Below are 72089 nucleotides of genomic sequence, written 5' to 3' on the forward strand. Positions count from 1 at the left end.
GTAGACTTATTGCATTTCCTTAGTATTTGGCAATGAATCAGTGCCTATTAACTGCTTTACCCAGAGCTGAGCTTATGTGATCATTCTATCTCGTGCCCCAGAATGTGTTACAGTCAGGTATTTGTATAAGTTTACTGGATCCAATTGTGACTCATTGATATTATAGTCATATAATGCTACATTTTTTTCCATTTTGTGAAGTGCATAGTTTTACATTTCTGAACATTTAAAGCAAGTTGCCAATCTTTCAGCCACTTGGAAATCTTATTAGGCTCTGACTGAATTTTTGTGCAGTTTCTTTCTGACTGTACATCATCATAGATAACAACATCATCTGTGAAAAGTCTGTGGTTAGTATTAATATTGTCTGCAAGGTCATTAACATATGACATGAATAGCAAAGGACTCAACACACTTCCCTGGTTTACACCAAAAGTTACCCCTGTAGCTATTTTGACGGTTCTCCATCCAAGGTAACTTTTTGCACCCTACCTACAAATAAATCCTGGATCAAGACACAAATTTTGCTTGATGACCCATATGATCATACTTTTGATAATAAGCTACATGTGGTACTGAGTCAAATGCTTTTTGAAAATACTGAACTTATCTGACTACCCTGAGCATGGCTTTCAGTATGTTATGTCAGAAGAGTGCAAGTTGGACTTCACATGATTGATCTTTTCCAAATCCATGCTGGTTGGCAGGAAGGAGGTCATTCTGTTTGAGATAGCTCATTATGTTTGAGCTTGGACTATGTTCTAACATTCTACAACAAACTGGTGTCAAGGATATTGGACTGTAGGTCAATGGATCACTTCTGCTATCCTTCTTGTATATGGATGTGACCTGTTTATCTTTCTAGCTTCTCAGCATGGCTTTTGTCCGAGGGAGCTACTATAGATTCCAGTTTACAGAGGGGCCAACTCAGGTGCAGAATGGGTATAAAATCTGATAGGGATTTGTTCAGTTTTATCTGTTTCGGTTGTTTCTAAATGTCACTGACGCTAACAGGTATTTCACTCACCTTTTTAGTGTTACGAGAATTAAACTGGGACAATACTAGTCATGTTTTCCTTGTAAAGGGACATTTGAAAATACAGTTAAACATTTCTGCTTTTGTTTTGACCAGAATTTCATTGGCTCCTGTGAAAGACCATTCAACAGATTTCTGCTACAGTAGTCACTGAAGGCTTCACACATTGCTCTCTTGACAGCTAAATGTGTTTTATTCAGTCTCTTTGTCTCTTTCTCTCTCTCTCTCTCTCTCTCTCTCTCTCTCTCTCTCTCTCTTGTGTCACATGCTTTGTTTCTTGAGAAGTTTCTTTATAGTGACTGTATGTATTGGAGGGTCCCTCCCATAATGAACTATTCTACTAGGCACATATCTGCCCACTACTTCATCAACTATTCTTTTATACTTCAATCAGTTTCCTCTATATGCCACATGTCCTGTGCTAAAAGTTTCTCTGTTTCCTCATTGCGATATGACACTATGACACTATTGCTTTCTTATCTAGATTACTGAACATACACATCTTTCTTCTTGTTTTAGCTACCCTATGCACTTTACTATTCATTTTTGCTATTAATGCCTCATGTAGGCCAGCTCCAGGTGTTTTATCAACTCATGTGAAAATTTGAAATGCCGCTGTCCCCTCGCCCATTTCCCTGCATTTTCAACCATATTCAACCTTTTTCACAATGTAATTCATCCACGAATCTGTATTTTCACATATCACAATTACTCAAATGTCATTTTGACATGGATGCATCTTTAGGACCAGAGCAAGGAATGGGGAACCAGTCAGTGAAATAAAAGGGAAATGTTTACAGTGTAACACATTCTGAGTTATAAAACCAAAACTAATTATGTCAACCAGAGTTAAGTTATGTTACACACAGAGTACATAACTAAAATCTGTTAACTTTTTCTCATTGCTTGAGCAGAGGGGAGCATGGGGTGTGATACCTGTAGCAACCAGTCTAGCTGAGTGCTAGTACTGCATTGTCAGGAGTATCATTGGAGCTTCTGTTGTATGAAGTGGAAGTCCATAGGACAGAGAGTGACTTGCATATAAAAGAAAAAAAAGCAAGTGTATAAAAAGCCAATGCCTATTTAGAGCCTATGTAGTACTTAAAGGAAAAATGACTGTGGTCAGATATCAAGAAGGCGTGCTTTCCAACATACCACAACCATGACACAACTTTCATTTGTTCAGATAGAGTATTAGTAATGTCCTGCTTGACACAGTCAAGTCATCTAAATATCTAGTTGTAATGTTGCAAAGCAATATGAAATGGAATGAGCACATGAGAACTATGGCAGAGAAGGCTCACCCGGTTAGCCGTGTGCCCTAACGCACTGCTTTCCGGGTGGGAGGGCATGCCGGTCTTGGGCATGAGTCTGCCTGGCAGATTAGTGTCGAGGTCTGGTGGATGGTTTCTTTGGTGGTTTTCCATCTCCCTCAGCAAATGTGGGCTGATTCCAATTATTCTGTCTCATTTACACTATGTCAACGATTGCTGCACAAACACTGTCTCCATATTTGTGTACACCATCCTTACTCTACCACGCAAACATTTGTGGTTACACTCGTCTGCTGTGAAATGTTCCCAGGGGGCCCACTGGGGGCCAAACCACACAATAACCCTGAGTTCAGTATGGGGCGGCGGTGGGGTGAGTGGACTGCTGTAGCCTGTTGGGGGTTATGAACCACTGAGGTCTCCAGTGGGGATGAAGCCTCTCTGTCATTTCTAGGTCCCCAGTTCGATACAATACAATGGTAGGTTAGGCATATGGTTGACTTTGATTTGTTGGGATAATTTTAGGAAAGTGTGTTACAGTTGTAAAGGTGACTGGTGCTACCAGTCCTTGAGTACTGCTTGAGTGTTTGGGATCTACACCAGGTCGGATTGAAGGAAGACACTAAATCAGCTCAGAGATGGGCTGCTATATTTGTTACCAGTAGGTTAGAACAACATGTAAGTGTTACAGAGGTGCTTCAGGAATTCAGATTGGAATCTCTGGAGGGAAGGAAATGTTCTTTTTGAGAAACACTATTGAGAAAATTTAGGGAACTTTCATTTGAAGCTGACTGCCAAACGATTCTATTGTCGCCAACATACATTGCACACAAGGACCACAAAGATAAGATGTGAGAAATTACAGTTCATACAGAGGCATGCAGTCTTTTTTCCTCACTCTATTTGGCAGTGGGACAGGAAAGGAAATGACTAGTGGTGGTGCAGGGTACCCTTCACCACACACCTATATAGTGGCTTGTGGAGTATCTATGTAGATGAAGATGTAAAACCATTTGAGTTGTTATTAGTTTACATTTAATTTTATTCTCCCTGCAGGGATGATATATATAAATTTTGTAGGCTTCACTTGGAAACCAGCTGCAAAGGAATTAAAAAGTAATCTGAAAGCATATCTTCCTCAGAGAGTGTAGCATAAAACAAGTGAACTTTATTTGAGCAATAGTTTGTGATAATATGAGGTAAAGGTAACAAATTTTGAGTATTAATACAGTTTGTTGTGTAACAGGTGTATAAGATAGATTAAAAATAATATATTGGTACTGACCTACAAATATCATAATTGAATAGAAGATATCAGTAGCCTAGAACAGAAGAACAGGTACTATTTAAAGTACCTATTCTTGCAAATAATTATTACTTTTTTATATACTTATAAACACTTTGACTCAGTATTACGGACAAAGGTACGTTTTGTACTGACATTCACGAGTGTGTGTGTGTGTGTGTGTGTGTGTGTGTGTGTGTGTGTGTGTGTGTGTGTTTGCATTCTGTTTTGTAGAATAACTGCTATTAATAATTGAATTAAATGATTAACATTAATACTTTCTTATCTTGTTTCATGCATTCTTTGGTGATCTCCAACAGCTGGTGAGTATATAATTACATTTGCAGGTTCAAAGAAATGAAGTTCTGCTACATATTTCATCCAACACATTTATTAATACTTGCTTTTCTCTTTTCATGGCTGCAGATGTGTCAGGTAAGTATTGCTGTTTGCTGTTCTTCTTTTTTTCAGATTTATATACACTATGAAATATGTACAAAAGAGACACTGTTTATCCAAACAAATTATACACACAAGATGGAGTTCTGCCAAACGATTATGGCGTGTATAACAATAATGGAAATTCATGGATGTAACAATACATAGAGCAAGGGAAAAGCAACCACTCACTTATAGTTTAGTTATGTGTGGAGCTTAAAAACACATGACTGGAAACATTATTTAGATTAGCTCTTGATTTTTTGTTCTTCTTCTGGTATAGATATACACACACATACACTCACACATGATATATAGTTCATACCTTTATGCAGTTGTGTTTCATAGAAAATGGATTCAGTATCCTCCTGCAAGAATGACTAATTAATCCTGCAAGAATTATATAAGTCATAATAGCTTGTTCATCTATGCAGAAGAAGTAACATTCTTTAGTATTAAATCAACAAAATCATACAGAATCAGAAACAGCTGCACTAGGACGCTTCTGGAAATATCTCCCCTTACCTTCTCTACTGGGAAGTCAGAGTAATAGCTACTGCAGTTTCTTCTGCTGATGTTTGTATACCTTATATCTTAAAATATAACAAATCATTTTTGTTTGTGACTCATATTTGTAGAGTGAAATTCTCAAAGGTTTTAAGTGCCAAAATGTACATAACTGAAATATTTGGTCAGAAAGTGCTTAAAGCCAAAGGCATTTTCCTGTCAAAAGCGTTATTTCCTGTTTATCATCTTCAAGTTAAAACTGATGGTGATAGATGGCACTGGTGTCAACTGCAGCAGTCATAGCCTCTGGAAAAGTGTTTTGCATCACATTGATATTATCCCTGAATCTCTGAGAAGATACAATTTAGCATTGTTAATGTTGGCAGCTATGAATTCAGTGTAGTTCAAGTTTTATGAGGTGAAATTATACACATTACCTTTATTAAAAGTTTGTTGTGATCATGCCAGCTAGTGCAAAATCTTCCAGCATGTAAATTGCATGTTAAAATTAATTCATTAAATTGTGATTAAAAACTGAAACCATTATCTAGATTAGGTATTGGTTATTAATTTGGTGACCTACAAATTTACTCTTCTAGAAAATGTTTAAAAGCTAATTCAATACGGAGACCTCGACAAAAATTCAAAACTGCATGTCTTCATTGAATTCTATACGCTAGATCAGATAAGCTAGAAGAACTTTCTTATGCAACATGTTTCCCTTGCAGAGGCCAAGAGGCAACAAAAATGTATAATGAGAGTGAAGGTACCAGCCGGCAACATATTACTGGAATGTATAGTGTCCCAAATGAGAAAGGTGACTTAATTCAGGTTTTCAAAAATACATTCATGAACTTGTATCATGGAGGCTGCAAGAAAATAGAAATAATAGTTTTTAAAAAGAAACAGGGTGATACAAGTTACACTGACAACAAGAAAAGTAGTGCACCATCTAAGTATACAGTTGATGATGATGAGTGCAGAGTGGAAAATTGTATTAATTCATTTCCAGAGAATGATAACCAATACTGAAAAGGGAAAATTCTAACACCCAATTTCTAAATCCAGACTTGAATATCCACAGAATGTCAGTTATGTTTAATGAAATATTTCCAAACAACAAAGTTGGATACAAATACTATAAGAATGTCTTTAAGAAAAATTTTCCTGAACTGAAATTTCATTGTCCCAGGGTAGATACATGTAAAACTTGCAACAAACTGCAATTTAAAATTCAAGGGCAAAGTCCACAAAGACTTCCTTGCCAAACAGGCACTAGAATTGCTCCTGCGAAGAAAGAAAGTGTTCTAGACAAGATGCCATAAAGTGAAATATCTACTAATTCAATTCAATTCAATTTATTAGCGTCCTTGTAGACATCATCAAAATGACATAGGACTTGTCAATAAACATTACAATTTAAAATACATGTACATGAAAATTTATAATTGAATTTACTTGTCACTTACACATTACAATTTTAATAGAACTATAAGAACATTAACATAAAAATATACAAGTAGGATAACAAGGTAAAAAAAAAAAAGTTAGTGATTCTCACATCAAAGATTATTTACATTCTTACATTAACACTGTTTCACACTTTCACAGAAACAGCAACTATTTAAATGTGAGCAATTACACATATTTATTATGTCAGGGAAATATTAACTGCGCTTTTATTGTCAACGATTCATAAACTCTTCAATACTGTAAAAACTATTGCTCAATAACATTTTTTTAATTCTCTTTTAAATATGTGCAGTTTTGGTATTATTTTTAGTTCTTTGGGGAGAGCACTGTAGAGGATTTTGGGTTGGTATAGCACATTTGTGATACATAGCTGTTTTATGAATTTCTCTGTGGAAATCATTCCTATTCCTTGTTTTGTAGTTGTGAAATTCTCTGTTTAATGTAGAAAATTCCTCGTGTTCTTTCAAGAAACATATGCTTTCATATATGTATAAAGATGGTAGTGTCATGATTTTTTAATTCTTTGAAAGCGTGCCTACAAGAGTCTCTATATCCTATACCTTTTATTATTCTGACTGCCTTCTTTTGTAGCCTAAATGAGTGTTTTGTTAGACTGATGTTCCCCCAAAATTGTACACCGTATCTTAATAAACTGTGCATGAATGAGAAATAAACACATAACACTGTTTTAATATTACATGAGCTTTTAAGCATTCTAAGTATATAACATGTTTGACTTAATTTTTTGTTCAATGATATTACATGCTTTTCCCATCTTAAGTGTTCATCAAACCATACTCCCAAGAATTTAGTGTATGATGCTTGTTCAATCTTACACTTACCCAGTTCTACTGTAAGGTTAGTTTTTATTTTATTTGTAATATGTCTGAAGTCGATCCACGCTGTTTTTTTGGCATTCACAATGAGTCTGTTTTCATTAAACCATCTGTCTGCTTTGTCTGTTGCTAATGTGACATTTTCCTGTAAGTCAGCTTCACTATTTGCTTTAACAAACAAACTTGTATCATCAGCAAACAGTACTGCCTCTGCTTCAGATAGTTGACTTGGTAGGTCATTGATAAATATTAAAAACAGTAATGGCCCTAATACAGATCCCTGGGGTACTCCATACAAAGCTCTCTTGAATCTTGATGAATATGCCCTATCTGCCTGGCTTATCTAGACCATCTGATACCTGTCCAACAGATATGATTCAAACCATTTGTGGGCAACTCCACGTATCCCATACGCATATAACTTCCTAAGCAGTAACTTATGGTCGATGACATCAAAGGCCTTTGATAAGTCTAAAAACAATCCACAATTTAATTCCTTTCTATTTATGGAATTTAGAACATGTTGCAAAAAATTGAAGATAGCTGTTTCAGTTGATTTATTTTTACGGAAACCATTTTGTGCATTAACCAATATTCTATTCTTAATAAGAAATTTGTATAGTCTCTGATACATTATCCTTTCTATTATTTTTGAGAAACCTGACAACATTGATAAAGGCCTAAAGTTACTAACATCATATTTATCACCATTCTTGTAAAGTGGCTTTATAGTTGATATTTTAAGTTTTGATGGAAACACCCCTGTCTTAAAAGATTCATTTATAATTTCAGTGAGATGCGAGGCTATATTTCTTGCACTTTGCTTAATGACTTTGTCAGGAATCCTATCACACCCACATGACATTTTATTTTTTAACTTATTTATAGCATTTAGTACCTCTGATTCAGTTACTGGATAAAGGAACATTGTCATGTCATTCATGGGGATTTTTACCTTGCTATTGGAATTGCATTTAGTTTTAATTAAATTTATGGCTATATTTGTGAAATGTTCGTTAAATATGTTGGCAATCTGAAGTGGGTCCTTAACAGTTTTACTCCCACTTTTAATGACAAAGCTGTTATCTTTTCTTTTATGTCTACCCATATTTTTATTTATTACCTCCCAAGTTGACTTCATTTTGTTGTTACCTTTCTCAATATATGAATCATTATCAAGCTTCTTAGCTGCAATTATTACTTTCTTGTACAGGCTCCTATAGATTTCACATGTGCTTTCAGTGCTACATTCTTCCTGGCTGATTTATTTAACTTTCTGAGAGTGTCTGATGACTTTCTAATTCCCTGTGTAACCATGTTTTGGTTTTATGTTTAGTTTTGACTCTTTTTATAGGACAGGCAACATCGAAGCAGTGTTTGTAGTTTTCAAGGAATGAGTCAAACTTTGTGTTGACATCACCACTTGATTCATTACCCCAGTTGTTATTTTCCAGAATGTAATTAAAAATTCTTATGCTGTCATCATTTATAAATCTCCTTTCTCTGTAATTGTTATTGATAACAGGGTCCTTGTAAGATGTGACATTTAAACTCAATTTCATACCCTTGTGATCTGAGAAACCAGTGTCAGTTACTTCAGTGTTATATTCACACTTGTCATTGTTTATAAATACTTGAGCTATTATAGTTTCAGACATATTTCCACATCTGGTAACTTCATTTACAGTTGCCATCATATTATGACACAAAAACAGATTGCACAGTTGCTGTATTTTACTGCAATCATTATTAAAGTTAACATTAAAATCACCAAGATTAATTACTATGGATTTGCAATAAGTACCATATGTCCCTACACTTACCCATTCTGAGAAATTTATCACCAACATTTGATCTGTTTTAACTTCTGCATCAGCTTAAGTGACACCCAGACTTATTATATATGTTAATGGCATGAAAGTAGTGCTGATAGTGGAGGTAGCAAGATAGCATCAAGTCTTTTACTTGCTATCAATCTTGGTACTATAGAACAAAAGGAACTACATGTGTTCAGTGATAACTATGTAGGACAAAATAAAAACAGAGTAATAATATTTTTGTCCTTATTTCTAACTTACCTTGGATTTTTTGAAGTCATTCAGCATGAATTTCTTGTTAGTGCTCACGGTTATTTACAGTGCAATAGAGATTTTGCTCTTGGTGAAAAGCACAAAAGAGTAATGAAGTTATCTGTCCCAGCAGATCTTGAAAAAGTGATTACATCAGCAAAAAACATACATAAATTCAAATTGGTACACATGGAGGCAAACCATTTCTTCAACTTGCAACCTATTGCAGGTTCCTTAATGTCAGTTAACAAAATGAACATAGCAAAAGCCTCCTGCTTCCAAGTAGCTGTGAGACCTGTTGGAAAGGTTTTAATGAAAACAGCTTTCAGTGATATAGAAGATTGGAAAGAATTTCATGTTATGAAAAAAGGAAAGACACTGAGGGATACACGGAAAGGTGAGATGCTTGTGCTGACAGGTCAGAATAGTATCCCTGCTAAAAAGAAGAAACTCGTATTGTCGGTTTTGGGCTCTATCAGAAATAATAGTGAAAAGTGTTCATATTTCATACTGTTTTATGCCAGTTTTGTATTGGTAAAAACATTTAGTTTTATTATTGTTTGAAAAATATGTTTTGCAAGATCAGGGACATAAAACTTTCATGTATCATTCTGCTTAACTTAAAGATAGTTATCATTTCATTTGAATCATATGTTTTTTTTTTTAAGTTCAGTGACATAACACTTTTCAGAGGAAATTGAAATGTGCCACTTTTTCCACTTTTCCTTATTTCAGATTCAAATGTTATTTTGTATGCTTTTCATATCAAACTTGCTTACATATGCTTCATATGGTTAATAGTCTCTTAAGAACACTTTAGTTCTACATAGTTTGTTGTATAAGAGCCAATGAAAATACTATATTAAAACATAACATTGTTTATAACTAAACAGAACTGTTTTGTCACTTAATACCTTTGAGAATTCCACTCTTCATTCATCAGACGTTTCTATGCCTTATGTTCCCTGCATGGCTTTGTCACTAATAACTTCTGTTTATATTATTTTGGCATTTCATAATGTAAATAATGTAGTATTCATGCATGTAGTTGTTACTTATATTCATTTGTGCAATCTGTGTATTGTAAATGATTCTAGAAACTGTTAAAATTGAAATAAACTTGATTAATGTGTGACTCAGATATTTCATTAATTTTAATTTTAATAATCAACAGCCTCAGTTGCACCATTTACCTAGTATTTACCTAGGTTTCAGTCGGGATAACCCAACCTTCTTCAGAATAACAGTAACTACCATTTGTCTATAGTGGACATTGTCAAGCTAAAACTACAAATCCATAAATTATCGTCAGACTATAAAACTTATCTGGATCTGTCTCGGCCCCAGTACAGCACTCATGGGTGCCGCATTGCAGTCACAAAGTGGGGCTGAGGCAGTTCCAGATAAGTTTTATAGTCTGACTATAATTTATGGATTTGTAGTTTTAGCTTGACGATGTCCACTATGGAAAATGGTGGTTACTGTTATTCTGAAGAAGATTGGGTTATCCCGACTGAACTCTAGGTAAATTCTAGGTAAATGGTGCAACTGAGGCTGTTGGCTATTAAAATTAAAATTAATATTTATACAGTTGCTGACAGGGCTGTGAAATGTTGAAGATATTCAGATATTTTATATTTTTGCAATAATTTTGTTGCTTATAAAAGTCCCAGATGAAGGTAAATCATCAAAATTTGGCCCATTCACCACTAAATCCTTTGTTGAGTTTATTACACACCAAGATTGTGCCGAAGGACCAACATTATGGTTGATATTGCTAATTGAAAATGGAAGTCAGAAGTTAAGTATGCTATGATAGATCTGTAGAATTATTTTATGTTATCTTTATTAAAGCAGAGTTTCAAATAAGAAGTTTTATTCAGTCAGTTTTATTGTGTACCATAACTGCCACATGACAGTAAGCAATGCTTTGATACATATTTGAATTTGCTAAATACTTTTGATTACTAACTTCAAAAAGTAGTTGTTCACTTGAAGTAATGACATCAAACAATGTTCTATTTTCCATGCTTGCTCAGTTGGACAGCAGAGTAAGTATCATTGGCAAGTAGTTTTGTTGCAATAATACTACAGTTTGTGGTTATAATTTTGTTTTTATTCTGAGGATCTGAGTTCTGACTCTATATATAAATATCACATTACATGCAAGAACACAGTAGGATCTATTGCACTTTTCTTAAGTACTTAAGATATTTTGTAATCAATATTTCAAAATCCAGTTTTGACTATTTGGAAAAGCCATACTTCCCTGTAACAGTAACCTCTGGGAATGAATTATGATAATATTTTAGTGGATTATGAGTTCTTTTGCCAGTGTCCATATTTCTTGGCACATTCTGTGCCTGTCACAAGTGAGGTCACTTGTCAGCTGTGTGCCAAAGCAGGAAAACAACACTGCTGACCGATGCACTGGTGTTTGCCAATACAGTGCAGGCGGTAGAACCTGACCAAGTCTAGTGTTTACTTTAAAACTCCAGTCATAGCAGAACCAAGTAAGGGCCTAATAAATTCTTGATTGAGTTAGATATCAACTGTATTACAACTGAATTCAAGTTGAATACATTGTAGTTTATTTGATTAAGAAAGAAACCTATCAACATTTGTGCTCTCCCTATCTACAGGTGCCACAGTAGCAGGTTATTTCATATAGCTGGTAAACGACATTCTTATGAGGGCAAAATACCATGTAGGAAAAATACAAGATTGTGGAATAACAAATAACTTTGTTGGTCATAAATTTGCTGTTGGCTGTAAATTTTTTGAATTAGATTCATTTGTCACATTTGCTTTTCAAATATTCAGTGAGGTGTACCTGGCAACCAGCTCAACACTGTTCCTTCATTCTGAATCATTGTAAGAGAATTATAAGCACCTATTCTAAACAACAATGGGCAGGGCCAATTATTTTGAAGTGCACATTTCACTCAAGAAGTCTGCTGTGCCTAAATTTTGTCACCCACAGTTAGTTACATTCACAGTGAGTGATGCAGTAAAAGCTGAGTTAGACAGGTTACAGGAATTGGGGGTAAGTGCATCAGTCTCAGCTAGTCCCATGGCCACAGTAAGGTAAGCAAATGAGTCCACCAGAATTTGTGGTGATTTTAAAGCCATACTTAATGTGCAAAGGGAAGTTGAGATTTACTCAATCCCTTACCCAAGGAAACTTTCAGCAAAGTTAACATGATGGCAGTGTGGTTTAAATACTGATTGGAAGGATACATGCTTGCAGTTACCTCTAGATGCAGTCACACAGAAAATACTAATAATAAATATGTCTTTTGGGACATTTTAATGCAAGAGGTTGCCTTTTGGAGTAGCCTCAGCAGCAGAAATTTTCCAAAGACATGCAGATAACTAACTTTCAGTATTCTGAAGAGCATAAACTATTTCAGTGACATTTGGGTGACGGGTTCTACTAGGGAAGAACTTCTGCAAAACTTACAAACACCATTATGACTGCTGGAGAACAAGCACAGTTGTAACCTAGACAGATGCAAGTTCTCTGTGCTGTCAGTGCAGTATTAGGAGCATATGTTGAGCAGCAAAGGTATCATGCTGATTGCAAAGCATGTTGACTAAATCAACAACCTGCCAGCCTTAAAAAAAAACTTAAAATAATTGCAGTCTTTTCTTGGAGAAAGTGAACTGCTAAACTGCTACATGAAGTTAATTCATGAGGCGGCACACCTGACAAAGAAATGTGTTCTGTTTCTTTGGTCTCCCAAGTGTCACAAAGTACTCTTGCAGTTGAAAACACAGCCCAATGCTTAGTGACATTCACACCAGGCAAGCTCCTGAACGTTGCAACAAATGCATGACAATATGGGATTGGGGTCATCCTCTCACATAAGAAAGCTGATGGTACAGAGCAACCAATAGCTTTTGTGTCTAAGACACTCTCACAGATGCAGATACAGCCAAACTGTTCATAAATTAAGAAGGAGGTGTTGGACATTTTGTAGGTCTTTAAAAAGTTCCATGTTTTCCTGTATGGGAATAAGCTCCAATTACTTACAAACCAATTCATTTTTGGACCGCTGTACAGCATACAAATGCTGATGCATGATCACACTTCTCTATCTGCCTAAGTTTGAGGTCCCCACATCTTAGTATCTGACAACAGATCTCCGTTTGCTTTAGCAGAATTTGAGGATGTCTGACAGTGCAGTGGACTATTGCACTTGATCACCATTCCTTTTCACCTGATATTGAACTGAAATGTGGAACAGATGGCCAAAACCTTCAAGGAGTAAATGAGAAAGACACTAGCATTGTTGCCTACTGATGAGGCCTTAACAGCATTTATTGCCACATATCAGTCCATCCCAGTCAATGGACAACCCCAGTTGAAGTGCTGTGTGGGCACTGGCTACACACACTCCTAGATCTGCTGCATACTGCCCTGTGGACTCCAAGCCCAAGTTACACGTCCACTACTAGCACAGTGGCACTATGTGGGCTCACATGCTTGGCCAAAAGATGGGATGGGCACCAGACATCATTCTAGGCCATGCAGCAGCTCGTGATTTGTCACTGGAACCAATTGTGGCTGTGACATATGCAGGGGTCCTCCTCTCTCTTTGAGCTAGCACTGGTGGACTTCCAACCCCACCATTATCAGTTAGCATGTTTTAGGCCACCCCCACTGACAGCCAGCACCTCTAGGTTTGCACCCTGGACACAGCCATAGTGCCATACAACCTGTGTCCACACCATCATTACCAGTAGTAGCAGCAGCCAACTACTGAATTGGTGCAGGACTGGCATCCCATGGAGGGTGAATTATTTCCTCCAATACTGCAGTCACAGATAGTCTCAATGTCTCAGCAGCAAACCACAGCCTCCAGTGGACCAGGCTTCAAATGAATAACCAGTGGACCAGGCAGCAAGTGAGCAAGATGCCACAGGGATGGAAACCCCAGAAATTGAGACACCATTGGAGTCACAGGCAGGGCTACCCACCCAATGCTTCTCATTGCCCCAGTGGATGAAGCACAGATCTGCTGATTTCTGACCCTAATGTATACAGGGGTAAAGATTGGCATGGGGCAAAGATCATATTGTGTCTTAAAAGCGCCTCATTGTTCATAAAAATGGTAGAGTCATGTGATCAGGAAGCCAGTACGGTGCACGTCTTAGTCAGGAAATTTTGTGTGTCTATGGCCATGCGACTTATAATTATGAGGTAAAGCATATTTTCACACATGTCAATGATACAGTTGTCAGCATTCAGTATCTTATGTGTTAGAGTCCTGATATAAATTATTTTATGAACTGTAACAAAAAAGTCTTGGCTTGATGCCACTGACAGTGGCACCTATAAATGAGGCGTCTGATGAAGGGAAATGGCACATCTTTCAGGGAAATCGGTTGCACACTTGGTTATGATGAATCCACAATTAGGAAGCAATTGAAAGCTGGCAGAGATCTGGAGTTTCTGGGCCATTTTAAACATGTATTTATGCCAGAGGTAGAACAGGAATTGTTTTATGGCTTGATTTTAAATTTCTATCCTGTCTTACCTTTGAATATGCAGAAAGGAATGGAAAATCTCATCCATTCTCATAAAGAACAAAATTGCCGAGAACCGACTGTGAAAGAGAGTTCACAAAGAGAAATCATCTGTCCCTGAGAGCCTGAAGAAAAATCAGTATTGCTAGGACTATGGGTTTCAATAAACAGCAGGTAGATCTGTATTTTCAAACTTTGATAGAATTCATTAGAGTGTATGATTGTCCACCAAATCAGATGTCTGATTGTCCAAAATGTTTAAGCTAAGCAAGGTAAAACAGTGATGTGGTATGAGTGCTGCAGGATATTGTCTTCCAACATTTTTCATATTTTCTTGGAAAAGACCGAGTCCAATCCTGATTTAAGCTGTCCCAACTGGACCTGGGATGGCTGTGACTGATTCAGGTACGTGAACACAGATACATTTCTTGTGTTTTTGAAGCACTTTGGGAAGCATGTCAATCCAACAGAAGACAACCCATTCTTGCTGATACTAGGTAACTCATGCTTTTCAGAAATATGCAAATGTGAAAAAAAAGCCACTAAAGGGTTCAGAGTGACAGGAATTTCCCCAGCTGATGCCAGTATCTTCACCAAAGAAGATTTATTGCCAGCTGAAGTGACAGATCAAGAGGAAGCAGATGCAGCTGACAAGAACGATCATGATGTACAGCTACTCAATGTATTTGAAGTCAGTCCAAGTCCTAACAATAACAGTGCTCTCCCTGAAGAATCAGCTGGTGCTTCTGATTCAGAAAGTAATCAGGATGGGCCAACTGCACAAATCCCTGAACCTGCCTCTGTACCTTTCAATGAGCAATTTTAACACTCTCCAGCTAGGCCTTCAAATGATATTCAGCAAACTACAACTGTGATTCCACCAGGTGATACCATCCCATCTCCAAAAATTTCAGTTAAAAATAAATGTAGGGGCAGGGGTCTCAAATCTACTCTGCTTACATCCATACCAAATAAAGAGAGATTGAAAGAAGAGACAAAAGAAAAGAGTTATCAGGAAAAGGAAAAATGTGGGAAGAAAACTCAGAGGTGCATTTTCTGGCCAAATGTGTGACCTCAAAAAAAAAGAACTGTAGAACTTGAGTCCTGTAGTGAATCAGACTCCAGAATGTCATTTGATGGAAGCAGCGAGCATCCAGAAAACCTGTTTGAAGATGAAACAGACAGTAACAGTTCATACTCAAAGATCTCCATGCTGGTGACTTTGCTGTGGTTAATGTCTACTGAAAGACTAAAAACACGTTCCATCTCTGTGTCGCTAAAGTGACAGCTCATCTGCATGATGGCTACATCATTAGTGATATATTGGTGAGAATCGCATTGTCTGGGGAGTTCCTGTGTAAAATATATTCCCCCCAGTTCAAAGCAGTTCTGGACATTTTCAAGATAAAATTACTTTTTATGATCTGAGTGAACTTGGGCAATCCTTATAGTAATGTTAAAAATGATGTTGTTTGTGATCATGTGGTATTTCTTTAAGACACTCATGTTCAGAAAAAAATAGAATACTTGGATCAACTATAGATAGGACGTTCATATTCACAGGACATGTAAATTAGTATGTTCTGCAGAAATGTTTAGCATTTCAGTCACCTCGGTTCAGGATGTGCCCTGTTACCTAATAGGCACAGGGTCCACCATGGGCTCTGATAACTTGTTCCATGTGTGATGGCATTGATGTATATAAGGTATGAATTGCATCTTGTGGCATACCCATCCACGCTGTGTTCACTTGGTTCCAAAGTTCATCTGTGATTGGGTCACAGCATAGCATCTGACGTTTCACCATGTCCCATAACTTTTCGTTGGCGACAAGTCTGGTGATCTGCCAGACCAGGGCAACAGGCTGACACCCTGTGACACTAAGAAGGCATGTGTTCATGCAGCATAATGTGGGCATGTGTTGTCTTGCTGAAAAATGGTGTCTGGGGTGTTGTGCAGAAAGGGTATGGCTAGGGCCACAGGGTGTTATTTGCATAGGTCACACTGATCTTAGTGTCTTGAACATGCATCAGCTGTGATTTGTGGCTGTACCCAATAGCACCTCTCACCATAAGGCCTTGAGTTGGCACTGCATGTCTTGTGCAAATGCAGTCACTGTCTGCAGCGAACCATCATTTTTAAACAAACAGAACCTGGATTCATCCAAAAACACTATGTGATGCCATTCCTATCCCAGTAATGTCATTCCATACACCATTGCTGTCTAGTATGTTTCTGCACGTTCGTCAAAGATAGGCAGAGAAGTGGACGACATGCATGTAACCCATGTCGTAATAAACACTGATGAACTGCCACCCCTAATAGTGTATGATGTGTTACAGTGTTCCACTGCTGTGCCAGAGACAAGGAGGATGCAGATCTGTCCTGCAATGCCATTTGGATGAGGTGTCAGTCTTCTCGGGAGTGTCTGGGTGGTACAACCTGACCCATCTCATCTGTTCTATGGCCTTCTGTGAACCATTCTGCACACACCCATTGCACTGCTGAAACACTTCATCCCATATGAGTAGCAATTTCCTGGATGGATGCATGGATGCATCACATTCTCTCATGCCAAAAATGCACTGATTTGACGGTACAGATTGTGCATACATCTGCCAGGCATCCTGCACGTCTACTTAAGTCACTCTAATCAATTACTTTTGGTTTATAGTGACAATGAGAGCTGCAGGCACATTTTACTGGTAGACGGTGTTGTGTCACAATATTGATGTTGATCTTGAACCCTTTGGCCGACATGGTTCAAATGCTAATCATTTCTGCAGAACATACTAATGTACATGTCCTGTGAATATGAACATCATATCTGTAGTCATTCAAGATGTTTTTTTCTGAACAAGAGTGTATAATACATGAATTTACTCAGCTTTTAATTAATTTATACAAATGTCCATATCATGGATCTTTGCCCCATCTTGTGGAGCAAACATCCTCAGGAACTATTATTCAGAAAAAATTGTATTCTACTTCAACCGCAAATGTTCAATTTCTGTCGGTAGTCTTAATATACAGCAGGTGTACAGGCTAAATATTATTGCCCTTTCGATATTAACATCTGGGTTCTGCTTCTCAGAAAAAAATCAGAAGTATAAATTGTGGGTCTTTGCACCTGCATATGCCACATGCCTATTAAAGGAGGTAGGGCTTTAGTATTGTTGCTCATTCAGACACTGAAGTTGAGATGAACACACAAGCATTGACCATCCTGAATTGTATGGTTTTATGGCCACACCACATGTGGTGTGGACACCATGCCCATTGGCAAGACCCTCTGGTAGCACAGGCAATGAGGGAAATCACCAATGGTACTGTTTGCACACAATGACATGTTACTTCTTGGTTATTTTTCTTGGTTTGCCATTTAAGTTCTGTTTGTATGCTGTTAACAATTCTTGGCTTCATGTTCAAATTCCTTTCAGTTTGTGTATGGTTATCCACCATCCATGTGGTCTTTCTTAGCCACTCACAATTTTCCATAGCAACTACCTAGTGGCATTTCCCCACCTGGGTAGTGTGTTACACAACTTTTTTTCTAGTTTTTACCAATACTATCTCCTGCAAGAAGAAGGAAATTTGTTTAAAACATCCTGCATAAATTCTGCTCTCTTGTAATTGTCCATATTGTGTAAAGTGTAATGACACTTTATATATTTACTCAGAACACAAGTGATTGTGTTTGTATACAGATTATGAATAAATTAACTGTTTTCAGCAGGGTGATGAAAATTTTGAATAGTTAAAAGTTAGACATACAGAAAAGCCATAGCTCATATGCAATAAAGGGTTGTGAAACAATGCCACAATATGATGTCTAAAATTCAAAACAGCCACAGTGCAGAGTAGGTACAAGCAAGTTACCCCCTGATGGTAGTTTGAAATATACTGATCATCCTCAAACTAAATGTTGGTATGCCCTTGCCTTCCATCAGCCTATGAATGAATTGCCCAGCCAATTACAGTCAGAGCTACAGTTTAATGTGTACTCCAAACCTTGGTGCAACATTGCATTTTTAACATTTACAAATGGTTTCCAGAAGTGAAATGTGCAAAAGTGCCATGAAAAAATCTGCGGATTGAATCCTGGACATATAGTATGGTAGTCAGACACTTAGCCACCAAACCACAATATGTAAAAGCAAATCTTATTTGCTGAATAACAGTGTTCTCATTCAATTGCACAACAGAGGTTTCTTATGAATACAAGACAATAAATTATGAGTTATTAGCAATTGAAGGACTGGAAAGTTATGCACAACAAAATGTGGAAACATGTCTCATGAGTATCTTATACTTTGTGGAAGTACTGGCTATCTATATCCAATCTTTTTAGAGAAGAAAATAAAATGTTAAATTTTTCTGCTGATAATGATCACTAGCTAATGTTTTTTTTTTGCATTAGTATGCAAGTTCCCTCATATTTACCTGTTTTCATAGCATTCTTGTAGACCTACTAACCCAGGACATGTTGAATTTTCTTGATATAAAAATTACTTGTTCCTTGATCCAAACATTTTTATCCAACATTTTTTGAGTTACAGACACATCCATAAAACTTGTTCTTTGTTGGAATAGTTCCTCATTTGACCTCACTCCATACTTCCCTGCCCCATATTAAATCCATACGAGATCAGGAATCAGAACAACAACTTTCATGCATGAATTATGCATGTCACTCAGCAAACTTTATTGACATTAGCATCTGGCATTAACCACTGTATCTAAAATGAGCAAATATACATTTTAATTAATACAAAGCTCATCAGTAATTTTAATGTGTGAAACATTGTACACATAGACTACAGAAAAGCCCCACATACACTGAAATACATCAGAACATTTTGAGGAATCTTGACAGTATGGCATCACTCAGCATAACATTTTAACAGTTTCTGCCCTATCAGTCATGAAAGTATCAAATAACCATTATGCATCTATCATTTTTCAGTTAAATACACAAATTAGCATTGATCATATGGCTGGTGTTTGCTTAAGGAGTAGGTATAAGGGTCTCATTATATATATTTTTTTCTTTCATGTTACAAACAACTTATACAACAGACTTTGTGGTATTTTGGAACGTTTTTGAGTCTGTATTATCACAAGGTATATACCATATAAAGCACATATTGCATATGTTCAAAGTCACTCACCTAGGTAGACACTGGAAAGGTGAAATGTTCAGTACCACAAAATGTTAAAATATCTCTCTCACATAATGGCCTTATATTTGACTCTGTAGCGTCTTTTATAGTTGGCTTATACTTTTTTCTGAGTCATTTTAGTAATGTAGAAGACATCATCTCCTGCATGAACATTTATGAATGAAAGAACTGTAGTTTGAGAGAATGTTAGCCTGTTTCATATTAATTTATGTTTTATCGTTCTTGTGTGATATGCACAAAAATGGCAGATAGTAAATATTCTATTTGCCAAACACCTATGGAGGCAAACATATAAATATGACAGGAAGAGAACACTATATCACCAAAAGTAGTTTCTACTATTGAGGTTTCTTGCTGTAAACAGCAACTATACAGTCTCACCATGGGGCAAACTATGGCAAAATTGAAAGCAATGAAATTAGCAATGGTTTTGAATGATTTATTAATATAAACTATAAATTATGTAACTTGATTGTGAAGATGATGCTTAGCAATGTTTTCAAATATTCACTTGCACTGATCAACTCTCGAACAGTGATCTAGTCCAGAATCAAGTGAACGATAACTAAAAATGCTGTCTTGAGGTGCAGTGTTGATATTGTCAAACTAAGTGGCTAACTGTTTATAAACACTGTTGGAGTGGAGCTATTCATACAGTTATATCCATCTTTGGATGTTCGCTTGGGAACTGTTTGTGTGATGTAAAATGGGAGGAGAACATGTCTGAGCTTTGTGTGCTCTTTATGTGATCTGACCATAACTATTTTTCATGTCCCTGGAGGCTGACCTTGCTATGTGGTGTCACTATCTGTGTATTGCTGTGCACCATACCTTTTGGTGGACACAGCAGAAAAGAAGGAGTGTGGGGTATAAAGTGAGATCAGTGGTGAAGTCACTACAGTGAGAGCATAAGCACCAATTGGGCAAGGATGAGCCAGAAAATTCGCCATGGTCTTTTCAAAGGCACCATCTCAGAATTAGTCTTACATGTCAGCAAATGGGAAAAATGAAGAACAGGTTCTCTAAAGAGGTGGCACAACAAAAACATCTGGTCAGGACATTTTGCTAAAAAGGAAAGGAAATACTTATATTTTGACAACCTCTTGTTTTTAGTACCATCATTCAAACAGTATTGCACAACAGGCTATAATCAGCAAAGAGAAAGCCACTGATAGCGAAAACCTTCTGATGGTATTCTTATAACTCAAAATTTATTTTGTAAAAGTAGCCCTTATTTAGTATTTTGTTGACAAGCAAATGAACCCCAAACTTTGTACTTCTCTTATGTCTAATTTTCCAAGCTCTGACAAGTAAAGTTCAGACAAAACAGTATTGACAAAGTCCATATTGAAACTTAATAATGTTCTGCACACTGGCATGTGTTTTCCCTCTTCCTCTGGGGGAAAAGCATCATACAGCATTGAAATTGTTTAGTAGAGTGCCATAGTGCACAAACTCATACTTTTTTCCTTCATGTGAGAAAACACTATAGACTAGTGCACAACTAACCTTAAGAAGCACATACCATGAAATGTATCTTTCCATGATGTCATCCCAGGGACAAGTGTTATGGGTCTCACATGTGTGCCAGATTAACAGATGGTGAGCACCTATCTACATGCTGAATTTGACCCACCTCTGGACAGGGCACTAAAACATTATTTCTGTGTCCACTCATTGTGGTCAATACACCACACTCACTGAAACAAGTGATCCCTCTGTGAGGGGGAAATTCAATTGGCAGGTTGCTCTGCATAGAGAGCCTCTCTCAAGAATGATGATACGAAGTTAGGTAGCAGATGGGTGTCCCAGAAGATTATGCAGTGTCTCTACACAGGGCTGGTGCTTTACTGATTGGACATCATAGGGAACTTGAGGTAAGATACTGATCCTGGGACTAGGTTATGGCATTTAGTCAACAATATCTGTACAAAATATTTGACCAGGTGAATGTCTTCAACTGAGGAATATATTTATAGAACAGAAATCCACTTCAGCTGCCACTAATTTTCTTAATTTATTCCACGGTCAGTTTTGAAGCTTAAACCTTTATCTTCAGGTGTCATCAAATAATTTGGGAACAGCCTGCCTGAACAACATGATGGGTAAGTCTATGTCATGCTGTCCGGGTATGCACTGAGGTTGCCGATCCTATGCTCCCATGTGTCCATGTGTTGATTGATGTGGGTGAGATCCCCCTCCCATGACTGATTGACCCAAGCACATTTATGTTCCCATAATTATTTTGTGGCACCTGAAGATGAAGCTTTATGCTTCGAAATCAGTCATGGAATAAATTATGAAAATTACTGGCAACTGAAGCATATTTTTTATTCTGTAAATGTCTGTACTGCTGTCCAATGTATTGTCCTTCCGGGATACTTCTCCATGGCTGTTAAATAATGGGTGCTGACTGTGGCCTGCCACTAATCTACCAATGAAACAATCACAGTTAATTCCAGCCAACTGTGTTTTTTGTACCATTATGCTTCATTGTGTCAAACAAGCACAACACATAAACAGAATCCTGATATCCAAGATTTCAGTCCATGAAATATGCTTAAATAGTTAATACGATAGCACATTGTCCACAAGAGCCAAGGTGGATTCACCACACAATTTCTAATTTGTCATATATAAACAATACAGCATGTACTTTCCAAAGAGTGAAAGAGTTCTTACTCATTGACAACCCTGAGGCTGAGATTAAGCTACACTCCCTGCTACATTGTTTCTCTCAGAGGTGCTACTCTCACAGCACTGTGAGGAACCTCTGCAGGGTTTAAATAAAAGGGAGGAGCTCATGATAAGCTGAAGAACTGAGTCAGTCTGTGAGACATAACTTGATGGCATACTCTGTAGTGCACTGCACACAAAATGCTGGGATATAGGGTCAAATCCTGTCCAACAAACAGTTTTACGTTATTTTTATAAAATCAATGCAGCATATACACTGCAACAAGGAAAAAATTTCTTTCTAAACAGGACATTCTTAAACCATGTATTTAAATGTCATTCATTGATAATTAACAATGTAGCCATGTGGATAATAGGCAAATGGCAGTTGATAAATCACAACTAAACAGAGTAAGTGAAAGATAGTAGTGTTTCCAAAGTAATTGTTTTCTCCTAATTCCGTTACCTTTATTACACTATTTTTAAGTGTGAAAGGATTACAGAAAATTAACAACAGCTAAAAATGTTTTAATGCAACTTACAGATATCATTTTTGGGCACTTATTTTCTCTCGTAACTTAAGCCTTGATTTATTCTACATCCTTCAGATTTCCTTTTTGTGGTGTTATCTACAAGTTATAATGTATGCATGTATGTATATCACTGTCTTCAGTGACAAGTTATTGATTTGTAATATATGAGTAAAACCTTTAATTTATTTGTCCTAAGTGTCAAACATTATAATTACCATACTATACAGTAACTTTTCTACCAAAAGAAGTTGAACAATATCATATAAGAATGTGTTTGCCCAGAACAATGAATCAGAGTGTGTTAAATTTATCTCCTCAAAATAACTTTATAAAATAAATAAGAAAGTCATTTTTAATATAACTGAAAAATCCTTTTTTTTCATGCTGCACTCCCGAAAAGAACTGTGGCTCTGTAAGTATTAGCTGTGCCATAATTTTCATTATGATTTTGCAATTTCACTCTTGTTAACATAGAAATTTTTAAATTTGTTAGTGCCAGCCGCTGTGGCCAAGCGGTTCTAGGCGCTTCAGTCTGGAACCGTGCTGCTGCTACGGTCGCAGGTTCGAATCCTGCCTCGGGCATGGATGTGTGTGATGTCCTTAGGTTAGTTAGGTTTAAGTAGTTCTAAGTCTAGGGAACTGATGACCTCAGATGTTAAGTCCCATAGTGCTTAGAGCCATTTGAACCATTTGAAATTTGTTGGTACACATTTCTTGTCATTTAATTTGGTATATATGGGGGGGGGGGGGGGGGGGACAAAAATATGGAAACACCAAAGAACAACACATTACCATGCCTAATATGGTGCAGGAAAGCTTTTGGCAGTCAAAACAGCTTCCAGCCATCTTGGACTGGATAAAGACAGTTTCTGTGTAGTTTTTGAGAGAATCTTATAGTATTCTCCATGCAAAATAGTGGCAAGTTCACATAATGTTGATGGAGGTGGATGGTAATTGTGCACCCTTCTCTTCAACATAAACCACAAAGACTCAATAATATTGGGATTCGGTGACTGTGGTGGCCAGGAGAAGTGCACTGATTCAGTCTTGTGCACACAAACTCAATCCTGGATGATGCAAACTTTGTGACTAGGGGCCCTATCATCTTGTAACACAGCTTCACCATTGGGGAACAAACATTGCACTTGATGAGCCAAAATGGTCACATAATCCTTAGCAGTAATGCGGCCTTGCAAAGTAGCCATGGAGCCCATTAGATACCATGATATGGGTGCCCAAACCATCATCAAACTCCCACCATGTTTCACTCTTGGGAAGTAAACTCAGCCAGAGCTTGGAAACAGTGTGAAACAAGACTCACCTGACCAAATGAAATTATTTCATTGCTCCATGGTCCAGATTTTATAGCATTGGTGCCGTGAGACAGGGTTCACATGTGTGGTATTCAGTTCTGCAGTGACATTTGCAGCTGTCATCCTCTTAATTCTCCTCATGATCACTTGTCATGATTACTCAACACACACTTTCTCCTACATTCTCTTAGCAGATGATATTTTTCCACTTTCCCCGTATGTGGTATAAATCTTCCATATGGTACCTCGTAAAGCACCAAATATTTTGGCTACCTTGTTTGTGGAAGCACCCATCATATGAGCACTAACAATATGAACATGTTTGAATCCTCTTAGCTCTGACATAAGGCACCCACAACTACACAGAACACTGTTTTGATCATTACTGACACTTGGAACATCAGACAGGTACCATTCATGGTTAAATACAACAGCACAAACCAGAAGGTTTGGCTAGCATTTGCATTCATGTTCAAACATTCATTCCTTGTGGTGTGTCCAAATTTTTGTCCAGCCACTGTAAAATCACTTTGCTATTTCTAAGTTTTATTATGAACATACTTTGTGCAAGTTTTTGCTATAGCATAAATTTAATAAGTGTAGAAAAGGAAATTACCAAGAAGGTCGTATGTTGGCAGCAATGTTCTTGCAAATTAGTCGAGTTGTTTTTATCTATGGAGCTATAAACACATGGAAGAATGTATATGTTTGACTTTCTTCCATCAGAATTATCATTTTTCACATTATTGTAACCAAAGTAGTCATCAATACAAAGACTTGCTTTAAATACCTGAGTGATTTACTAAACTCACTGGAGTCCTTGCCTTCCTTTAACCTGAGAATGGGCTTGTCTGATTATCTGTAGGCTGTCCTGCAGTTTAACATGGAATCTTAACCACAGAGAAACTTGGATTTTGCCCCGTACACCCAACAGAATCACAGTTGAAAGCCATATTAATAGTCAGGGAAAAAGAGCCCTAGGACTTTGGATGCACAACAATATGACACTGGTAGTCTTGCATTTATCATCAGCTATATGTAATGCAATTATAAGTTCTCTGTGAGATTGAAATCAGGTAAATATGGGTGTCATTCCACATAACACGAGTCCATGTTCTTAAAACCACTCTTGCACAGAATGTACATTAGGTTTTGTCTCAAATGGTACTACTAATGTTTAGTAAATACTGCAACAGTCAAGATCCCATATCAGTAAATAAGATTGAAATATTGGGAATCAGTCTTCCATTCCTTTCAGGAATGCAATTTCTTGCTACACAAACATAATCAACACTCAAGGCTTGCTCTATGTATGTCATACATAATGGGGCAACAGTTTCATTCACATGATACCAAACACACACCTAGGGCAAATGAAGAATATGATGCCAAACCAACAGGCCATTTTTCAACTCTCAGTGAAAAAATGCATACTTGTTGATTTATTTGGATTCTCTGTGAGTAATCTGGATAAGACATAAGTGACTTTCTAGATATCTGCTGGAGAAATGCATACATGACTGTGTTCCACAGCATACTTTAATACTCACTATCTGATGACAGACCAGTCCTATTGCTATGTGCAGCCAAATACACAGGCTGGATAGGCAAGTATAATTTAGTGAACAATCAGTGTATTTTGAATAATGATCTTATCATTCACTGTGCATATGAGTATGTTTGCATAATTGTACTGAATCTTTTCTATGGGGTCAAACATGGGAAGAAATTGAATAAACGCTATATAAAAACATGAATTATGCTGGATCTAGCAGAGAGCAGTTACTTGACCCAAATGTCATAAACCCATTCAAGAAAAATACTGTTCTGAAAGGCGTATTGCTTATTCTCAAAAAATCAGCATCAAAATTTTGCTCACTCTCTCCCTCCTTCCCTCCCTCACTCCCTCATTCCCCCCCCCCCCCCCCCCCCAAACAACCCCTTCTCTCTCTTATGAACATTCAGCGAATAAAAGTAAATAGCATCACATAATGAGACTCTTCACATAATGAATTTCATGGTGTCGATGGCAACATCCCTGGTTTAGTTCCCAATCTATTTTAAAGGATGTCCAATAACAATAAAAACTCCTGTAGGGATAATATATAAAATAAAGCAGAGGCAACCATTCACCTATGGCTGTGTGATATGTTACATGCAGACACATGCAGTTGAAATAGTATTTTACAAGTGTTGAGTTCTTGCTCTATCTATAGTATAATTACACACATTCATCCACACAACCAGACAGACACCCAAATGCACATGGCTGTGGCCATGGTGAGTCTTACCCACCATGGTCATGTGCATGTGCATTTGGGTACCTGTGTGGTTGTGTCCATGAATGTATCTACTTCTACTAGAGAAAGAGCAAGAGCCCAAAAGCTAGTCTAATTATGTTTCTATTGCTTGTTTCTATGCGCCACACGTGTCAGCTATAGGAGAGTGTCTGTCTTTTCTTTATTTTACATATTAAAGGGTGTGTAATATTCACACAGAAGATATATAGTTTAGCCTTTTAGCCTTTAAGATGTACGCATTAGCTTACAACAGGTGTTCAGTAAGTGATACACTAGCGATCACCACTGAAAATGCCAGTAATACATTCTTTTGGCAAAATTAAACCTGATGGTATGTATTTGATATTGGAACCATTTATGTTCTGAAATTAGTTATGCTCTAAAAGGTGAGGCAACAAAATTTGCTGTTTGGAAAATATTGTTTCCTCTATATTCAAATATACTCTGCCTGGCAAAAACAGTGAAGCAATCAGAAAAGGAAGAGAAAATGAAATGAAACTTCATGAATTGAAACTGAATGTGATTTCACTTCAGTGATTACAAAATCAAGTCAAATTTTCAACCACTGATTTGATTGGGAAGGATGTCCTAATGACATTGCATCCTCTACTGAGGCAACTTAGCCCACAATGGTCATAACTGATCCTTGACATCCTGGATATTGGCACTGGGACAGAGATGACATCTGAACTGGCCCCACACATATACTAGCCATGGGAGTACCTTGACATCACGCAGACAGTTCATAGACACACCTGCCTCAATCAACCATCACCTGAAGTCAAACTCAATGGCTTCCCACACCATGACACTAAGAGTAACACCACTGTGTCTCTCCAAAACATTGAAAGAATGGGATCTCTCCTCAGGTCGCCATCGAGTGTGGTGATGATGGTCATCTGGGTTAGTGTAGAACTGCAATTCATTGTTGAACTTGATGTGATTCCATTCATCAACAGTCCATGCTTCCTAGTTAAAACATCACTCCAAATGCAGCCATTTGTGTTATAATGTTAAGAGCAGCCTACACAAGGCATGGTAATTCTTTAGTCTAGTTGTACAAGAGTCAGTATTTCCTTAGAAGTGTCTTTGCAGAGACTGTATACAATGGAGGATCTGTCCAGTCATGAACAGTTCTACTAGATACATTTCTAGCCAATATATGATCAACTATTCTTCTAAACCAGGGCCACATGTCTTCTGCATGCTCCTGTCCAGAGCTAAATGTTTCAAATTCTTTGAGATATGAGACTACTTCCACTTTAACAAGTTCACTGGACACATAAATCTTTGTTTTATTTGCCCTTTGTACTTTGGTAAGCATTGTTGTTAAAACCACCTCATGGTCACTAGTACAAGTTTCAAACTGGACATTCTCAAAGAGGTCAAGACTATTTATTGCCATTAGATCTAATTTCATTGTTGGTACTATTGCCTAAGTGGCACTGATATCAATTTAAATGTAATATCCTCATAGAGGTGAAATCTACTTTTTGCCATTGTATCTGATATATTTCTATCATTATTGGTGGACTTCTGAATTATCTGTTCCAAGTTGGCTTCGGATTGGCTTTGTTTGTGAGGTACACTTTCCTAAAACTCTCCCAAAAACTGATCATTTGCCTTCCCTGTCATTATGTGCTCATTTCATTTGATTTCACTTTGTAATGTTATATCTAGATATTTAATCAATGTGATATTGTCATGCATTTTTTAATGCATTTTTCCTACACTGCATTAACTTACAGTTTTCTAGATTTAGAGGAAGCTGTCATTCATCATAAAAAGAGATTTTCCCATAGACTACAGCATCAGCAGCAATTGCAAACTGATGCACACCTTCTCCATCAGATCATTTATATATAGAGAGAACAAGAGCATTCCTATTACACTTCCCTGGGACACTCCTGATCATACTCTTGTCTCTTTTATGATCACTCGCTGTTGAAGGCAACATACTGGTTTGCATCACTTAAGAAGTTTTCCAGCCAGTCACATATCTGTGAACCTATTCAGTACGCTTGGACCTTTGATAAAAGTCTGCAGTGGGAGGAAAAAGGACCATAAATGCTATCAGAGAATTTACAGAAAAAATAAGCACATCACTAGACCAGGGTACAAAAATCTCAGGAATATTCTGTGATCTAACAAAAGCATTTGACTCGGTGAACCACTCATTATTACTTCACAAACTGAAGAGCTATGGGATCGAAGATATTGCATTACAGTGGTTCAACTCTTATGTGACAGAAAGGAAACAAAGAGTTATTTTAACATCAAATTCAGTTAACTACCACTCTGAAAGGAAAACAATTTCCCATATATAAGTGATTTACCATTAAATATTGATGCTCATTCAGTCTTGTTTGCAGATGACACCTCAGTCCTGATAGAAAACAATAGAAAAGATTCCAGATAGTATAGAAACTGTTCTGGGGAAACTGGAATCCTGGTTCCATAAAAATGGTCTCAAGCTCAGTGTCACTAAGACCCAGATAATGAAATTTGTCTCTAAATTGTCAGCAATATGTCCTGTACAAATAGCCCATAATAATCAACTGGTGACAGAAGTGAGCCATGTGAAATTCTTGGGCCTAAACCTTGATAAAAGTTTAAACTGTAGACACATATAGGCTTCCTGGCAAATAAATTAAATTCCCTAGCTTTTGCAATGTTTATTTTATCTGGTGCCACTCATATGGACACAAGAAACACAGTCTAACCACAGTTATTTTGAATCTGTTATTCGGTATGGGATAATATTATGGGGAAACTCTAGAAGCAGCACAAGGTTACTAATTATTCAGAAGAAAATTATTAGAAACATGTGTGTTGCCCATAAAAATGAGTCATGATGCCCATTGTTCAAGAAATTAAAAATACTAACAAGTACTTCATTGTACATTTTTGAAATTTTTATTTTTGTATATAATAATCAACATAATCTTGAAAAGTTCCGTTTTAAGCATAGCTATGGTACTTGTCACAAGGAAAACTTCAAATTTCCTTTGCATCACTTAAAGTTATATGCTCAGACACCACTGTACATGGGGCTAAAAATATATAACAAATTAAAAGGAAGAAACATCTTAACAACAGACCTTGGTTTGCTGAAAAATGTACTCTAAAATATTTTAATAGAGAAATGTTACTACACCATTGAAGAATTCATGGAAGACAGTCTGACACTTTGATCAATAAAAATCTATAGCTAATATTGCAGTGTTGTCTGTGTATAACATAGGAAATTGGTAACCTGTTAATTTATAGTAAATATTGTAGTGTTGTATTTATTGGCATTATTCTTAAAATAGTGTAAAAAGAATTTCTGTAGATCATTATAAATTATATTTTTGGTAAACTTGATGTGTCTCCTGTACAACACATCATATGATCTGTACAATGTACGTAATGAGACTAATAAATCACATTTTACATTTATACTGTGTCAAACACTTTCCATCAATCTAGGGACATGAACCTGCCTGTTGCCCTTCATCTATGGTTCACAGGATGTTATACAAGAACAGAGCATGCTGAGTTTCATAGGATTAATGCTTTCTAAATCTGTGCTGATTTATGGACAGAAGCTTTTCCGTTTCAAGGAAATTTATTGTATTTAGATTTCTGCAGCATACTGATGTTAAGGCTATGGGTCTATAATTTAGCGAGACAGTTCTTTTATCTTTCTTATATACAGGAGTCGCCTGTGGTTTTTTTCTAGTCATGTGGGCTTTGTGCTGGATCAGAGATTCATGAAGAATGAAAGTTAAGTAAGGAGCCACAAAGAACTCTCTGTAAAACTGAATTGGTATTATGTCACAAGCTGGTGACTTATTTGTTTTCAACTCTTTCAGTTACTTCTCAATGCCAGAAATGCCTATTTCTATGTCCTCCATACAGGAGTATGTACAACAGACTGTATGTTTCTATGATCATCCTGTGTGAATGAGTTTTTAAACACAAAATTTAAGACTCCAGCCTTTATTTTGCTGTCTTGTGTTGTCACACCAGACTGGTTGATGAATGATAGGATAGAAGCTGTGGACCTGCTTAGTGATTTTACATAGGACCAGAAACTTTGCAGGCTCTCAGCAAGATCCTTTGATAAGGTATGATAGTGGAAGTTGTATTCTTTGCACATCCACCTTTTTATAGATGCATGAATTTCTACTAACTTTTATCTGACATCATTTCACCATTCTCTTTTGACCCAAGAGTGCAACAATCCCTGCATTTTGTGAATTTTGTTATTAAAACATGGTGAGCCTTCTTCATTCTTATTCCACTTACTCAGCACATACTTCTCCAGAGCACAATTTACAATAGTTTAAACTTTGACCATAATTTCTCTATGTCCATCATATTATAACTACATGATGTCCACTCACTCTCTAAGTAGGGTGCTAATGACTGCTTATCTGCTTATAATAATGACAATAACAAAATTATATGTTATTTGACTAAGTCATGATAATTTTTGCAAATTTTTTTCAGTTCAATATGGGAAAAAAGTTTGGCCGCTACTCATGGCTTAGGTCAGCAGATTCAACCAGAAGGCGTGTGGAATTTTACTTAGCTAGCCAACAACGCCTTGCACAACAAAAGGTAACACTACCTTAAAATACAAAAATAATTTCATTCCAGTTAAAAGATTTCAATTTTTAGTTACATTTGTAGAACAATTTCAATTAAATTTTGTGTTACAAATAAAAAAGTGAAAACAATCACCATCTTGGGTCTTTCAGTTGATATATTTTTATGACACATATTACTGGCAATCAGAAAAAACAGACAATATTTTAAAAGCAAGTTTCTTTTTTTCAGCTTCCAGAAGAGCGTGATGAATGGAGACCTTTCTATAATTAAATATGACTGGACATCACTATCCGATAGCTGATTATCAGGATATTTTTCCAAATCCTATGAATGTGGGAAAATTCTTTGCGAGCACATTTCAAACATAATGTCATATCTAGTATCATAGAAAATAGTGTAGAGAAAGGCATAATTTTGATTAATTTACATAAATGTATTACAGTCTCATGATTTTAACCTAATTGTAAGTCAGTATATTACTATTTGATTTGCATATTCCAATGGCTGTGTTAAAAAACATTGTAGATTAAGTTACTGAGTAATAATGAGCATCCATTTAAGTGTGAGTATTTTCATATGTGTGAGACTTTTCAGCAAAACATTTTGCATATTAAAATTACACAAAAATAAAATTATGTTTATTTTATTTTATTTTCATATTTCTTTTTTAAATATGTCTATGGCTGTCATAATTAATGTCAAAAATAGTACACAAAATGTAATCAGATCTGCTATTAACAGTACTTTAACAAAATGAGATTGTTTCACTATATTATGTCAGTTTCCCCATACACAAGACATCCATTTCCTATTATCCTTCCACATAATTAGTCTAGTAGCACACCCATATTGTTATGGTGACTAACAAGACAAAGTATCTCTGCAACAAAGTTTTTCATCTGATAACAAGATTATCATGCAAGATTGATGTAAATACTAGATCCAATAGCCTCATGAAGCCTCTGACGTTATAGACTAGATTATTAATATAATTTATAAACAGTGATGGCCCTATAAAACTCCTTTGGGATACTCCCAAAATTACATTTACATGTGTCAATTTTGTTCCGTTAAGAACAATGTGTTGAGTCTGAGGAAATATGGTATAGTTGTAAATAAACAACTAAAATTCTCTCATATACAGATTTATTCACACTTAGCGTCTACACAGATACAAGTCCGGAGGCTAACTGCCGTTAGTGTCCAACATGCTCTCCAAAGCCCTCTCCTCAAAGATAGCACACTTACGCACAGAACAAATATCGATTTTTATGGCGCTCTACGCCACATAGCCCCCCCCCCCCCCCCCCCCCGCGCAGTATGGAGTACGTCCCTGTGAATTGGGGGGGGGAGGGGGTGAGAAGTTAGGAAGGTAACACACAGTTCTTCTGCGTCAGGCAGAAGCGGTCGACTGGTAGGAGACCAGGGGGTGAAGCCCGGTACGTCGATGGTGAAGTCAGCAAGCAACGCCAGTGGCTGAAGACGACGTCCCGTCCTGGAGTGAAGGTGTAGCACTTCGTCAGCCAGCAGGTGGAGAATCACCTTGCCAGAAGGCCTAACAAAGGCACGCAAATTGCCACACGCAGCACTTCTGCTCAATTTAAAGCGGCGCACCACACGAGATCCTGCACTTCCTCCCTCAATATTGTCACACGCGAGTACCACACACACTGTATCGCCATCTACGACAACAGATAATTTATGTATGTCATCAGGGTGCACATGTGTTGTGAATTCTTGGATGGCACCTGTACGAGCAATGGTAGGGAGGCAGGGAGGTGTGGGAAAGCCATGACAGGGGGAAGCATCTGCTAAGAGGGGGGTGGCAGGTGCACTAGACTGTGCAGGAGACAACCTCGGGCGATCAGCTGACAGACGAGGGAGTGTGACCGAAGGCAACGAGGAGCCAGCGTGGGTTGAACGGCATGACAAAGAGCTGTCACATGAAGATGGTAACACAATGGTAGAATCTGAGTGGTTGGCAGTTCGACTGCGAGGGCTGTGAGGAGTGAAGCCCCGAAATGATTGCCCACTTGAATTAGATGAACGTGGAGAAGGAGCAGTGCTTGGCAGAGAAACACGCTGTGAAAAATCAATACCCAAATGCATGGTGTGGGAAGATGGATGGCCACTCGAAGCAGGAGTGGGAGAAATAGGGGCAGAATCAGGGAGGTTCACCTGAGGCTCAATGAAATCTGGTTGGAAGAAACTGGTGGCACTCGATGAATTCCACTGCATGTTCTGGCTGAAGGATTCCAAAGATTCTTGCGGCATGTCCACTACGATGGCAGGAGTGCTGGAGAGATGTTGCTGGAATCCGGGTGGCGGTGAATGCTGAAAGGCCATTGTCTGGAGCTGAACAAAGGCCCTCACGATCGCGGAGAAACCCGACGCGGTAGGCGCGTAAATAACCTTCAGGCGGTAACTCGGACGCGTATTACACAAAAACGGGGTCACCAGTGAGGAAATATGGTATAGTTGTAGGTAAACAACTAGAATTCTCTCATATACAGATTTATTCACACTTAGCGTCTACACAGATACAAGTCCGGAGGCTAACTGCCGCTAGCGTCCAACATGCTCTCCATAGCCCTCTCCTCAAAGATAGCACACTTACGCACAGAACAAATATCGATTTTTATGGCGCTCTACGCCACAAGTCCTTCCTACAAGGAAGTGCTGAATCCAGTCACAAATGTGGTCTGATACTTGGTAAACTTGTGTTACGTACCACAAATAAATTCTGCTCACTTTTTCTGGTAATACCAAGTACTTCAATCAGTTCTGAATAAAACTGATGCATCTCTCAGGTCATTTATTCTGGAAAAATATTACTCTAGTATTAAAACTTAAATAAGTGTTTCATTGTTTAACAGCCTCTTACATGTCCTAATTGATTACTGTTTTCAAATGAGAGGTATCTGTGGGAGTTGTATTTGTAAAGACAATATACAAGTGTTATTTGAATAATTAGTACACTGGTTCTACACTGATATTAAACCTCACAATTTTTTTCTTGGATTACATGCAATTTGTGTTTAGTAATATAGTCAACATTTTTTTTCAAGTTACAAAATTTCTTACATAATAATAATGATGATAATAATAATAAGATTTTATTGTTGCTAAGCTTACAGAAGCAATAGACAATGTCAAATTACAAAATATAACAAAATTATATGCAGGAGTTATAAGTACAATATTACAACAGTTTTATAAATAGTCAATAGACAGGAGATACAATATATAAAGTGAGGTAGTACAACCAAATCAATCAGAATGTAACATTGGATCTATCATCATTAATACAAACAATCTGTTTACGGTGCTCCAAAAAAGACCTAAGAATACCCAAGCCACTGTTCTGAAAACCTAAAATCTCTAATTTATGCAGAAGTAACTTGTGGTTCACACAATCAAATGCTTTACTCAGATCACAAAAGGTGGCCAGAGTAAACTTCTTATCTTCGAATACCTGGAGAACCTTTTTAATGAGTGAATCAATAGCATGAGTGGTCGATCTATTTTTTCTAAAACCAAGTTGCTCATTGGAAATAATAGAATTATTATCTAGAAAGTTACACATTTGTTTATACATAACAGTTTCTAATACTTTAGAGAAAACTGGAGTGAGGGATATGGGGCAGTAGCTAGATGGACATTTTCCATCTCCATTCTTATACACAGGAACAACTCTACATAACTTCAGTACATTGGGGAAAATTCCCTGTGCTCAACACTTATTTTACAACATAAGTTACAGGGCCGACAATGAGTTCAATAACATTCTTCAATATCTTACAGGATATGCCATATATATTGGCACTGCTCGAAGACTTAAACTTATTTACAATATTAAAACCTCCTGCTGCGTCACTTCAGAGAACACAAAATTATGTCTGTCATGCCTAAACCCCAAATTACAATTTTCCATCATTTGAGCAGCAGTTTCCAAGGGTTTAATGGTATTTTTCTGAATATCCCTAACTGACTGTATACAGAAATTATTAAAATCATTTGCTGAAACAGCTACCTCTTTTGGTTTGTTATTTTTGGTGACTGAGTTTATTATATTCCAAGCTTTTTTACATTTATTTTTTGATGCCTCGATACTTATAGTGCTATGTTGTTTTTTTGCTTCAATAATAGCTGCCCTATATTTTTTCTTAGCTTCTGTAAAGAAAAATTTGGATTTCCAAGTATTAATCTTTTTATTTAGATCGAAAAACAACATACCTTTATTCTTTAAATTGGCTAATTCGGGAGTAAACCACTCTTTATTTCTCTTTTTGATTTTAGATTCACTGGTGGTCACTTTAATTTTACATTTTCTTTGCGGAATTGTCATTTCAAGCAAAGTATTGAATATTGAAAAAAATTTGTCAAAAACACAATCAGCTGACAAATGTTCTATTTTAGCAAACATATCAAACCAATTGAAGGAACTAAGCTGGAATCTAAAATTAAACAATTTTGTGTCATCCACAGGTCTTGTTACAACTAATTTGGACTTATGAGATATACTGTGAGTTACAAAAGAATTTTCAAAAGTAAGAAATACACAATTATGATCAGGAAAGGGAAAGTTAACTACACCACATGAAAAAGTTGATCTTAAGTAGTTTGTTAGCATGTTATCAAGACAGGCCAAGCCTCTGGTTGGTTTGGTATTCTGGTAGACAAAGTTAAATTGCCTAAGTAAATTTTTAAATTCTCGTACACTGGATTTATCTTCTGTGACATCAAAGTCAGCATTTAGGTCCCCCCCCCCCCCCAATTAGTATCTCATAGTTTTTCCACTTGTTACCATTAAAAAACTCTAATAATTCCTCCAATTTTTCAACAAACAAAGAGGGCTCACCAGCTAGGGATCTGTACAGAGATAAGACTACTAACTTTACGTCATTTATACATATTCCTGATACCTCAGAATGAAATTCCTTACACAGAGAACTCACATCTAGCTTGCTACTATAACCCAGCAAAGAGTTTTTAACGTAGACTGCAGTACCACTGTGTATACACTTATCCCTGCAGAAGTTACTAATCAGTTTAAAGTCAAAAATGGTTCAAATGGCTCTGAGCACTATGGGACTTAACATCTATGGTCATCAGTCCCCTAGAACTTAGAACTACTTAAACCTAACTAACCTAAGGACAGCACACAAACACCCAGTCATCACGAGGCAGAGAAAATCCCAAACCCCACCGGGAATCGAACCCGGGAACCCGGGCGTGGGAAGCGAGAACACTACCGCACGACCACGTGCTGCGGACAGTTTAAAGTCATCAAATTGAATAAAGCAAATTTCATCATATTTACACCAATGCTCATTAACACAAGTCACATCAAACTGATTTTCTAAGGCAAATTCATTCAATATTAGGGATTTACTACTCAGCCCTTGCACATTGAGGCAGCAAATTCTGAGACTGTGGTTATTTTGTGAGGAATTAGAATCAGCACTGATGTTACTATTCACTGGTTAGACTAAAAGAGTATTATCAGAGTGTACAGGGTGGTTAACATTGTATTCTAAGGCTATTGCATTATGCTACTTAGCTTGATTCAGACAAAATTTTTCTACTATATCTACAATAACATCTGAGACAAATCTTTTAGCTAACCTATTTAGGTGAGAACCATGAGATGTATGAAACCTCCTACCAATGTTGCTGAGGTCAAAGAAAATGACATTCCTAAAGCGTTTACACACCTTAAACATTTCCTGGTTAGCCTTCTTCACCTCTTGATTGATGGCTGACCCTACAGGTAGATCATACCGTGTTGGAACAGAAAAAACACATATAAGTTTGGCACTCCAAAGATCTTGCAGCCTGTCTTTCAGTGAGTAGATAAGATTTTGCCTTTCATTTCTCGCCACATCGTTTGTTCCCACCAGTAATACAGTAACGTCGAGGTCTGACTTGACACTTGCCGCAGCACTTTGGGTGGCTTCCTTGAAGCATGCCCCTGGTCTCACAACACTAGTAACATTGAAGTTGCTTTTCTCCCTTATTCCAGCATTCACATTCCTACCTTGGCTATCAGCGTGAATTTGAATGTTTACGGATCTTCTAGGCCTAGGTACAAACTTTCTGGGGACTTGTTTAGTAGTCTTTGTTGTTGGCTTCAATTGTAGGTTAGACCTTGAATTGGTTTGGATGGAGACTAGTGTTATGCTCTATGCCCCATCGATAGCTTCCAAAATACCATATTTATTTGAAATGGTTAGATCACGTTTCAGGTTTTTCTGGTTATTAACACAATATTCCACTGTTCTACCTGACGAGTATCAGGCCTGTTTCTAAGCAGCGGCCAGTTGACGTCGATATTAGGCCTATAACCTATTTCTAATGACTCACTATTAACCAACCTTTTACATAGTTCCTGGTCGCTCTGCTCACAGCATTCTTTGAGTCGTCTAATTTCTTCACACAGTAATTCATTTTCTTCATTCAATTGCTGAAGAATAGCATCAGATGAATCATAGTCTTTTGTTGCAACATTGTCCAGGCTAGCTTATTTGAGACATAACTGACACCAGTAAACTTAATGGAGCTCACACTGCAGAGCTCTTGGTTGCTTAGGAGCAAGTTGGAGATTTATCATTTTTGAGATGAGAGGCTGAAACTTAGGTAGGCTCTTTTTTGCACATTCATGATGAGATTGTTCTCATTCAACCATTCACTTAACGATGACACATGTGGTTTCAACTTTTGATCATGGGTAGCTTTGTCTGTGCCTGTTATCAGAATACTTGTGTCACCTGCAAATAGCGTAGTATGCCCTGAAGTAATCTTTGTGTTTATGTCATCAGTATATTGCAGAAAGAGTATGGATCCCAGAATTGAGCCTTGTGGTACACCATATCCAACAGGCATTTTCTTAGAGGAGTGCACAGAACACTGAAGAACGTTAGTACTCTTTTTTACAAATTTCATTTAAACTTTTTGCACACTGTTTGACAGGTACGATGCTAACCATTGGTTTGCGGTGTTCTCATATGGAAAGTGCAGGTGTGAAAAACTTTCAGTGTGCTTGCTGCACAATATATTGGTCAGACATGGCCAGTCAGAACCTAGAAAAGGAGTGTAGCTGTCTTCGCATTCCCATACAGTCCAACACTGGGCCACTGTCACACCCAAGACTGAATGATTTGCCCAGCTGGCCAAATGGAGTTCCACAATCAGACCACTTTTAAAATCTGTCAGATGGTAATAACACTGTCTGACAAGAATATGGGGCCTCTCTGTGTCCTTCACAGTGACCACTCAACATCTGATGCTGTACATGCCCCTTGTATTCCCTACCAGGCCTGGCCACAGCACTAAACATGAACAACACTAATGCACTCTGGTGGCTGTTCTACCTGTCACAAAGAATTGCAACTCTAAGCATTTACATATCTGCTGTTGGTGTGTACATGTACAAAGTTACATTGATATCCGATCATATCTACTACGTGCTTCAGTTTTTTTGCTGGGCAGTGTACATCACTTTGACCTTCTACTTAAGTTTTGTTTATAGGTTTATAAGCCTCACTTATCCAATCAGCTGTCTTCCTCTTGCTCTGTTCCATCATGTGCTCCAACCTCCAACCCCGTCTCCCCCAATATAACAGGCTGTTCCAGCTCAAGTGTCCATCAACAGGCATCTGAGCATCTGCAGACATTTGTGGGCAGGGATGGGTAGACAGCTGATGTGCAGACACTCAAGCTGTTAGGAGTTAGGCTATGCAATCACACTGCCCTTACCAGTCACCCACAGGTGACGGTGGCTAATTGGTTTTCAGTATAAATGCTAAAGTGAACCTGTTGGATAGCCTATAATACTTGCACCTCCCCATGGGCATGCCAATGGGTCCTCACAGGTGCCCATACCCCATGAAGCAGTTCTAGAACATCTCATACTTCTGTCTGCATTGGGAAAAGCTTTCTGCAGTGCTGAAAGTTTCCAAAAAGTATTTAAGTAAGTACCACACCAATATTAATTAATGAAAAAAGATCATAGTCATACATACTATATAGGTGTATGTATGTATGTTCCAATCTCCACCTAAACCACTAGTTCAATTTCAACCACACTTGGTACACATATCATTTACTGTCTGAAAAGAACCACAATGGGCATAAAAACCGCCAAACTCTCAAAGGGGTGAGGGCTGCACTGAAAAAGAAGCGTAACTCATCACACCAATAGCCAGAATATATTCATCCGGTATTTGAGAATGAGAGCACTTAGTGACTTGCAACAACTTTACACATAATTTAAAACCTTTACAACATTTTGTCTCACTGACACCTGACACAGAATGAAGAAAGGAAAAAACATTGTCACTTACTACATGTTCACTGTTTTAATGTTGCCACATCAGGTAATGGCTTTTAATTTATTACCTCCTTACTGCTAACTCTACTTGCAGCAAATTTTGTAGACAGTATTCAAACATTCCATTGAATGTTCTTGTGAAAATATACCATTCTAGAATGCTTCGCAACATGTTTTGCAGACATTCAGGCAAACAGAACTCACACGCTCATGTCCACTGTCACTGTCTTCTGAGGCCAGTATGCCCTTGGGAGCCAGACACAGTGGTCATGAGTGTGTGAGTTTCGATTGAGTGAATGTGTTTGTGTATGTTGTCTAATTCAAGGCCTTTTGGTCGAAAGATTACTTAGATGTTTGGACAACATGGTTGTGGCTTAACAGTGATTGATATAAGTTAACTTAGTATTAAGAAAACAGTCTTAATCGCGTTTTTTTTTAGTGCCGACCCATTTCAGCCCATTGTAGGGGCCACCTTCAGGGTGAACATACTGTGAAATTACAATATATATCTTATACAAAACTAATGATAACCATCTTAAAAGAGTGGATTATGTAAATATAATGTTTTACCCACTGGTCGACTGGTGGCGGCATCATGTCTACCAAGGTGTGGCAGGAAACTGTAAGGAATTTACCTTATGCCTGGGTTTATATAGCAAGCTATGAGCACTTGAGCGCAAGCAATGCCTCCAGCGGTGACCAATGGTAGATGTCTAGGCTTAAAAATTCAAGTACAAATACAATTTGAGTTAAGATTACAATGTAAAGAAACCCTGTTCATTTAAAAAACACTGTTAGGAAAATAAACATAAAAAAGTACAAGAAAAAATTTTCAATGTCAAATTTCTAAAAGAATCTTAGTAAGTTGCCTTATCTACATTAGTAATATACTCTGGGAGAAGGATAACAACTTCCTATCTGTATTCTATTTACTTTGTGCTTAAGTAAAGATTACTTGTTTAGCAGTCTTTTTGTTGTACCTGTCTGTGACTTAACATCTCTGTTATATGGTGAGTAGCAATCTATCCTTTTCATAATATTGCTCTATGTCTAGTCTCATGCTGATGCAAGAAGCAGTTGTCCTCAAAAGGTTGTCAATTTCTTGTTTTGAAAATAGGAGCCTCATACATATACATACATGTTTGGAATGGAAATTAGGTTTAGCTCTTTAAACAAAGTTTTGTAGCGTTGTTTCATTTAAGCTCCTACCATGGCTTGGATAAACTCGTCTGTATTCTAGATGCTTTGAGTAGATTAGTTCCTTAGACCCCCCAAAAATTATAGAGGACACTGGGGGAATACCGACCTACCAGGCAATATTGACATGATTGTTTTGTTAGCTGAATAGTGCTGCTGTCAGTGGGAGACAGTGTTGCTGCATTGCAGAAAAGTCAGGAATATCAGCGCAATATTGGGGTGGACTTCAGCCAAGGGAGAAGCCGGTAACACCAGGAGATTATGGTGAAGTAACGTCAAAATGGCGTGTCACTCCATGTGACCAAAAAAGTCTCTAGCTGTAGACAAATGAAGAACTTTGGAGAGTCAATACTGAATTTTAAATGTGTTTTGTTGTTTTCTTATAATAAGTTGGATGTTATGACTATAAGCTATTTCAAGGCAACAGCACATTCAAGATTTATCACAAATATGTCACTCTTGGTACAATTTGTCATAATTAAATTTCAGTCACTCACACATCAGTACTAAAAGCCTTCAGGAGATCCTAAGATCAAAGACACCTGTTGAATATTGTATATGTTCACTGTAGTGTAGTGGTTAGAGACAAGGAATTACAGAGTTGAAGGCAGTAGGATTGTGTCCTGCTATGTTCTCATTTTTTTAACTTTGCATTTGTAACAAATTCTGAAACACTCTTGTTGAAGAAATATAAGTCTTCAATGTGACTTACATATAAGAGAGGTCTCTCTCAGGAATGGGTTTGTTTGATTTTGTTGACTTTGGTCTGATTCCTTGTCACAAATATTTATCTGGTTTTTTTTCTGAATATCTCATGATTTCCAAGTGTGTTGCAGCTGCACTGCAGAAATGCATGAACAACAGTGCTACCATTACAGCCAGCCCAAAGAATGGCACCCGACATCTGCTGATGAGCAGATTTACCATTAGGCCAAAATTCTGGCAAAGGTGCACGATACATGGGAGTGAGGAACACAAAACATTGTGCCTCCATACAGTGCAGATATGTTTTTCTGTCTGGCACTTTCTGTTCATTTTTGGTTTCGCTTCATCATGTCTGTGAAGTGCCCAGTGCCCCACAATCATGAAGAAAGTTTGCTTTGTCTCTAATACACATAATTTTATGTTGTGGCCACACAATTGGTCAATGTACTTGTCACTGAGGTGTGTATACCCTCCAGGTCAGTGTTCAAGTGCAACCAATGTGCAAATAAGATTTAACGCAATTGGCTGTTGACAGACCTTACAAGCATATTTCTTTTTGCCAGTTGTTGTGCTGAATTAATACATTTATAGAAAGCATGTACTTTACGAATTCTCATCACCACATTATCACTATAGCCTACATCCTTGAACATAGTAAATGGGTGCGACAGTAAAATCAGCTCACTGCACAACTAACACATAAGCAATGATACCCTCACATCCCCATTTCACTGGTGACCCCAATGACCCCAATATGGTCTGACACTAAACACATAATGGTGAACTTTCATCAGTGCATGTGACATGGAACAGTGACTGGATAAACCACTGTTTTTTTTATATGAACAGTTTTTATTCATTTTGATGTCTTCTTCACTTGCAAACTTTTTTTAAATATATCTTTCATGTGTTTTATTATTTCTTGTATGTGTTTCCTCTGGTATCAGAATCTTGTTGTAGAGGCTACAGAAGATTTGCTAGCATGCAATCAGAAGCTGGAGTGCAAGCTCAGGCATGCCCTACAGGCACAGATTCTGCCCACTTGGGGCAATTTCAAGAAACCAAACATACTCTAAATGAAATCACACTGACACCTCTTACTGTTGCTGGAGCAACAACAAGCATGGGACAGGCATTGGTAAGGCTGCCTCCCTTTTGGCCCTTTGACCAATTAATCTGGTTCAGCCAAGTGGAAACAGTGTTCCTAAGTAACAGTATAACTTGTGACCTCTCCAAATTTGGGCACTGCATGAGCCAGCTCAATGAGAACTTTGTTGCCAAAGTGTGAGACACAAGCAGTGCCCCACAATCTCAGTCCTATTACAAGTGACTGAAAGAGGAGCTAATCTGGTGCATTTCATTGTTGCCCAAACCATGCATTTTTCAGTTGCTGCACCAACAGGAATCTGGCAACAGGAGGCCATCCATCTCAGCTCCTGCACCACCTATGGAGCCTAGCACATGCTGAAATGCTTCACGACTCACTGCTTCAAGCAATCTGTATAGGCAGCCTCCCAGTCCAGTTATTGCAGCGCAGACAGAAATGCAGCTGGACGCCATCACAGACTTGGCCAATCAGGTGCATGATGTGCTGGCAACAGTGCCCAATACTGCAACTGCAGTAGACTACAAAGCTCCATGCACAGCAATTTTCACTCAACGCCGACACATGCATACTGCATCTCTCGCCTCGGATGCCAACGTTTGCCACTGAGTCCAGAATCTGGCCACCCAGGTGGCAGAACTCGGCATGCAGGTTGACTGGTTGCTGCACTCACAAACATAGAGCAGCAGTCACCATAGTAGCAAGCAATCCAGCTGCCGGCAATCTGGCTCACACAACTGGCAGCACAGCAACAGCCAATCCAATGATACCCCGCCAATGCAAGAGTAGCCACCAAATGGCTTTTGTTGCTATCATGCCCCCTTTGGCAATGATGCAACAAAAGCTCACAGTCCTGCACACACCCAAATGCTGGCTACAACTGGGCTTAGATGAATCCAGCTGCAGTACCATGTCAAAGTGTTTCTTCATGCTGGAATGGTCCAGCATTGTCAGATACATTGTTGACATGGATTCTGACCTCTCTGTATTCCTGAAAGCCATGCTGATTGCTGAGCAGTTGCAGGACTTCCAGGTGCTGTCTTGCATGGCTGTGAACAGTTAGATCATCAGAACATACAGTACACACCATGGAATTTGGACCCTGAACTATGCTGCACATTTATGTGTCCTTCACTGTGGCTGACTTTAATGAGCCAACCCTTGGTATGGATTTCCTTGACCACCATAAGTTGCTAGTTGATATCACAAATGTCCAGCTGATTGATCTGACAACAAGTATGAAGACAGTGCTACAGCAACAGCAGGTTACTTTCTTTAGCATGAAGTCAGTGAAATGCCCTGATCCCTGTGCAGAAATTCTGGACAAATTTCCCAAACTCATTCATTTGCCAGGTGCGCTGAGAGATGTCAAACATTCAACATTCCAGCACATTGTGATTACACCTGGCCCACCCACTTCGACTCGTGCCTTTAGCAAAGGCTGAGCTCAAGGCCATGCTGCAACAGTGCATTGTTTGACCATCAGGAAGTTCATTGTCCTCTGCCTTGCACTTAGTCTCCAAGAAGGACAATTTCTGGCACCCATGTGAGGACTGTTATGCTTTTAACACACAAACAGTGCTAGACCAATATCTGGTACCACATGTGCATGATTTTATCCATGTCTTAGCAGGCTCAGTTGTATTTAGCAAAATAGATTTTGTGAAGACATTCATGCAAATATCTGTTGTGTCTGAAGACATTCAGAAAATAGCAATCATCATGCCCTTTGGGCTTTTCAAGAGCATGTATATGACATTTGGTCTTCAGAAAACTCTCCACACCAGACAGCATTTCCTTAATGACATCTTACAAGGCTTTTCAAGTTGTTTTCCATACCTCGAGGACATCCCGGTCTTCTCAAAATCTCCTGAACTCGACCGCTGCCACCTAATGACCACTTTTTGGTGTCTGAGTGAGGCTGGCATCATCATTAATTGCTCAAAGTGTATATTCATCATCATGGGTATTGAGTTTCTAACGCATTTAATCAGCTCTTGCAGATCCATGCTGCTACTGGACACTTTCCAGGAGATCTTGAGCATGCCAGGCCATGCTGCTGCCTCAGTATGATAAACTTTCATCTGCACCATCTACCTAACACTGCTGCTATGCTAAAACCCTTGACAGCAGCTGCATGTGGTTCCACCTTCAAAGGAAAGGGCTCCATTATCTGGGTGGATGCAATGTAGAAAAACTTTACTGAGTCTAAACAGAGCCTTGCAGGAGCAATGTGCTCATTCACCCAGTGCATGACGCCAAATTAACCATGGTCATGGATGTCAGCCAGACCACCATAGGCTCAGCACTTCAACAACACGCCAGTGACAGCTGCCAGCCACTCGGTTTTTTCTCATGTAAGCTACCAGAGGTGCAACATGTTCAGAATGCTTATGAATGTGAGTTTCTTGTAGTATTTGGGGTGGTGAAATACTTCTGCCAGTCTGTGGAAGCCTGTCCCTACATTATCTTTACTGATGACAAGTCAATAACTCCCTCATTTTGGAAAAGTCATAATAAGCATTCATGGCACCAGTTCTACCAATTGGAGTATGTGTTCCAATTCTCCATGGATATCCATCATATTTCAGGTATAGGCAACATAGTCACCAACTTCTTGTCCAGTGCTTTTGCTGTTATCTCTCCTTCTGTGAACTTTTAGGATGTCGCCCAAGGACAAGAGGGTGATGGAGAAATGGACAGCCTGCGCCACAATGCCTCCAGTGGCCCAAGCTAGTGCCCATTCCCAGCTCTGCCCACAAAATTTGATGTGATGCTTCAACAGGCACACAACACCAATTCCTTCCAGAGAAATTTCAGCACAGTGCTTTCAACTGCAACCATTGCTAGAGGTAATTCTACACACATTCATGCATATTTAAAGCTAGCAGATCCAAAATTATTGGCAGATGTTAGGTCTGGGCTCGAATTTATGTTCGGTAGTATTAATGGTGTTTTTGACTTGCAGAAATGTAGGAGTAGAAAAAATGCTTTGATATATATAACGAAATCTGATCCGGAGCCTATATCTAACTGTAATGACTCCGCTTTGTCATTTAATGTGCGTCTTCGCCGATGGGCGGAACGTACGCAATATATTGATTATACCGATTCATTTCTTGTCAACAATTGGTCGCATATTAGATTTATAGAGAAATATTTTGAATCATTTCAGGCGAAGAAGTGCATTGTATGCACCCTTTCCGAGTGTCACCTAAAGTATAATGGTTGGGCGGGCCGCGTGGTCCGGTGGTACAATGAGACCTTTCGGTCCAAAATGGTGCGTAAGAAACAATTGTATTTGTATGGAGACACAAATATAGGCAAATCCACACTTGTTGAAAAGATAGTATCGTGTAAGCAACATGTATATCTTCCGTTTTGTTCGGAACCATGAACTGTCACACCACTATGTTGCTCACAGTTGCATTTTTTATCTGACCAGGGATGCGGAAAGTCTGCCATCAATAGACTCATACTTGCTACCTGCCAGCACACCAAAGACCAAAGTTGGCAGGCACACTAACGCATCCGTTGGTGCCTTCCCTGATGCAATACACCATTTTGCACATGTCCATGTAGACACTGTGGGCCCACTCCCTCTCCCTTGTAGCAAGCATTACTTACTGGAGGTAACACCCATAGCAGACATCACCACTGAGACAGTCGCCACTGTCTTTGTCAGCACTTGGATGGCATGCTAATGCTGTACAACTCACACCACAATGAACTCCAGCCACCAATTTGACTATGCAGTGTTTGCACACACTGCCTAACTGTGTGGCATGCAGTTGCAAAGAACAACCATGGTCAAGCCCTCCAGTGAACACTGAAAGCATTCCTAGAAATCCACAACATCCTCTAGATGGGAGCACTCCCAGTAGTCCTCCTTGACCTGCAAATAACACATAAAAGAGATCAGCACCTAAACTGCCAACTTCATCTACAGACAACCTCTCACCATCACCCGATGATTTCTAGAGGAAGTACCATTGTCTCACTATGCTCAGCCCCACCACTGACACAATGTTTGTGCAACTACATGGCCCACCTCTGACCATATGCACTGACATAGCACGGTAACGGCAAAGTATTCATGCACGCCACTCTAAAGTGCCGTGTACATGTGATGCTATGCACTGGTGTGATACAGCCACCACTTCAACCATCGTAGTTGGGGCCACACTGTGTCATCACCCATGGTGAGAGAACACTCGACACAGAGTGCAACAGAAAGCTAACCAAGGTATCAATTGAATGAGGCAAGCTGGCCTACATCTTGACCTCTCCTCCCACCATTCACTTCTTCGAACCAGCAGGAAACCTGTCAATGGATGATGCTTCCTCCATCACTGGTCAGGCAGGGCCCTCAGCTGTGGCTGCCAGTGATGCACGCATCCCACCAGTTGTCATCACGCCATGACACGCACCTCAGCCAGCCAGCCAACCACCCAAACGACCACCATAGGCACCTAGCTGCCCCCACCACAACAGCCAGTGGACTATGTCACATATGCTGACCACCACATCCGCTTCAAATGCCTGTGCTGTGACGCAACACCATCTCATGCACATTACAGCCTGCATGTACCCCAGTCACCAAAAGGGTTATGCCCCAGCCATCGTTTGATGTAGAGACATTGCATGCCAAGTTCCCGTGTCCCTTCATGCTGAGCTTTGGCTATCACCCTCCATGCCACCACGTATGTCTGTTGCAATTCTGGGATCCACATTTGAGTAGATGACACCATACTCAAATGATTATAGGCACTTCACACAATCTTTGCACCTCTACCGTGCCAAAGTGTCAAGGCTGGATTAAATCCTGTGCCATGTCAGTGAACTTCGAACAGTGCAACTTGCGAACAGTTTATTTCATCAACATGTATTAATTGTGCAAGTCACTATCTTTTATTAACTATCAATGTTCTTCAAGACAATATCTTTACAGCCTTGGGGCTAGTCACACATTACTTAGGATAATTCAAAGCCACTACTGCCGGTCACTGCTGTCACTACCCAGCTGCATGAGGACACATGCACCATGCACTTGGCTGGGCTCACATGCTGACATCTTGTGCCCACTGTCTGGCCCACCACCATCACGCTCAAACTGAGGTCACTATGAAGTGCATGAAACCCAAACATCTGTTACCCAATCCAGCCACAGGCTGGATGCCTGAGCTTTCTCACAATTCCCCTAGCTCCTCTCTCCAAGGGGTCTTCAGTGTGGCAGTCATACTGTAGAAATGCCTGAACAGCCAGCACAAACCGAGTGGTACTTGGCATCTGCCAATGAGCAGATTTACCATTGGGCCAAAATTCTGGTAATGGTGTGGGATGTACAGGACTGAGAAACACAGAGCAGTGTGAGTTGAGCCTCTGTAAAGTGCAAACATGTTTTTCTGTATTCCATTTCTACAAGCTGCAGACCATGTGGGATGAGCTAAACGTGAGTACTCCACTGACGCAAACGGAAATTTGTCTGGCATCTCACATTCATTTTCTGTTTCACTTTGTCATGTCCACAGCATGTGGTGCTACACAATCATAAAGAAAGTTTGCTTTATTCTGAACACACATCCATTTTTATGCTGTGGCCACAGGATCAGTTGATGCACTTGTCACTGAGGAGTACATAGCCTCCAGGACAGTGTTCGAGTGGAACTATTGTGCAAACACTCTTTATCACAGTCAACAGTTGACAGGCCTTACAAGCATATTTCTTTCTGTCGGTTGTTCTTTTACTCATTTGTGCTGAATAAATAAATTTATAGTAAGCATTACTTAATGAGTTCCCTTCACCACATTGTCACCATAGCCCATGTCCTTGAACACAGGCATGGGTGTGACAGTAAAGTCAGCTCACTGCACATCTAATGCGTGAGCAGTGATACCCATATATTCCCACTACAAGTGTGTGGCTAGGCAAGAATCAAAGAGTATATGTAATTGCTGCAAGTGAAATGGGCAGTAATGACAATTATTGTCTTGCCTGTCACAAATGTCTGGCTGTTTATTTCCAAATATGTCATTATTTCCAAGTGCATAGTTATGCAGGAGCCAAACAGAACAGCATAAATTGCTTTGAGTGAAATGAACAGCAACGGTCACTATATTCTTGCTGCAAAATATTTAGCTGATTTTTTCTCAATATATTGTGATTTCTGAGGGCCCGCTCCCACACAGGAGAAGCTGGTACCAACTGCTATTGACTTCCATGTTTGTTTTGAGTGACATGTCATTTCTTATGTCACTTAACAGTAAAGTTCTATTACACTAGCTTCTCCCTTTAGCCAATGGGAGAACAAGGAGACTGATACCATATTGGATATGAGAAGCGGACAAAAATTATTGATGGCAGTGGGCACCAACATAGAAGATAGCTAAGGCAAAAGTGTTTGTGTTATGTATTCAGTAACTATGCATAAATGGGGTGACAAAAATGTTCAGAATTATAAGATGAGTAATGAGGATCATAAGGAAATAAGAAAATGTCGTTTAAAATGTATCGCATATTGAATGAACGAATGGAAAAATTTTATGGTGTCATAAATGAGAATCTGGATAAACTTTCATAACAATTTTTGTTCTAAACTAGACAAATACAGTAATGACATTAAAAGTAACATCAGTAATGTAAAATCAGGTTTGTAGGATGTAGGCAGTAAACTAGATTCAATGCAAGTTTGCTTATAAGAGAATATGGAAAATGTAAAATAAAATTTGGAATCAAATTTAGGTACTTTTGGTAGTCATAATTTGGTCAATAAAAATGAAATTGAAAGTCATTGTAATAAGCAGTTCGAAATTGCTCTTGCTGATTTTTGTCAGGAAAAAGTAACTGAAGTAAGTCAAACACTTTCTGATAATAACAATAATAATGATCAGATTTTTGATACAAAGTAATACTGCCGATATTAAAAGTGTGGGGGTAGTTCAAGAAATTATTAATGTAAGTAATAATGAATTTTGCTAATTTTGAGACAGAATGTATGCATACATTCAAAGAAACTGTTGAAAATGTTGGTGATACTGTAACAGCTTGCCAAGTTAGAGAAACTGTTAATGCATATACTGGCATATTTGATTGACACTGTGCCTGAATGCCAGTTTGAAGAGGAATGTTGCACTTTTGTAACTAACAGTATTGTGAATGATTTACAATTAACTGATTCCGATGTAAGGAAGGCTGAAATGGCTTGTGTGCAGGTGGTAAATGAAATAATTCGCAAAAGTTAGTGACCTTGAAACAAAATTTAAGACTTGTGAAATTATGAATGATGTAAAGGGAATGCAGTTAGTTGAAACTAATGAAGGGAAAATTGGAACAGAATATGTGTAGGTAACAAAGGAGAATTGCTAAAGCAAACACTACTGTTGTTAGATTACCAACAGTTGCTAAGTCAGAAATTTTTGAGGTTGACTAGAAAATAAATAATACTCAGAAGACGGCCTTCAGTATAAGCCAGATGTTCAATGGAATTGGAATTGTAAAATGTGGAATGTTCAAAGATTTTTTTGGTTGGAGTGCTATATTTGCAACTGACGTGAATAATAAGAGCACAGTTTCACCAAATGATGTAAGAGTAGATCGAGGAGCAGGGTGTCAGGGTAACTATGGACCCATGTATAGGTAGGGAATTCACCGCACTTTAGTGAACACTCTACTTGGCAAGTAGAGTATCCCCTGCTGGGTGATTCCATTCTTCATTTCTTGGATCACCCATTTCTTCAACTATTCTATCCATAGAATGTAGGAGGATATAATCATCTTCTCCTACTCTAAATTCTCATACATACTAAAATGTTTATTTTAGTGATAGAATATTTGTATTTTATTATATGAGATAATTGTGGGTAAAAAATATTTAAATACTATGTCAGATTAACATACGTGAAAAAATTATTGCAGCTGTTACAAGCCAGGGCTTCCTCTACCACACATACTAGTAGTGCCAATCCCCCTCACTGGACTTGGTATGTCTCCATTGGTAGGCTGCTTCCTGGTTCACTACAGCAGCTGCCAGATTTCTGCCCAGGAAGGCAGTGGAATGAGGCCCAGGTGGTATTGCCACCCAGCCTTCCATGCTGGTGTGGGTGCCCTACTGGAGTCGGCAATACTGGGCTCTAACATCACAGTGTAGCCATCAGCTTACTGCCATCATGCAGCCCCTTCACAATGTGCTTCAAGGGGGTATGGCTGCCGCCTTCTGTGAGATACTACCATGTAGTTGAATGAATGCTAATAAAATGTTTTGCCTTTTTATGATGTTTGACTAAGCTACCAACAGCCTGTACCCTTGACCTCATCACACCATGACCCAATCCTGCACAGAAGTGGTTGTACACTACCAGAGTGCTTCAGTATGTAGAAATATGCTAAAGTAATTCAGTCAATTTAAAGTAAAATTAAGCACAGCTGCTCATGTGAAAGTGAATTTTCAGTAAAAACAGGCCATTTGTAGTCCTTAAGGCCAGAACAAAGAAAGTAATAGTAAGAAATTAAATTATATCCCTGCAGTAATGTTAATAAAGAGAAATGTTTGTGGTTGTTCAGTTTCTCCTGGCATACTTCATGACAAAATATTTCATGGGTGAACAGCCAGGTGTTAGTATCCGAAAATTGGTTCAAATGGCTCTGAGCACTATGGGATTAACTTCTGAGGTCATCAGTCCCCTAGAACTACTTAAACCTAACTAACCTAAGGACATCACACACATCCATGCCCAAGACAGGATTCGAACCTGTGACCCTAGCGGTCGCGCAGTTCCAGACTGAAGCACCTAGAACCGCTCGCCCACTCCGGCCGGTGTTGGTGTCCACCCTGAAATCTTTCATCAGAAATGTTTGTCTTAATATAGCCTTTCAGGCTTGAATAAACATAAATGTATTGATTTAAAGTGAAGAAATCCCTGAAGTAACCAATGATTTGTCTATCATAAGGGGAAGTAAATTATTGTCAATAACATGGTTGTTTGTTGTTATGAAGAATCATTCTTTAGTATCATTTTTGCAAGGGAGGCAAAGCAAGGGTTTTGTTATTTAATGAATGCATAGTTGAGAAGTATGTAATGAAGTTACAATATGAATTAATGAACTAGCAATGAAATGACAAAGTATGATGATGAAATGTACTGATGTTGTATAATGAGGTATTTGTTATAATGAGATTAATATTGAGATATGTGAGAAGTATTATGCAATGAAGAGAGTTAAGAAAGTTGATAGGGTACCTCCATGTCTTTGTGGTGGTTTATTTTCCAAATGCTCTTCTTCAGTTAACAAGTCTTTATGAAAAGAATTTAATGAGATAACGGCCATTAGTAAATAATGAATAGTGTTGATATGCGACGTATAGCTTTTGCTAGCATTAACCATCTAAGTAATTGTGTGTAGCATGGTAGTCAGAAATAATTTACTATCTTGATGAAAGTTATGTTAATGTTGAAGGAATATAACAAGCTGCTGAAAATGCTGAACTGAAATCCTAAATTGTCTAATGGTTTATAAATTATATACTGCTGCAAATTTTATTTTCTGGATACTATTATACTTACCTCCTTTATGTTGCAAATCTTTATTTTATGTTGTTGTACTGATAAAGTCCAGTAGTAAGGTTTTACGGTAAATATGTTACTGACTAATCAGTTAAAACAAATGAAAGAAATATGTAAAAACCTGGCAGGAATAAACAATGGAAATGATATATTTCTTGAATAATTAAATATTGAGAAAATTAAGCAATTAAGTTTAATTTCAAAATCATTTAGGGCTTGAATATACACTCCTGGAAATTGAAATAAGAACACCGTGAATTCATTGTCCCAGGAAGGGGAAACTTTATTGACACATTCCTGGGGTCAGATACATCACATGATCACACTGACAGAACCACAGGCACATAGACACAGGCAACAGAGCATGCACAATGTCGGCACTAGTACAGTGTATATCCACCTTTCGCAGCAATGCAGGCTGCTATTCTCCCATGGAGACGATCGTAGAGATGCTGGATGTAGTCCTGTGGAACGGCTTGCCATGCCATTTCCACCTGGCGCCTCAGTTGGACCAGCATTCGTGCTGGACGTGCAGACCGCGTGAGACGACGCTTCATCCAGTCCCAAACATGCTCAATGGGGGACAGATCCGGAGATCTTGCTGGCCAGGGTAGTTGACTTACACCTTCTAGAGCACGTTGGGTGGCACGGGATACATGCGGACGTGCATTGTCCTGTTGGAACAGCAAGTTCCCTTGCCGGTCTAGGAATGGTAGAACGATGGGTTCGATGACGGTTTGGATGTACCGTGCACTATTCAGTGTCCCCTCGACGATCACCAGTGGTGTACGGCCAGTGTAGGAGATCGCTCCCCACACCATGATGCCGGGTGTTGGCCCTGTGTGCCTCGGTCGTATGCAGTCCTGATTGTGGCACTCACCTGCACGGCGCCAAACACGCATACGACCATCATTGGCACCAAGGCAGAAGCGACTCTCATCGCTGAAGACGACACGTCTCCATTCGTCCCTCCATTCACGCCTGTCGCGACACCACTGGAGGCGGGCTGCACGATGTTGGGGCGTGAGCGGAAGACGGCCTAACGGTGTGCGGGACCGTAGCCCAGCTTCATGGAGACGGTTGCGAATGGTCCTCGCCGATACCCCAGGAGCAACAGTGTCCCTAATTTGCTGGGAAGTGGCGGTGCGGTCCCCTACGGCACTGCGTAGGATCCTACGGTCTTGGCATGCATCCGTGCGTCGCTGCGGTCCGGTCCCAGGTCGACGGGCACGTGCACCTTCCGCCGACCACTGGCGACAACATCGATGTACTGTGGAGACCTCACGCCCCACATGTTGAGCAATTTGGCGGTACGTCCACCCGGCCTCCCGCATGCCCACTATACGCCCTCGCTCAAAGCCCGTCAACTGCACATACGGTTCACGTCCACGCTGTCTCGGCATGCTACCAGTGTTAAAGACTGCGATGGAGCTCCGTATGCCACGGCAAACTGGCTGACACTGACGGCGGCGGTGCACAAATGCTGCGCAGCTAGAGCCATTCGACGGCCAACACCGCGGTTCCTGGTGTGTCCGCTGTGCCGTGCGTGTGATCATTGCTTGTACAGCCCTCTCGCAGTGTCCGGAGCAAGTATGGTGGGTCTGACACACCGGTGTCAATATTAGGGAAATTATGTCCACTTTTGCAGACCTTCCAATTGATGATCTGGTGCCACTTCTGTTGCTTGTAAGGCTGACAGTTTCATGTGCATCAATTAGAGAGGTTATGGCAGGAGAACCCCAATCATGAATTCCTACACTCACCATGCTGGGTGGCCCATAACCATGCATTGCTCCAATGCAACAGCTAATGATAGAGATAGAGCCATCTGTTAGCCATCTGGTCAATGAACTTGATGCCAAGCCAGAGACATGCACATATGATGGAAGACTTCACTTGCCCCATAACTCTAAACAAGAGATCTGTAACTGATGTTGGTATCACAGACACTTTGTTGAGGCTGCCAGGCAATGGATTAGCCTATGTTATTATACAAACTCCAATGACAGGTGCCAGTAGATGCATTGGCTCATCAAAGGACATTCTGATTGACACAGGGCTGGAAATCAGGGCCCAAATGAATGCCACACATCTTCATCACTTCCCTTACTTATGGCAGCAAATAATTCAGCAGTAGCCACATACCGACATAAGACATTAACATTAGATTGGGATAGAAATTTCTGCTTCATGTGGACTTTTGTGATAGCAGAAGTGAGTTTCATGTTTAAACTGCACACCTAGATTAATGACTTGGACTTGTCTCGCTGATGACAGTGGAATAATGTCTTCAATGGCAAACAACTGTTCAGAGTGGTCATTGTTATGTGTGCTTGTTGGAACAACTTCATTAATCTGGAGCTCTGATCTTCCACAGTCTATGACTGCTTGTGACATCTGCAAGAAGTCCCATCTGAGAATAACATCATGACTACATTTTGGTTGGTGGAGAAGTTGGTTGTATTTGTGTTGTTTGGATGCTGAGTTTCTGTTTTACTGCTGCAGAATAAGTGATAGTTGGTAAAGTCCATTCTTCTTGGTGCATTTTACTGGTGGCACAGATTGGTACTAAAGATTGATACACTTCTTTTTCACCATTCTCAGTTACCTCCTGATGTATGAGGTTGATATTCAGGGCTGCTACTCTTGCTTACTCAGTCTGACAGTTCTGGGTTCCATAAAATGCAGTATCTCTTCCCTTACAACCTGTTGTATGAGAGAGGCAAGATCACAGCAGTCTTTCACAACTATCATTGAGACCAAATTCAAGAGTCTTTTATACCTCTTTTGTTAAACTCTTTTCTGTTGCATTTCCTGGAAGCAGTGGCACCTCTTCATGTATTCCTGTGTTGTTGTGACATCCTTTACCAAAATAGCTTGGTACATGACTTCTGTGACTCCTTTCATCAAGTGTAAGATCTTGTCAGCTTCAATCATATTTGGATTGACAACATGCCATAGGGTCAAAACATTCTGTGTGCAGGACTGCGTCATTTCCCTGTGACGCTGGGCTCTGTTCTTCAGTTTTTCTTCTGTTAAAGATGTGTTGTCCAAAGTGTGTTAGTGGCCTGTGGCTGTGACAGGACACTCCTTGGTGGCAGGAATTGTCTGGTCATGCATGCACAGTTTGTGTTTGAGCTGCAACATGTGGCTGATGCAGCTGTGACCACAACACTGCACCAGTGAGCACTGATGTGATGGAAGATATGGGACAAAGGTTTTATACTTAATGTTGCTGCATGATGTCTATCCACAGAAAACTGCAATGAGACACCTACAGGAAGCAATACTCTGTGAGTTAGTCTCTCAATATCAGTGTATCTGTGATTTAAAGCATCCTTTATACAATGGTATTTTGTTCCAGCACAGTCATAATTGGGGAACCCCAATCTATCTGAAAATGCTCTGTTTGTTCCACAAGCTTTCATGCTAAAGGAAACTGGCAAATAAAAAGGAGAAAGTTTGTAGACAAACATGGACAGTACTTCTTCCACAATTCTGCTGATGTATCCTGTAGAGATTTGGGAGGCAAATACTAGAAATTGATAACATATTCTTGTTGCCATGAATCTGAAAAAATATATAATTAGGCTGATATATTTTATTTTTAATAAACATACCGTAAACTGGGATGGCTTTGTCTACCACGAGGTGAGTTTGTCCCACCAGTCAGTGACAGATAGAGGTGGTGCTATCTGTTATCCAACAGGTGTAGTTGATGTAATTCTCATCATTTCCAAAAGATATGGCTAGTAGTTTGAATGGGGAATGTTGCAGCAACCTACCATGTTTGCATTGTTTAACCTATTGCAATTTTTCAATTGTTTGCAATTTCTGTTGTAATAGCTGGTTAGATTTCTTTGGTTAAAGCAGTAAGCAGCTATTTTTATTCCATAATATACTGCAGTTGAGAAAATGTCAATTGAACTTAAATAATATGTATCGAAAAATGTAGATGGTGGCATTTTTTTGCAGCGCTTTGATGTGACTTAAGTCTCAACCATATTTTCTGATCAAAGTTAACCTGGTCTTTGGCATATTAAATAAGATGCTTTCATTTTTGGCCCACAATGACTTTCATGATGCCATGCAAGTATGTTCGATCTGGGGGTAACAGTCCTATAGAAATTATGACTAAGTAACATTGAACAAAGCTATAAAAGATGTTGTGTAAAAAAGATGGAGTCAAAGAAAAGCATCAGTCATGTATAAAATTCTGATCACTACTTTGAAAAATATATTAAAAACATGCACAATAAGAAACCAGGCAGTAAAAAAAATGTTAATGATAAAGAAGGGCAATTGTTTGTTGCCCACTTTATCAAACTGTCAGAGATTGGTCTTGCTGAAGATGAAAATGGTTTTAGATCAATTACAAGGAGCTAGTTACAGTATAAAGAAATAATTGTTAATAAATTTAAAGACAATACACCAGGCTGTGATTGGATTAAAAGATTTCTGCATGATAATACTGAATTGTCATTGACGCTTACACAAAATATAAAGAGAGCTAGGGCTGGTGAGTCAGAACAAACTATTAGCACATATTTTGTGAATCTACATAAAGAGCTTGTGGGGGTTCCTCTCAGCAAAATTTTTAACTATGATGAGAAAAATGTTTCAGATAACACTGGAAATAAGCAGGCAATTGTTAAATGGGGAGCTAAATATGTGGACCGCATATGTAACCGCAGCAACACCTCAACCTCGATAATGTTTTGTGGCAATGCTGAAGGTAAATTGTTTCCACCTTATGTGGTTTTCAAAGCTGACCACTTGTGGTCTTCCTGGGTAGAGAACGGTCCACCTGGAGCTAGATACAATTGCATCAAAAGTGGGTGGTTTTATGATGTCGTTTTTGAGGACTCATTCATTAGCCTAGCTGCTGTGCATTATTTGCAAGGGTATGGTCCTCATTGGAGGCAACCTGTCCTCACACATCAGCAGTGAAGTGTTAGAACTGTGAGAGAGAAATCTCATAAAGTTCATTTTTCTGACCTAATGTAACCCATCTACACCAGCCTTTGGATGTCAGTTTCTGTAGGCCATTCAAACAAGCTTTGCAAAAAGTTTTATCCACTTGGAGAGACTCTGCTGGAGGATCACAGTTCTCAGAAATTCCAAATGATCATGTGCCTGGCCCTTTAATAAAATTGGTAGATGCAATTGAGCCTAACAAACAACAAAATTTTATTTCTGGTTTTAGGCTGTATAGGAGTGTTCCTATTGAAAGATGTTGTATTAGCATAGCTTCCAAGTAAAGATGCAGATTCTGAGATCATTGGAGATGCTTTTATGGATTCATTGATTTCTCATGGAAATGAAATGGTTCGGAGTGATCAGTAAAGGCAGAGAAGGAAGAAAATCAGTGTTCCTGCTGGGAATAGCATCAGCATAAGAGAAGTTGTCCAGCTGCCACAATCTAAACAACTCAAACAGAAGACTGATTGAAGTGCTCTACAGCTCATGAAGAAGCCTCTTCAGATGATGGCAGTCCTCAATGAGTCAAAAATGGATCCAGAAACATTTTCTGAATCAGATGGTCCATCAGGGACTATAGATGATCCTAAATCCTTAAAAGATTAATGTAACATTAATAATTTTGTCATTTTTAAATATGATGAATCATGATATTCAAGGTAGGTTGCAAAAATTACAGAAGATGGTCCAACAGATAACTGTATGGAGTTAGGTAAGCATTACTGGAGTTGATCTGAAAAGCACAACTGCTTGCAGTATGAATGGAAAAATGTTGTGAAGAAAATTTAACCTCCACGGCAAGTTATATCCAAGAGAAAAACTCTTCTGTAGTTCCAGAGTTAAGTGATAACATTGATTAAGGCACTTTAGATATGTTTTCTGTTTGAATTAACTTTCTTCTGAGAGGAAGTTGCATAATCTAAGTGTGTAAAAAAATTAAATTTGAGAATTACAATAAAAATGTTTCTTTTACAATGTAATTTCTTAGTTCTCACAAAAAACTACTTTAGAACAATTTATAGCTATTTTATATAAAACACTTTCATCACTGCATAGTAACAGTAGGATTACATTGACCCACAAGTCTTTCTAACCACATATTTCATGTATTTCATACCAAAGCCATGTCACTCCATGTGGAGGTTAATTTGTCACTTTTTTTTTTTTTTTAAATTAAACATTCAAAATTGTGAATTAGCTGTAATTTTGAAAGTACGCATTATATGTTCCGCTATCTCTCTCATAACCATGGAAAATGTTTGCAAAACAATAGAGTAAAATTTACAGTGCCTTAGCATATTTTATGAAAAAATTACCTAAAAATTGAATCAAAGTTGCTCCTGTTTATGGTATATTTCATGACAATTTAAGTGAAATTTTCAATAATATAGGAGAAATGTTAGGGACTCATATCAGACAAATAGGAAAAAGGAAAGCTTGGAACAGGATCATATGTCTCAGCAAAACCAAAGGAATGGGTTCTGTATGATAACTTTGCTTGCCTGGTTACAGTTCAACATAAAAGGCAATAAGTAAATTTATTGATTTTGTGTATACATATTACTTTAATCTGTCAACTGTTTTTCCTTCTTTACCTTTGGGAATAATAGATATGGCATGTTATTGATACTTTTAATGAACTATTCTCTCAGCAGGTAGAAAAGACTGATAGTATTGTTTCAGACACTGTGACTGGTTCCAGAGACAATACAAAAGTTGAATCCATACTACTTACCTGAAAGAGCCTGAGATGTTTCAGATGAATATGCAACTTCCTTGCAGATAAACAAAGGTCCTGTCCCCAGTGCTGAGGATAAGGTGTATCTCCTGCTGAAAAATGGATAGACTGAAAACATCCACAGAATTAAAAAAAAGTACACAAAGGCAGCCGTGAGGGACAATGTTCTAAATTTATTTCTGCTGAGCATGGGTAAGGCTATAACATTCCATCCCAAAATTTTAATTGAATAAAACAAAAAAAGGTGTGTGTCTCCTTTTAATATAAAATTTAAGTGTTGTTTAACAGTATAAGGAAAAGACAAATCACTAGTTACTGTAAACATGAAACATTAAGTTGCAGACAGGCACACTGAAAAGACACTTATACATTAACTTTTGGCCAAAGCCTTCATCAAAAAAGGGAACACATACATGTTCATTCACACAAGCAAGCACATCTCACACACACATGACTGTCATCTCTGGCATTCCAGTCCAAGCTGCCGGAGATCGGAGATGGTGGTCATGTGTGTGTGTGACATGTACTTGCCTTGCTTTTCTCTCTCTCTCTCTCTCTCTCTCTCTCTCTCTCTCTCTCTCTCTCTCTCTCTCTCTGTGTGTGTGTGTGTGTGTGTGTGTGTGTGTGTGTGTGTTTTCTGATGAAGGCTTTGACCTTCATCGTACCTATGTGCAACTCAATGTATCTTCTTTATGGTAAATAGCAATCTATCTTTTCCTAACATTGTTGATATTCTGGTCTGGACTGTTTAAAGTGTCTTTCAAGTTTTCTATGTCTTTTATAAGTTTCTTAAAAGCAGCTGGGCATTTTAATGAATATGTTTAAACTAAATTCTTTCTCTCTTCATCATCGTAAACCTGTCAATGATGGGAAAATAAATAAGGACATTTATGGCAGTGAGCCAGTAGTATGCATGTTACCTATATAATATGGAAGATCATCAATAAAAGAGTTGCTCCCAAATGTTTCACTGTCTTCACTCTCACTATTAATTGAGCAATTACCTAATGTTCCATGACATGAAAAATGCTGTGAGTTATTATACCATTAAAACAATGACAAAGAGAAAAATTTTGTTTTAAATAATTTTAGCTGGGAATTTGTGGAATCAAAAAGAAAATTTTTGTTACTGTGAGCTTTGCAGCTGCACTGCTGGATTTCTTGAGTTGATTGTATGCATTTTTTCCGTATACCACTTTCTGAAAGTTAAAAATATGTGCAAACTGATTGACAACTAATCTAAATTGAAGTTTCAATTTTTGCATTGTCATTTGGAAGGCATCTGTTAATCAAAATGTTATAACAATCATCACTATGTGCCACAAAAATACTATTGATCTCCTTCTTCCTCCTGTTGAGGAGCCACAATAACATTACCATGATATCCTCTTCTGCTTGTACCAAAATACCTAAGTAGTTCAAAAGAAAATCAAATTCAGCCATGCTGCTCTCTATGCTGTTGCCGACTGGCTGCCGCAGCTGCAGTTGCAGCTGGAGCAACTCCTTGATAAAACGTCATAGCTATGTCTGAGTTACTGATTGGCACCAAACGTTTTCTTCAGTTTTGCCCAGAATTTATACCAGGTATTGAGCATCTCGTCATTGTTCTTGAACTATTGCTGGGCTGCGTAATCCAAGTTGAAGTACACATTTAGCTAATGTATCATGTTATCCCACCTGTTGTATTTGACCACTTGGGTGAACCCTTTCAGCCATTTCATCAGGTCCTCACCTACATCTTCAGAAAAACTGATTTATACCTGATGCATAGCTGACTTAATATAGTTCCGCAATTTGTAGATCTTCTGAATGTAAGGACTTTGGGAACAATGTACTGCTTGTATTCCAGTTCACCTCTGTGTGGGTGATAGCTTTTACATTGCCTAATTGGAGTTACAGTGATGTTGTTTATTTGAAGTATTCAGAGTCTCCAACAAATAATGTCACATTGTAACAAGAATCAAGTCCAAATCAAAAAGTAGAGTCATTAGTGAATAGAACATTTACCAGTGAAGGCACATTTATAACAGGCACCAACTGCGGGAGCTGCACCACAGTCAGCTTGACAGCATCGTCGGGGAGCTGTGTGGGTAGATGTCGTGAAGGAGGGTTTGCCACCGAACATGGGAGTCGTGGAAGCGAGCCGGGCATCGTACTGAGCGTGCTGGTTGTGCCGCGACAGGTAGGATAGCGGTTTGCATGTGGAATGGAGCAACGATGATGATGTCTCCAGTGGGCGTGGGGATCACACGAAGCATGTCCAGGTTGACGTCGGGCAGGAGGGAAACGCATTTCACCAGGTGGCAGGGAATGGTGGAGGTTGTGTCATGAGCAATGGATGAAGAGAAACACATGACGAACAGTGTATAATCACGCAGTGTTATTGTGTTATTGAAATGTCATGGATTATGTCTGGGGGGATAGGCACAAACACCTCAAGCGAGGGCACGTTCAAGCTGGGGGGGGGGGGGGGGGGGGGGTTGAGAAACCTCAACGGGGCAAGGCAAGCGATGGTGGAGAGGTCAAAGGGCCCGGTGGCAAGGGCGTGATCGTAGGTGAGCTCGACGTGGAGAGCATGTGGTCACTCGACGGAGTGCGTGAGACTGGAGTACAGGGCGAGGTTGGAGGAGAGCTCAACAATTGGAGCTGGGGGTCACTTGACCGAGTGTGTAACTCCAACGTGGAGGGAATGGTCGGAGCGTCATGAGCCATGACAGTGAGTGACGTGGTCGTGACCTGAAGGGGGGTAGAAGAAGGCTCAACATGAGCAGGCTTAAGTCTGTTGAGAGAGACTGTAACAACTGAATCTTTCATCTGGATGTCATAGGTGTTGGCTGAGCACCAGAGAACTCGGTACAGGCCGGTATATGGAGGTTGGAGGGGAGCACGGACAGTGTCATCTCAGAGCATGACGTATTCGTAATTGTGCAGGGATTTCGGGACGTGAACCTTAGGGTGGGAGTGGCTGGCAGGCAGAGGGATATGGAGGTTTATGAAGTGGCATCTGACGTAGTCCACGAAGGGAGGTACGTCAGACTGAGGGAGAAAAGTGGAAGGACTCACAAGTTCGCCAGGGAGAACAATGTTCTGGCTGCATACGAACTTGGCTATTGTGCCTTTGAGGTCTTCCTTATAGATCACACGAATGCCAAGTAGCACAAGGGGAAGGGCCTCTGTCCATAGAGAATCGTGGAATCGAAGAGCCGCCTTGAAAGTGTGGTGCCAGCACTCAACTAGCCTGTTACTTTGCGGGTGATATGCTGTGGTATGGATGCGCCGGATGCCACAAATATTACAAATCTTGTTGAACAGGGCCAACTCAAATTGTCTGCCCTGGTCAGTCGTGATGATAGCTGGACATCCGAAACGCGATATCCACGACTCAATGAAAGCTCGAGCAACAGTTTCTGCCGTAATATTGGGGGGGGGGGGGGGGGGGGGGGGACAGCCTCAACCCAGCAAGTTGTTCGGTCAATAGACAAGAGAACATAACGAAAGCAGTTAGAGGGGGGGAGAGGGCCGACAATGTCAATATGAATATGCTGGAAACGCCCAGGAGGGGGGGTGAAGTGTGGTTGTGTACTTTGCAGCATTGGCACGCGATGCAGAGAGTGCCCATTGCTGGCAGTCCTTGTTGACATTTCTCCACACAAAGCACTCCGCTACACGGCAGATGGATGCATGAATACTGGGGTGGGCTCGATTATGCAATGTGTTGTAGACAGCTTGACAGAGTGTGGTTGGGATGAGGGGGCGTAATGTCCCCATACTGTCGTCGCACCAGATCTCACCAGAAATGCCAGGGAAGGTGGTGCGGACGAAGTGTAGTGAAGAGGTAGAGTCTGAAATCAGGTTTTGTGTTTCCTTGTCGGTGGGTTGGAGGTTAGACAGTTCAGAGAGGTCTAACAGTTAATGGACGGAGTCGACTCGTGAAAGGAAATCAGCAACTATATTTTCAGCACCCTTTGTGTGTCTGACATCAGTGGTGAACTGAGATATGAAGTCCATATATCTGAAGCGGCAAGGAGGCGGGTCAGCTGGTGGGTTTATAATGGCCGCAGCCAGGGGATTATGGTCCGTTAAAACATAGAAAGGGCGTCCCTCAGTGTCAGTCTTAAACTGCTTGATCACTTCATAGACCGCGAGCAACTGCCTGTCAAACAACGGAAAATTTCCATTGTGCATTGGTGAGCTTGCGTGAGAAGAACCGCAGAGGTGGAGTTTGGCCATCGATTGTCTGGCTAGGGACAGCACCAATGGCAGTATTGCTCGCGTCTGTGGTGAGGATAACCTGTGCATTGGGATGAGGATGTGCGACGGTGCAGGCTTCGGCAAGAAGATTTTTGAGGGCAGTGAAAGAGTCAGTCATAGCAGGGGTCCATGGAACGGGCTAAGATCCAGAAGTGTTGGTGCCTGCCAAGGTGTCCGTCAGTGGAGCCTGAATCTCCGCAGCCCAAGGTAGATGTCAGCGATAATAATTAACTGTCCCCAGAAAGTGCTGGAGCTCATTGAATGACGAAGGTCTGGGTAGGTTTAGTGTTGTTTGTACTTTCTCAGGGGGCAATGAAATGCCGTCGGCAGAGACCTGAAAACCAAGAAAAGTGACAGCGAGTTGATGTAGCTGCAATTTGTCCTGGTTGGACTCGATGTCTGTTGCCACGAGAGTGTTCATAACAGTTTTCACATGTAAAATGTTGTCCTTGATGGAGGAGCTGACCACAAGAATGTCATCAAGATATGCAAAGCAGAATTTTAGGTCGAATAGCACTTCATTGATGAAGTGTTGCCAGGTCTGGGTTGTGTTTTTCAGACCGAAGGGCATGAATCGAAACTGAAATAACCCAATCGGGGTGGTGATTGCTGTCTTCTCGGTGTCTTCAGGTGCCATGGGGATCTGGTGGTAGGCCCGTTTGAAACCAATGACAGAGAACGTGGTCGCACCTGCGAGGGAACTGGTAAAGTCGGCAGTGTTGGGTATGGGGTAGGTGTACATAATTGTTTGTGTGTTTAGTCAACGGTAGTCTCCGCACATACGCCAGGACCTGTCTTTCTTGGGTGTCATACATATGGGTGTAGACCAGCTACTGGCAGAAGGTTCAATGACGCCGGAGCTTAGTAGTTCAGAAATCTGATTTTTAAGGTCGGAGAGGCGCTCGGGACAAACTCGACGTGGTTTACTGGAGATCGGGGGATCTGGCGTGAGGCAAAGCTTGTGAACCATGCCCTTGGTGATGACGGAAATGTTGCCGGCGGCGCGGGAGGCAGTTTGTTTACAATGTGTGGCAGGCGGGGCAAGCAGGGCGTGGTCGTGGTGTTTGGAGCCACTCGGCGGATCCGACGGGAGCCAAGGCAGCAAAGTGTCCCAGGAGTCAACACAACAAGATGGCAGCCAGCCCGAAGCAGTGGCACCGTGATCAGGTGAACTCGGTAGAGCTCGTGAGACGTTAGTGAGTCCATTGTCCGAGGGCGCGGCCTGTGGCAGCACGGTCATGGGTGAAACGCTTGGCGCGAGTGCATTGTTTGTGTTGTCAGTGGCGGTCGCAAGGCGGCGCACAGGAGCCAAAGTCACATAGTTTGAGGTGCTGTCCGCGAGGGGCGGGATAGGAGCCATCAGATCGGGAACACGTGACGCTTGTCGCGCATGCGCACTTGTGTCCGGTCGAGTGTCAAATGCTGCCGTGTTAGGAGGGTGTGGCCCTGCAGACCTGTCAGTACATTTTATGGCATTCTTGATAGCACAGTTGCGAGGGGTAGCAGGAGGTAAACACACGGAGGCTCGATTGCTGGGACTGCAAGCACATTCGGAGCACTTACTGATCTTGCTTTGCCCCTGCTGTAGTGTCTGTAATTCCTTTGGTGCATCAGAGAGCTGGAGCTGAGTTTCATGGAGCCAGAGGGAGAGCTCGAAGTTTTCCTTGTGTAGGCGAGCGACGTTTTGAAGCTCGACAAGGCACTTGTGCATTGTTTCTTGTAACGTCGTCAACAGAGACGAGCATGTGCAAATGAGATGAGCCTGGACCGATGTGTCACAGGGGGGAGAGGGGGGGGCGGGGGTGTGGGGCGGGGGGGGGGGGGGGGGGTGATTGCTCGACGGAGCACAGGGGAAGTGACTCTTGGACGGATGATGAAACACAATGTTTCGCACAAGGTCTGGTGAAAGTTTGTGGTGTCGCAAGAAGTCAATGCCTAGTTTAGGTTCGTCAATTTCGCACACTAAAAAAGTCCACTTGAGTTTGCAGTTTGCAGAGAGTGAGACGACGTGGGAAGTTGAACCCGAGCATTGTAGTTTAGTTGAATTCACAGCCTGCAGTGAAGTATGATGAGGGCGGATGTTCGACGACACTAAGGACGTAGGCAGCAGCGATACATCGGCACCTGTGTCCACTAGGAAAAGGTATCCCGACGAAATGTCTTTAATGTAAAGTTGTCCGGAATTATCTGGTCGTTCCCAGACAGAATTGAGCACTGGGGGGTGCCTGTCATGTTGCGCACAGAAGGTGACACCTACCTGCAGTTGACGTTTGGGAAGTAGCAGGGTGGTCTGCAGTTCCATGCCGCTTCACCAAACCGTGTGTGGAAGTAACAGTACGAGTAGTGTGGTTGCATTTCCTGCGGAACGTTCGTTGCCAGTGCTGGTGGCCGACACTTGGTGGCTGCAGCAGGCTCGGTTGCAGGAGGGGGCGTGACCGTGGGCAGAGGTGGTGATGTCCCAGTAGCTTGTTTACTGCTTCCAAGAGCGAGCGGAACGGTCGGCACAGTGTGGCCCTGGCCATGTCCGCCCGCAGGACAATGAGCCTGAACCTGAGACTTGTCAGGTAGGCAGTGGCTGGTGAAATAGAGCAGTGATGCATCGTGTGGCTTGTCACAAATTGTCATTCTTTGCTTGACAGGTTCGGGAGACCTCTGAGCCAGAGCAAAGCGGATGTGAGGAGATAGTTTATCTGACCAGATGGCAATGAGAGCTGTGTCAGAGAGTAGATCGGCGCTGACCAGGGTATGTAGCCATCTCCAGAGCTGGGAAGGTTTGTTGTTGCCTAGTTGCTCGAAGTGGAGCACTTGCCATATTGCTGCCTCAGTTGAGTGTGCAAGCCGATGTAGAACTGCCTTTTTCGTTAGAGTGTACCAGGTAGATGAGTCCGGGGCGTCGACCAGGTCAGCAATCAAGTCCTCCTGGTCGTGCAGGTGGGCAATGAGGCACAGAAATCTGGTTGACTCGTCGAGTTTGTAATGGTCGAACACTTTGTCTGCAATTTTGAACCAGGTTGTAGCTCTGTTGGGATTAAATGGCGGCAGCGTCGGTAAGCGTTGTAGAATGTTCGGAAGAGCAGGTTGAGTTGACTTTGTTGGGGCACTGCCTGAAATGAGCTGTTGTTGCTGTAGTATTCCAGGAGAGTGTGCCTCCAGGGGATGTAGCAATGATGGCTGTTCAGGTGGCAGCGTGAAGGTGACACGTTGTGGTTGAGTGCGATCTGTCGTGACGCGGAAGGCCGATGCGGGTGAGACACCGTAATGTGTCGATTGCGGTTGCAGAAGCTCAACACGTTGCGGGTGTGTTCAGATCGACACGCCGTGGAAGACCGATGCGTATGAGGCACCTAGATGTGCTAAGAACGGTAGCGGAAGCTCGACTGGAGCCGGCGCGGGGGCGACATATGAGAAAAAGTTCGAAGTTTGAGAACGCACGTTAGTCCCCAGAAAGCTCGACATATGATCAGAGCCGGGGCCACCTGTGTTGCAGGGAGGCTGCAGAGGTGTGGGCTGTCCAGAAGCACAGTGTGGGAAATGATGTCGAATGTGGGACGGAATGTGTGGATGTTCACTGTTCATAGTCACTCCACTCAAAACAGTGTGTGGATAAGGTGAATGTCATGGCACAAAACACTGAGGCATAGCAGTGGGATGGAGGTGGAGGTCAGGCACAGATAACAAGTTATTGTTCCCATTGCAGACCGAGGTATCGAAGTAGGAAGGCATGTGCTGATACTGAACCGAGGCAGGTGCGAGCTTGGTCGGATGCTGAGGAGGTTGACCTGTGAAGAAAGCAGTTCCAGCCACGTGGCAGTTATCCATGTGGTACTGCACAGATTGCAGCGTGGCAAATCGTTGTCCTGGCGGTGGCAGGTTGTCCAACAAAGCATTTGCAGAAATTGGCATTGGTCCCGCACTGCACAGAGATCCGTAAGAGGTAACTGCACAGTCGATGAGGGAGGGCACATGTGGTGGGAACAAAGGTGTTTGATAGCCAGAGTCACGCACAGTCCTAACCTCACTTATCGTTGCAAGCTCAAAAACGTCTGGCGAAATCGGTGTAATCATCAAGTGAGAGACATTGTGTTGCAGTCCTGGTGGGTGTACATCGCTCGCAACACGATGCATGTCATTCACAAAAGCCGGCGTTAGGCACTGGGCCGAAGTCATTGTTCGAATGCAGTGTCGATGTAATACATGTGAAAATAATCAACGCAGAGGTCACGGACACAGTAAAACAGCAAAAACGGAAGACATTACAACTCAGGGTCACCAGTGAGGGAGATGTTCGGGTTAGTTACACCAAAAAACCCCCATTTGCAGTAGTTCATTTATTCACCCAAACACAAGCAAGGATCACAAAGAACTGGATATGGCGGAAGAGCTCAGAGATAATCTTAGCTTAGTTCAAAGATGGATGCATCGATGTTGGCGTCGATTTCATCAGCGCCACAGTTGTATTAACTCAACAAAACACTTAATCCAATTTACCTCATTTGCATTCACAAATTTATTAATCATAAGTACATTTGAATAATTGTAGAAAGAAGGATACCTCATTTCCTGTTGCTGCCCTGCCTAATCCATACGCTAAAGGAAATTATAGCACCTAAAAATTGGCATAGACTGATGTATAACTGTGTATAATTAGTCCAATATTGTTTGTGCATACACATGTGCAAATTACTGATATATATTATTAGAGGGTAAGAGATTTGTAGAGTGTGATACCACATTCCAGTTTATTCCATGTGTGTTAATAGTAGCATTTGAAAGATGTATTTTTAATGAATACTTTACTTTAGGTCTTTATTCCCTAACATATTTTTATCTCTGTTAAGGATATGCCGCATTACCTTAACTTACACTCCACCATTTTGCTGGAATACCCATTTGAGAGGTAAGCATACTTAAATCAAAATACATGATATGGGAGAAGTCTAAGCTAATTGTATACTACAATTAGTTTTTGGGACATTGAATGCACATAATGTTTATATACAGCGACCTAGAAATGTTCTTCTAATTTCATATTCATGTTAGCATTGGTCAATCTGAAGACTTACATTTCTGCATCCATTTACTTCCTACTATGACCTATTGCTGAAGAGATCAACTGAATTCATTTGATCTTATTAATACAGGCAGACAAAAACAACAGTGATCGTAACCCACTGTTGCCCACACCAAAGCTGAGTTTGCTTCTTGTGATTCTAGTAAAGTCAACTAGTACCCTTAAAAAGCAGTAGGAGACCCTTTACTAGTTCCTTATTAAACACAATTTCCTTAGCCTCTAATGACCTGAATATTCTGAGTTTTTGGCCTCCAGAGCTTTGCAATGGGAGAATAGAGGTGGTGTGGTTTCATCCTCTTCAACACAAAGTCTACACTTGAGGGCTTCTTCCTCTTACTCATCATGTGTAAGTGTTTCTTAAAGTTACCATGGCCAGTAATGAGTCCTAACATCATTTTAACTGTTTCTGGTTCAACTTCAGGATTACAGGACTTCTCTTGAAACATTACATCATCATCATCAGCTTGCCATGATTTTGTTTTTGGTCATAGTTAAATATTCTAGATGCTGCATCCTGATCCAGTTACATAGTTTTAGGACAGGTTATGGTCAAACAAATGGAGTCAACATGCCAGTCCTGACCAGCCTATCAGCCTGTCCACTGCCATTGATTCCTGAGTGATCAGTGACCCACATCATATTTACCCTTTTGCTTTCCTCTAGCTCCCAAGGGCTTCAGGGAATTCTGCAACAACCTTACAGAGCTGCTTTGCTATCTGAATAAATGTGATGCTATGATCCTTGTAGCACCTATGCAAATTCTCCTCCTCATACACTCTGATAGCAGATATCTCTGCCTGCCAGCTTCCCCAGACCCCAGAGAAACTGCTCTTTCTAGTCCATGCTGTACCCCATGTATGCTGGCCCCAGTGCCTTCATCTGTTTTTTGACTCATTAGTAAACCAGACTCTGTCTCCTGAATGATGGTTGTGGTTTGTTCTTCAACTGTGCCCTTCTTCCAGTTGTTACCCAGAAAGGTCTGCTGAAGCAGCTGGAAGCTATTGTGGGATCAGATTGCATTTTTTTGACCGTTCCTGTATTTGCCACACTCATTATATTGGTGTAAGATTCTGGATACCCAAAAGGAATTCAGTTATTTCCAATTTTTAACCTGTATGCTTCTGACACTGCCTCCACTATAACCCAAAGGTGTAATGGGCACATGTCAAGCATGGTCTCCAGCCCAGCAGTGGGTATAGTGCTCATTCCAGCTGTTACTGCTAAGCAGGCCAGTCTCTGCACCTTGCCATTTTCCTTACCACCCACCTTCTGTTCTACTTTATTCCACCATACTGTAGGTCTTATTACAGTGGTGTATATGCAGTCTATAGTCCTGGGGTTTAGACACCAATTTTTACCACATGACCTTCTAGTGTTCATGAGAATATTTTTTGCCTTGGAACACATATTCCTTACATGAAGGGTCCATGATAGTTTTATAGCCAGATTTCCCCTGACTGCTTCACTACTCCCTCTACTAGTAGAGTTTCATCAACGAGCTTGAGATTACTGTATGTGTACTGGATCTACTTCATTGCAAATGGGACTGGCCCTTAGATCCTGTTTTGTGCACCAGTTTCCCACAATGTCTAGTGCACATTGACCCACTGTTCCAACAGTACTACCAAATTTGCCAAGTATTACTATGACTTAAATAATCTGCATATCCTTGGCAAAAGTTACCTCTAGCATTTAACTCGACAGTGAGTTCATTTACCACTAGGTTCCACAGCAGGGGGGACACCCTCCCCCCCTTATGGACACCTCCTAGTGGTGTTGATCACCATTTTCTCATTCATCATGGTGGATTCTATCTTTCTTGTACTTAGCTTGGCAAGAAGTTTGCAAAAAGTATATTATGTTATAAACAAATTTAGAAAAGACTATAATTTCATAAATACTTCAGAATATAGTGTACCTATGTAAATACCATGAATCTTGTATATTGAAACTGAAATCAGGATAAATATTGTCCAAAAATGGGAGGTAACTGCAAATTTCAGTAAACTAAGCTTTGTACCGTAAGCTTTGGTTGATCTAGTAACCCCTAAACTTTGGTTTGTTATATGGTGAAGTAAGACATTAAAGTTACTAATAGAGATATGCAACTCCATAATCACAATAAAATGAACAGCACCATTTTTCATATAGTTAGCATAACACTTAGGTTAATGGCAAATGGACTTTATACCAAGGCAGCAATGTTTCATACTTTATTGCTAAATTAATTGAAATAATTGAGTAGAGAAAATGTTAAAGAAGAGTTTAGGCAGTTTCTTAAACTGAAACACAAATGATAATAGACTTCAGTTGTAAATGGAGTAATAACTACCGAATATGCAGTGTATCACTGTTTTCCACAAACAGTGCTAAAATTGTCTGCAGGTGTGATAATTTTATTGTGAACAACAACGAATAAACAAATTAATGTCTACATATAGACATTCTTCTTTTTAATTTCCCAGCACGGCTAAAGTTTTAATAGCAAATGATAATGTAATGATATAGACAGTGATGGTGATTGAATAATTAGGGAACTTAGAAACTTATTCTTGGAGTAAAAACTTCACAGTAGTATGAAGATAGGAACAGATGCAAATGACTTCTCTGATTATGATGACCAAGTGATCTTCATAACACTTCCACATAAGCTTTCCTATTTCACATATCTCATATGGAGTTTATTAGTTTTCTGTTTGATCAGGCTGTAGTAAGACAAAAACAAGCAATAGCATAATTTTGTAACATATACACTATTCACTGATAATATTGGCCCAATAAGTAAGATATGCACTGATAAAATTAGCACAGTAACAGATGACAAGTTTATATTATACAATGAAATGAGAATATTGTACCAAGACAGAGTAAAAGTACTAGCAAATAGAATGAAGAAATTGTGTTCATATTTCTGCAATCCAAATTGGTTGGTAATCTTTCCTGCATAAGACATTTGTTGCTGTAAAGGTCAAGAATATTAATGTTCTAAGGCTCATTGGCATACAGTCCAGCTTTGAGAGTGTTGGTGAGTGCTCACATCACTGTACTAATTTTGCATTGCTGCTGGTGCTCACTGACAGGTGGAATTATGAGTACTGACTTTAAAGTCATACTATGGATACAAAATTTAGGAAGTTTACCGTAAGGTTTGCCTTTCCATATGAATAACCAAAAAGTTTTGAAATTATTGACTGACTTTATGATAGTGTATGTTAAATTGATAGATGATGAAACTTGCAGTTGAATGATAATACAAAAAACAGATCCTCAAATGTTTATAATTTCAGAGGTAGAACTTGTTTGGGGGAGGAGACCAGACAGCGAGGTCATCAGCCTTATCGGATTAGGGAAGGATGGGGAAGGAAATCGGCCGTGACCTTTCAAAGGAACCATCCTGGCATTTGCCTGGAGCGATTTAGGGAAATCATGGAAAACCTAAATCAGGATGGCCGGATGTTTCAGAGGTAGAGTTGCAACATTACAATCTGCTATGCTCATATCAGTTTGAGCATTTTATCTCCATTATAACAGCAATTTGAACATATTTGACAAGACCTACAGCCATTCACCATGGGTACACAAATAAAAAATGGTAAGGATATTAACACTTCAACATCGACAGTGAAGTCAGGAATGTGAAAATAGATTTAAAGAAACATGTTTCTTCTTATATTATGATCTAAGGATCAAATCCCCCATGATACATGATGGGCAACCACAGGCACAGAATTTGTGGATCTATAGGACACCTAAAAAGCAGATTCCCGCGTATCAGACCATAATATCAAGACTGGCTCACTGAAGCAGAAAGAATAAAATATGTTGAAATACTAAAATATCTGGCATTGGCAAGAGTCACTGGAGCCCCAAGTACAGTGGTGCAAGCTGAAATCAGCAGGAAACTGCAAACTGGCTACCTATAGTGAAGGTGTAGTTGCTCAGAGGGACTAATCTGACAAACTGTAACTTCATAATTAAGACTCAAAAGACAGGCCCAATACACACTGTATGCTTACCTTCGAGCTGAAGGAAGTTGATTGTAATCTGAGCCCTTTTGGGACAACAAGTGCTCATACAAAAACGATTGCAGCAATACTG

General features: G+C 39.7%; 1 long non-coding RNA gene across 1 annotated transcript; it reads left to right on the plus strand.

Annotated features, from left to right (window-relative positions):
* Positions 1-10951: 10951 nt before the first annotated feature.
* LOC124556858 lies at positions 10952-31572 on the plus strand. Its single transcript, XR_006968708.1, has 4 exons — positions 10952-10966; positions 23240-23251; positions 30950-31060; positions 31280-31572. It is a non-coding gene; the product is annotated as an uncharacterized LOC124556858 (long non-coding RNA).
* The last annotated feature ends 40517 nt before the right edge of the window (positions 31573-72089 follow it).

The sequence above is a fragment of the Schistocerca americana genome, chromosome X, assembly GCF_021461395.2.
Source record: "Schistocerca americana isolate TAMUIC-IGC-003095 chromosome X, iqSchAmer2.1, whole genome shotgun sequence".
Taxonomy (NCBI): Eukaryota; Metazoa; Arthropoda; class Insecta; order Orthoptera; family Acrididae; genus Schistocerca; species Schistocerca americana.